The following is a 72,089-nucleotide window of genomic DNA, read 5'->3' on the forward strand; positions in this document are numbered from 1 at the left end:
TAAAGAATGCATGATTGCAGCATCCACAAAGATCCTAAAATGCACCCAGTACACCTTTGGCCATGCATACAACAGCGCAGCCCTTTCCACACCCACCACAACAATATACATCCAAGCAAACAACCATGTGGGCACCTAACATTGTGCACAAACTTAACATACGTAGCAGCGCTTCTACCCAACTCCCCCACACCATAAAACACCCATTCACGAAAACGTGTCACACTTAGCAGAATCCACAAACATACCACAGTCTGCACCACCTCTACGCACTGCCATTCACAAAGTATTGTGTCACTGGTTACCTATGCACAACAGCTTCACAACATTGGGCCTACTTAAATAAACCTGCATACTGCAGAGTAACCAACCACATATAATCTGCACTTCAACCCTACCCTCTTCCATGTTCACATTATGTACAAACTGCACCCTGTGGCCACACTACACAACTGCTCACTGCACCATCTCCTGCCGAACACCAAATACTGTAGCATGTTGCAAATATCACCACAACCGTGGAACGCACAATACACGCTTTGCAACTCACTTGTGGAGCTGCAGCACATCGACAATGTGCTCCACACGCATTCTCCAAAGATCACCACCCTGTGCCTCATGCACTGTCAAACCTGCATTGCTGCAGTGGGTGTGCTCCTTGCACACATTGCCCGCTCCGTAATGCAACCAGGCATGTCAACAACTACTACTCTGCACATACGCACCACTGGCACCAACACTTCTAACTAGCCTCCACACCACAATGGATATGCACATTGTTACATGCAACAGTTATCATAATGTATACACATTACACTGTCTCTGGCACCCCTATGCCCTTTCATTCACATACTATTGTCTTACCCACTTCCACTCAGAAAGTATTGTGTCATTGGCAACTTAACCACAAAATGTTTACAACATTGCCCATACTGCAAGCATTGTGCACACAGCACACTATCCAAGCACATATAAGCTGCCCTTCAACTATACACTGCACTATACTGACAGCATGCAAACACTGCACCCAGTGCCCACACTGCGTGACTTTTCACTGCAGTATCTCCACCCACAGCACACCCCGATTGAGCTATGCAGTAAAGAATTGCAACAGTTACCATAATGTACAAACAAAACACTCTCTCCTGCACCCCTGTGTACTTTCAATCACATACTATGGGCGTACCCACTTCTATTAACAAACTATTGTGCCACTGCCAACCTACCCACATTCTGTTTGCAATACTGGCCTATGACGGCTTAAAGGTGATCCACAACCATTCCTTACATGTCACCACCCTCTAACTGATGCACAGTCAAACATGCATTACTGCTGTGGGTATCCTCAAGTCCTAGGCTCTTGAGTGCATGGCCTACGACCTACGGCCTTCGGCCATGCACCCAATAGCCTAGGCCTTGAACACACCGACAGCAATGTAATGCCACCATGCATGTCACCATGTCACCAACTACGACAATCCACATAGACACCACTGCCACCAGCACTCCTACCTAACCTGTGCACCGCCATGGAGCTATGCAGCAATAAATTGCAACAGTTAACATAATTTACAAACAAAACACTCTCGCCTGCACCCCTGTGTACTTTCATTCACATACTATGGGCGTACCCACTTCCATTCACAAAGTACTGTGTCACTGCCAACCTACCCACATTCTATCTGCAACACTGGCCCTACTGCAACCAATCTGCACACACCACACTATGCAAGCACCACCCTCTACCGGATGCAGAGTCAAACATGGGTTCCTGCGGTGGGTATGTTGAAGCCCTATGCTCTTGAGTGCATGCCCTACAGCCTTCGGCCATGCATCCAATAGTCTAATCCTTCCCCATACCCACCGCAACTTCATTCACCCATGCATGCCACCATGTGCCCAACTACCGCATTCCATCCGCAGTGCACAGCCACCCACGCTCCCACCCCAATTCACTCGCCTTCTGCAATTGACCTGTCACCACTCACCATGAAAAGAGGTTGTCACAAATAGGTGGCGGCAGAAGCTATAGGGCCATTACGACAGTTGCCTCCAATCACCACACAAAGTACTCGCCTGTCTAGGTACCCAGCGAATTTGTGCAATATGTGCAAATAATCTAGGCACTCCTCCGTCTTCTTCCACCTATACACATATGTCACAAGAACCAATTCTCACTCCCCCACCCGTTCTCTCCCTTATTGCTACCAACACACTGCGTACGGTACATTTTCCAGACCCTTCCGTCAGTGCACTGTCCTCCGACACCTCATGGCGGCTTTCCCAAAAAATGTTGACGTACAGCACGCTTCCCTCCAGCCAACCACTGGCCACGTCCAAAGTTCTCCAACAGCACGCAATACGCAATCCAATGACGCTTCGGTAAACTGAGAAAACAGGAAAATGGGTCAGCGGAACGGACCCAGATATCACACATTTTTAGAGACGCACATTTCAGTCGTTTGCAACAAAAGTACTGGTCAGATTCCCAACAACGACACAAAAGCAAACTTTCTGAGCCAAGCACCCGCTCCTGTTGCAAATTTGGTGAAAATCCTTCCAGCCGTTCGGGCAGTAGACGTGCGCAACATTTTTTCCCATTCAATCTATGGGGAAAAAAAAACATTTTTGGGGCCCCCCCTACTATTTACCCCCCGCCTGAAACCTCACCAAAGTTGGCGAACAAATTCAGAGCAGCACGTATACCTTTTATGCAAAGTTTGGTGAAGATTCGTCCAGCGGGAGCGAAGTTATAATCCGCCAAAAAAGTGGTCTTCCTTATGAGTTTAGCAATTTAACCATAACTACACGAAATATATATATATATATATATATATATATATATATATATATATATATATAAATTTTTTTTTTTTTTTTTTTTCAAAACGAAAATTGAGCCCCTGAACAGGACAAAACCAGCGGGTTGCACTCTCGAGAGCAGCTGAATAAAGAGAATCCAATCTTCAGCAAAATGAAAGGCTTGAAGGCAAAATCAGACAGCACCAAATGTTCTTTATTCATCAAAAGTGCATAGGAAAGAGGAACCTGAAATAACACAACAACGTGTTTTGCGTACTCCGACCGCTTGTTCATGTAGGTAGGGAAAACACAGACAAGGGACTCCTTAAAACGTAATTCAAACTCTATGGTAACAATGCATAGAGCGTCACATTGCACAAGTCAATACAATGTATTGTACACAAGGCGGCCATGTTGCAGTGTACCAAAGGCAACGCATTCATTAATGTGCAACAAAATAAAGTGCACATCATAGTAATCTGGACATTGAATAACATCTTGGGATCAAAAATGCTGCCACAAGTGTCACGAGAGTAGGGACTGTGGAAGAGACGGCATATAACGCGTGAGAAAAAAGGAAGGGAAATCATAACCATGGGAGGTAACCAGTTGGTGAAGTCACCGCTGTATAAAAGGAACCTAATATAAAAAATATAAGGTGCTCCCACAGTGTAATCATTCTACGGGGGCAAAACAGACTGGGACCTGCCTCTAAACAATAAAAACATTAAAATGGATAAAAAAGAAGCCCAGTCTGAAAATGCCGGCCAGTAAAATAAAGATAGAAATAAAAATAAAAAATAGCTCTAGACATTAGCACACATGCAGTTATATTGCCATCCCCTCAACACAGTCCCTCAGTGTGAGTTTCAGACGTGTAATTGCTTGTTTGACATATAGGCATGCCCCAATAAATTCTATAGTCTCTAAATGCCTAAACATATAAGTTACATCATACATGCACAAGGGTAAAAATGGGACATTTCAGGCAAATGTAGCAGTATGTGGGCAGTATAAAGTGCATAGTGCATTAGCAGCCAACAAGGTGCAAGAGTGCATAGCAGCCAGGATAAGGGAAACAAGAGGGAGAATAATAAAAGGGATAAGAGTTGCAAATTCGACAGCAATTATAATGTGCACAGTGCTCTACGTCCATGGATGCACTCACATATATCTAAATATACTGATATTTCAAAGCATAAGACCATACACAAGGTAAGCAAAGATCAATTAAAACATTATTAAATATATAAGATGACATAAAGTGTCAAATATTTAAAAATAACCCTGCTCACTATGAAAAAATAAATGGCACAAAAACCGTGCATCCATGGACGGCTGAAGAATAATCAGCTAATCAATCCACAATAAAGTGCAAAGTGCTTTAACCCTAAAATGCCCCGATATTAAAGGCAAATGTCCTTCCTCATAAACCTTCTACTGCTAAAAGTTGGTACACATGTGCTTGATAGTCCCAATAAAAAAGGTAGGTTATAATAGACCTAAACAATAGGTATCATACCTAAGTAATCCTTGCTAAGTAAGAATCTGCATCTCTAAAGATGTAACATAACCCTCTTCAAAGCAAAACAAGGGGGGAGGTTAAGGGCGAGACAGAGTAAAAAACAGAGTGAAAACGTATAAGGAATCCAACAAACATACTGTGTAAGAATATTTTCATCATAGTAATCAGAATACAAAGTTCACCCTACTACTGTAAATGTTAAAACCAAAATTGTACAAGAAAGACTAAACTATGTCATGAAATATCAACCTGAAAAATACGTCAAAACATGAGGGAATATACTTTATGATTGAAATCAGAAGAAAACACTCAAGAACAAGGGCAGATGTTAACGGGGTCATATAAAAAACATACAGGATACCTAAAATCCAGAAGTAATTCATCAAAGATAAAATACAAATGTAAAATATTAGGTTCCCAAGAAGGTATATAATTCTTCATCAAGATTATGACCCCTAAGTTTCTTGGTCTCGAGATCCAGAATGGACTTAGTCTCCAATTGCCTCAGCTGTAGCTCCCAATTACTGCCCCTGGGTGATTTAGGCACCCTTCTTATTCCAAAAAAGGAGAAACCCTCCAACTTGCTGTCATGTTGGGACTGGAAATGCAGAGCCATCGGATAGTTAGAATCAATATTTCTAATGGCTCGTATATGCTGAAGTATTCTCAATTTTAGTTTGCCTTTGGTACTACCCACATACCACATGTTGCAAGGACAGGTCAGAACATAAACCACATAATCAGTATCGCAGGTGATTCAGGATGCGATCTTGATATTGCTACCTAAAATAGGATGTGTGTAGCAAGTTTTGTTAACAGTGTACGTGCATGCTTTGCATTTGGAACATTTATGGAAGCCACAAGGTTTAGTATTTAACCAACCATTAGTCAATGCATTATTAATAGGCCTCATAAAGCTGGGAACTAATGTTTCCTTAAATGAGGTGGACCGCCGAAAAGTGATGTTAATGCGATCACCCAAAATGGTATTTAAATGTTCGTCAGATTTAAGGATGTGCCAATGATGCTGCATGACTTGTCGATTTTTGTGAGCTTTAGCTCCAAATGTCAAAATGAGCTGTGTTTCACTGATATTAGTGGTGATATGTTCCAAGGTGTCTGCTAACAGTAGCTGAGAGCGGTCCATATTTCTAGCTTTCAAAAAAGCTCTCTCCAAAATTTGCTTAGGGTAACCCTGTTGTTTAAATTTGTATGCCATGAGGGCTCATTCGCAATCGAAGGTTTCAATCTTAGAACTGTTTCTTCGTATGCGAATGAACTCCCCATAGGGGATACTCCATTTCAGGGAAGTGGGGTGGTTACTCTTGGCATGGAGTGGAATGTTGGAGCTAGTGGGCTTTCTGTATAGACTGGTAATCAATTCTCCTTGAGCCACAGTAACAAGAATATCCAAATATGGGATAGCAGTCTTGCTGTGGCTCTCAGTGAATTGTAGATTCAGGTCTTTGATGTTAAGAATGTTAACACTCTCCAACCAATCAGCACTAGTCCCCTCCCAGATAATAAACAAGTCATCAATATATCTTAGCCGAAGGGCAATTTTGGATGTATGATAACTGTTTCTGGGATGCCAAACCACAAATTTTTCCCACCAACCCATTAGCAAATTCGCAAAGGAGGGGGCAAAAGTCGAACCCATAGCAGTCCCCTGTAGCTGCATGTAGAACTGCCTATCAAAGAGGAAACTATTGTTTCTTAAACAAAGCAAAATCATCTCAAGAATCATCTGCGAATGTTGGAGATAATTCGAAGAACGTGTATGCAAGAAATGTTCACAAGCTTTAAGGCCATCACTGTGTCTTATTGACGTGTAGAGAGAAACCACATCAAGTGTTGTTAATAAAAAAATAGATTCCCATGGAATACCATCTATGCGGCTTAAAAAGTCTTTGGTGTCCCTTAAATAAGAAGGCAAAGTGGTAACAAATGACACCAAAGTCTCATCTATAAATCTTGAGGTATGTTCTAACAAGGCCCCGCATAGTGTGAGAATCGGTCTGCCCGGAGGTCTAATAAGACTCTTGTGAACTTTAGGCAGAAAATAGATAGTCGGTATCACAGGGAACTTCGGATGTAAATACGAACAAATGTCCTCATCCAACAAGTCATTCTCCTTCCAAGTCTGCAGGAGATTGCCCAGTTTTTCGCTCATGATTTCTGATGGATCTTCAGTCAGTTGGGCATAACAGTCCTTATTCAGCAATTGTCTATGTGCCTCTTTGATGTAGTCCCCACAATTCATGAGGACGATGTTCATGCCTTTATCCGATGGTTTGATAATGTAATCAGTCATCATACTCAAATGTTCAATAGTGCCTTGTTGTGATACAGTAAGGTTGGGCCATGCAGTTATGGTTAAGTTGCTGTTTCCATAGGAAGAGCACTTTTTGGGTGGCTTATAACTTTGCTCCCCTTGGACGAATCCACACCAAACTTTGCAAAAAAAGTATATGGCCCACTCTGCAAAGCTTGGTGAGGTTTGGTCCGGGGGGCAAAGTTATAGGGGGAGGTCCCAATTTTTTTTTTCCCATAGACTGAATGGGAAAAAAACTTTGCTCACGCCTACAGCTCAAACCGCTGGACGGATTTTTACCAAATTTGGACCAGGAGCAGCGGCTTGGTCCCGAAAGCGTGCTTTTGTAATTTTGGTGAAAATCCATCCAGTAGTTTTTTAAAAAATGACCAAAAAGTAGGTCAGAAAAAATTAGTGATATCTGTGTCCGCTTCGCAGACACACTTCCCTGTTTGCTCCGCGGACAGGACAGGGATTGGGCAAGTGGCTTGCATGGTGTCCGCGGACATGTTATGTGCTTTCCCATTGGCTGCGGTGCAGCGTGCAGTGCGTCGTATTTTGAAAGGCACCCGCCATCTTTGTTTATCCCGAGGAGCGGGATCTGCCGCCTGCTAGTAAGGTCATGCCGTGTCTTCCTCCCGTTCCCCCCACCCCTGCTAATGCCCATGTCTTCCTCCCATTCCCCCTACCCCTGCTCATGCCCCGTGTCTCCTTCCTGTCCCCCCACCCTCGCTCATGCCCCGTGTCTCCCCTGTTCCTCCAGCCCCTGCTAACGCCATCGGCACACAGTGGCCTGCGGAGGGCCGAGGAGCGGGATCTGCCGCCTGCACACTTATGTCCGTGTTTTCCCCTCGTTCTGCCCCACCCCCTGCTCATGCCCCGTGTCTCCCCTGTTCCCCCCACCCCCGCTCATGCCCGTGTCTTCCCTGTTCCCCCCACCCCCCGCTCATGCCCCGTATCTCCCTCACAATCCCCCCGCTCATCCCTCGTGTCTCCCTCACGATCCCTCCACCCCCGCTCATCCCCCTATCTCCCTCATGATCCCCCCACCCCCTGCTCATCCCCCGTGTCTCCCCTGTTCCTCTCCACCATCCGCTCATGACCCTTGTCTCCCTTGTTCCCCCCCACCCCCCACTCATCCCCTGTGTCTCCCTCATGATCCCCCCACCCCCGCTCATGCCCTGTGTCTCCCTCCTGTGCCCCCCACCCCCCGCTCATGCCCCGTGTCTCCCTACTGTACCCCCCGCTCATCCCCCGTGTCTCCCTACTGTACCCCCCACCCCCTGCTCATCCCCCGTGTCTCCCACACAATCCCCCCACCCCCCGCTCATGCCCCGGGTCTCCCTCCTCTCCCCCCACCCCCCCGCTCATCCCCCATGTCTCCCTCACGATCCCCCCACCCCCACTCATGCCCCGTGTCTCCCCTGTTGCCCCCCACCCCCCGCTCATGCCCAGTGTCTCCCCTGTTCCCCCCACCCCCCGGTCATGCCACGTGTCTCCCTCCTGTTACCCCCCACCCACCGCTCATGCCCTTTGTCTGTCCTGTTCTCCCACCCCCCGCTCAAGCCCCATGTCTGCCCTGTTCCCCCACCCCCACTCATGCCCGGTGTCTCCCCTGTTCCCCCCACCCCCTGCTCATGCCCCGTGTCTCCCCTGTTCCCCCCAACCCCCCTGCTCATGCCCCATGTCTCTCTTGTGTTGCCCCCAACCTCCCGCTCATGCGCTGTGACTCCCTCGTGTTACCCCCCAACCCCCGCTCATGCCCCGTGTCTCCCTCCTGTACCCCCCACCCACGCTCATGCCCAGTGTCTGCCCTGATCCCCCCCCGATCATGCCCCGTGGCTCCCCTGTTCCCCCCACCCCCCGCTCATGCCCTGTGTTTCCCTCCTGTTACCCCCACCCCCGCTCATGCCCCATGTCTCCCTCCTGTTCCCCCACCCCGCGCCCATGCCCCGTGTCTCCCTCCTGTACCCCCCACCCCCTGCTCATGTCCCATGTCTCCCTCGTGTTGCCCCCCACCCCCCGCTCATGCCCCGTGTCTCCCTCGTGTTGCCCCCACCCCCCGCTCATGGCCCGTGTCTCCCTCGTGTTGCGCCCCACCCCCTGCTCATGCCCCATGTCTCCCTTGTGTTGCCCCCAACCTCCCGCTCATGCGCTGTGACTCCCTCATGTTACCCCCCACCCCCCGCTCATGCCCCGTGTCTCCCTCCTGTACCCCCCACCCCATGCTCATGCCCAGTGTGTGCCCTGTTCCCCCCACCCCCGATCATGCCCCGTGGCTCCCCTGTTCCCCCCACCCCCCGCTCATGCCCTGTGTTTCCCTCCTGTTACCCCCACCCCCCGCTCATGACCGTGTCTCCCTCCTGTACCCCCACCCCCCGCTCATGCCCCGTGTCTCCCTCCTGTACCCCCCAACCCCTGCTCATGTCCCATGTCTCCCTCCTGTTCCCCCCACCCCCGCTCATGTCCTGTGTCTCCCTCGTGTTGCCGCCACCCCCCGCTCATGCCCGTGTCTCCCTCCTGTACCCCCACCCCCTGCTCATGCCCCATGTCTCCCTCGTGTTACCCCCCAACCCCGCTCATGCCCCGTGTCTCCCTCCTGTTCCCCCACCCCCCTCTCATGCCTTGTGTGTCCCCTGATCCCCCCACCACCCCGCTCATGCCCTGTGTCTCCCTCCTATTCCACCCCCCACTCATGCACCATGTCTCCCTCCTTTTCACCCCACCCCCTGCTCATGCCCCTTGTCTCCTCTGTTCCCCCCACCCCGGCTCATGCCCATGTCTCCCCTGTTCCCCTCCACCCCCGCTCATTCCCCGTGTCTCCCCTGTTCCCCCCCACCCCCGCTCATGCTTGCTCCGTGTCTCCCCTGTTCCACCCCACCCCCCGCTCATGCCCTGTGTCTCCCTCCTTTTCCCCCCACCCCCACTCATGCCCCGTGTCTCCCCTTTTCCCCCCACCCCCGCTCGTGCCCCGTGTCTCCCCTGTTCCATCCCCCCCCCGCTCATGCCCTGTGTCTCCCTCCTTTTCCCCCCCACCCCCGCTCATGCCCCATGTTGTCCCTGTTCCCCCCACCCCCCGCTCATGCCCGTGTCTCCCCTGTTCCCCCACCCCCCGCTCTTGCCCCGTGTGTGCCCTGTTCCCCCCCACCTCCCGCTCATGCCCTGTTGTGTTCTCTTTATACACCCCGCCTTCCCTTTCCATGGTGGCCATCTTGGTAAAAGATTTTCCTTCCTACACCCGGATGCCGCAGGCATCCCGGTTTGGGAAGAAAAATCATTTTTTTTACCACCCGGGGTTCCCACTTTGAAGACCTAAGATGCTAGTGGTCTTCATCTATTGAAAAGGATGTTATGGTGACGTTGCCCTAATAAAAACCTATGAAATTCAGTACAAAAAAACTGTGTTACAGGGACGTTATGGTTAAGTTGCACTAATAAAAACCTATGAAATTCAATGAAAAAACTTTGTTAAAGGGACGTTATGGTTAAGTTGCACTATTAAAAACCTATGAAATTCAGTGAAAAAACATTGTTAAAGGGACGTTATGGTTAAGTTGCGCTAGTAAAAACCTATGAAATTCAGTGAAAAAACTTTATTAAAGGGACGTTATGGTTCCAAGTAAAACCGAAAAACCCTTGAAATTCTCCAGTTATGGTAAGCTAAGCAACCATAACTCGCACCAGCACCGTGCACTGCTAAGACTAACACCCACGACATCAAAGATGACATCAGAAATGTCATGGATGACATCACTGATGACATCACATGTTTGGCTTACTCTTTTTTCTTTTGCTGACATATCTAGGCCACATGGTTTTCTTCAGTAACAGTCAGAAAATAAAAATGTTATTTTATTTGTTGACGTATCCTTCAAGTAGGTTCTTATAGTAATTCCCTTAGAGTCCAGTCACATCATATGAAACATATACATAGGGGAAGACACAAGCTTGAAAGATAGCAATTCTTTTTGTGCATATAGATAATCAATAGACTTATCAGCACTTTCTGATAGTTCTGTTGTTTTTTATGGCTGTACTTTCCCTGTATATTGTCATATTTGTATACATTGTACTCACACTACTTTCCTTAGGGTCCAATCACATAAAGTGATACATATACATAGGGTAAATAGCAGCTTTGAAACATTGCCATCATTTATTTGCATGAAAATAATCAGTTAGGTTATGAATTGTTTCTGGTACTACTTGTGCTTTTTTGCTAACTTCACTTTCCCTGTTTATACCAATATTGGTATGTGTTCTTGTCTCTTTGTGTTTTGTCTATAGTAATGCAATTATGTAATACATGGGTTTTATTAGCTACTTATTACATATTTCACAGTACACAAAAATCTATTAAGAAAACAATTATCTTTTCATTTTTCAACATATTGACATTATGAATATTATACCTTCATCTTGTACGCTGCACACAATGCTATGTTTCTGCATGAGTAACTTAGTATACTAGATAGAACCCCATAATAGAATGCTATTTATATCAATGCATCGTTCAATGCACTAATTAAGGTATGATATTTATTGCAATGACCCTTGACACATTTTTCGCAACATTATAATAAGAATCCCTTGTACACATATTTCATGAAAAGTACATACACATGTGATGTCATCAGTGATGTCATCAATGACATTTGTGATGTCATCTTTGATGTCGTGGTTGTTAGTCTTAGCAGTGCACGGTGGTGGCGCGAGTTCTGGTTGCTTAGATTACCATAACTGGCAAATTTCAAGGGTTTTTCGCTTTTACTTGGAACCATAACGTCCCTTTAAAAAAGTTGTTTCACTGAATTTGATAGGTTTTTAGTAGCGCAACTTAACCATAATGTCCCTTTAACAAAGTTTTTTTCACTGATATTTATATATATATACATATATATATATATATATATATATATTCAATGAAAAAACGTTAGGGACGTTATGGTTAGTTGTACTAATAAAAACCTATGAAATTCAATGAAAAAACTTAGTTAAGGGGACGTTATGGTTAAGTTGCACTAATAAAAACCTATGAAATTCAATGGAAAAACATTGTTACAGGGATGTTACGGTTACAGGTAAAACCGGAAAACCCCAGAAATTCACCAGTTATGGTAAGCTAAGCAACCATAATTTGCGCCACCACCGTGCACTGCTAAGACTAACACCCATTACATCAACAATGACATCCCAAATGTCATTGATGACATCACTGATGACATCACATGTGAAATTAATGTTGATTAAAAGTCCCTAACTACAAGGGGTTGTTTTATTATGTTGGTAACAAGATGTCAGGGGTGATTGTGTCATGTTAAACATGTAATAACTAGCTAATAATTCAAGACTTACAACACACTTGTGCTAGTACAAACAATACATATGAAGACCCACAATGCTTATAAATCAGAGGCACATACAGGGAAAATAAAGTAAGGAAGAAAGAAACAGCATCATCAGAAAATGTTAATAGCATTAAAGTTTATCTTCCTGTATATAAATTAATTGTGTGTTTGAAGCCTGCTATTGCCCCATGCATGTGCACCATGAGCTGAGACCAAACCCTAAGAAAAGTACTTTAAGAACATACAACAAGGTTAACGTTTTGATATACAGTACCTTTTGAATTTAAATATTCTGATTCTCAGTGAATAAAACCACCTAGCCTAGATTTTTCAGTGAACCTAAATAAGTGAGCCAGATATGTGATGTCATCAGTGATATCATCAATGACATTTGTGATGTCATCTTTGATGTCCTGGGTGTTAGTCTTAGCAGTGCTCGGTGGTTGTGCGAGTTATGGTTGCTTAGCTTACCATAACTGGTGAATTTCTGGGGTTTTTCGGTTTTACCTGTAACCATAACGTCCCTGTAACAATGTTTTTCCATTGAATTTCATAGGTTTTTACAGGGACGTCATTTCACCAAAAGGCCAGGGGTAGCGGAAGTGACATCACCCGACCCTTGACCCTCTGATGACATCACAGGAAGTGATGTCATTAGACCCCGCCCCAAAGTGATATAGCGGGTAGCGATGGAACACGACATTTCACCCGTTGACAAAACAAGAAGTGGCATCACATAGCATTGTACACTATGAAAAATATAGTTATGATATCACTATATGATGTACATTCATACAAGAATGGATCGCCATATGTATCATTAAGTTCAGTGTTTATTGGCCCGTATTACCAAATGACTGTGTATGCAAGCAGACGTCCATGACCAAATGATAAGCGTAAGTGCTATATAATAACACATCATTAAGCGCTTTATATAGAAAAAATATACACCCAATATCACCCAACCTGTGTTGGTACTCATTTATCGACCTCAGAAGGATGAACGGCTTAGGCTTAGTGAGGCGTTTAAGAACAGACTAAATCAGTGACTCACCCCCTGAAGTGTGCCTGAAATAAACATTTAATGAGGCCAGCAATTACTGTATAGAATTCCAGAAAGACACATTATTTGGTATTCCTATTCTTTCTTATTTAGGGTCAGTGCTGAAAGTGTTAGAAGAAAAATAAGAACAAGTGCCTCAAGTCTTTTTTTTTAAGGGGCCTGAACAAGAAAGCCAGCCACCCCAGAAGTAAAGAGCCACAGCCCAGGAGCTTGCATAACTTAAAAAAAAAAAAAAAAAAAAAAAATGTATTTTTTTTTTTTAGTAGAGGTCGCAAGGGACACCACAGAGGTCGCAAGGGACACCACAGAGGTCGCAGTTGCGACCCCTGGCGACCCCCAAATGACGTCCCTGGGTTTTTATTAGTGCAACTTAACCATAACATCCCCTTAACATCCCTTTAAAAACGTTTTTTCATTGAATTTCATAGGTTTTTAGTAGTGCAACTTAACCATAACGTCCCTTTAATAACGTTTTTTTTCAGTGAATGTCATGGGTTTTTACCAGTGCATGCTATTTTCCTACAACTTACAAATATCATACTTAGCCAATATGCAATATTATTGTCCAATTTACAAAGTTCCACCTTACAACTCTGCCATTTCCCACCTTGTAGCATCATTTTTAAAATGCATATACACTTTTTGAAATAATTTTGCATCCGTAGACATCCAGGAATGTGTGACTTCATCGCAGACCTTCTGGACAGTGCCACGTGACCATATGCTTGCGCGCGGCATGGTGACGTGTTTGCAAAGGCATCTGCACTTTGTGATCGTATCCGTGCATTTTCTACTGATCTAGGAACATTGAACTTCAAAATACCTCCTACACCTTTTCGTACTCAATATCCATTACCAATCTAGTACACAGAATTTTATCAAAACTGCTATTTATATTAAAAATGGCATCAGTTATTGCCATCCCTCCTCCCCAAGAGCCACCACCAGCTGGAGGACCTTCACAACAAAAAAAGTTCAGTACTTACTAATACAATGGAGAGGAACAAGAAGATGAGGTAGAGGAAGTGCCTACTTCTAGCACCAAGATCGAATCATAGGTGTGGAAGTACTTTGCTACTGCTGGTAGTGTACCAATGGCTAAAGCTACCAAAGTGAAATGCACTAAGTGCAATTTTGTGCTCAGTCGCAGAATACCTGGACAGTACTCTTACGGGACCACCTCCTTGCACCGCCACACCAAATCCAGTGACCGCAATGCTCTCAGAAAGGTTGTTCCTTTCTCAGCAAGTAGTAAGCTGTCTTCCTCCACCACATGTTCCTCAACAAATACTGTAACCACACAGCCTGATGTCTGCGGGCATTGGTGTATCACACATAAATAAATAAATAAATAAATAAATAAATAAATAAATAAATAAATGAGGGCTACAGACCATTATCATCTGTGGCAGCCCCTAAAATGGGGGCTAAAGGCCATTAGCACCCCTGCTTCCCAAAGCGGGAACCCAGGGTGCTAAACATAGATTTTTCTTCCTATAGCCGGATGCCTGCGGTGTCCCACTGTAAGAAGGAAGGATTTTCCTTCCTACAGCGGGGAGTTGTGCCCTATGGTCGCTAAAAAACCCTCTGATGTATGCATTTTAGTAAATGTCAGGAATTGTCACACCTAGGTGCCCTCTGATGTATGCATTTTAGTCAATGTCAGGAATTGACACACCTAGGAGCCCCCTGATGTATGCATTTTAGTCAATGTCAGGAATTGTCACATCTAGGTGCCCCTGCTGTATGCTCCAACCTCACAACTAGTTGTATCCAATCTAGATACTATAGTGCACAGGCTGTACCTGACCGATTCTACCCGACTCTAACCAGCCACCAACTATCTTAGTCTGGCCTGCTCCCCACCAGCGCCACTAGACTCCACCGCTATCCACAGACCATGATCTTCTGGCTCGCCCTAACCTTGTTCCCTTTCTGCTTAATACAGGACAATGTACCTTGTAGCAACAATAGCTACATAGCCCACCAGGACGGCCTGGCTAAACTAGGGTGCCCCAGACACCACCCCATCCCTTGCCCCACTCCGTTCCTACCCTCCACACCCCCTTTCCCCTCCACTTACCACCACCCTCTCACATCCACATCCATCGTCATCAATGGCCTACCTACCAACAGCCACCACAGTCCCATTGCTAAGTCTAACCAAACCAAAATGACCACCAAACCTCCCACCTGCTTTAAGCCGCCCGGGCCAACCCCCCCTCCCTTATTCCCAACATCACAGCCCGCAATGACAGATTAGGCACCAGGCTCCCCACCACAAATTCTAAACTTAACTCCAGACCTTACACCAAAACTAATACAAAGCACATTGCACCAAACAAGCCCACTCCTCCCCCACTAAAAGGCGCCCTACTCAACGTCAGATCCCTGGCTGCCCACCCCACAGAAATTGCAGACATCATCCTTACCAATGACCTTGACTTCTTAGCCCTAACAGAAACTTGGCTTCATGAGGCGTCCGGACCCTATTTATCGATAGCCATCCCAGACAAATACACTATCCTCAGAGCGGACAGACCAAACGCCAGAGATGGAGGTGTAGCGATCATTTCCAAATCCGCCCTAGGCCTTAGACCAACTGACACAGTCGCATTCACATCCTGCGGGTTTCTCACAACCAAACTACAAACCTCCCCCACAACCACGATCACCATCCACCTCATATACAGACCCCCAGACCCACCTGGGACCTTCGAAGAAGACATCACATCCCTCATCACCGAAATTTCCAAACCAACAGCACAAATCATGATCCTCAGAGACTTCAACCTCGGCTACCAAGACCCAAACGATGCACATGCTGCATCCCTAGCCAATGTCCTAACCGATCATGGTCTCACTCAACTCATTGTACTTCCCACCCACCAAAAAGGCAGAACCCTTGATTGGGTAGCAACCCACAATTGCAACACAACCTGCAAAGACCCCCAACCTGTGGCATGGACCGATCACCACATGATCCCCCTTGAGGTTAACACCAATCAGATACTGCCCAATAAGCACCCCATGGCACCAGCATGCCCCACCAGGAATAAACGCAACATCACTGCTGAAACCCTACTACCATTGGTCTTATCTACCCTCAATGCTCTCCCAGCTAACGCTGACTTAAACCTGTTGATCGACACCTTCAATGATTCCATGGCCAGAGCAATGGACACCGTTGCCCCCTTGAAAATACGCAAAGTTAAACCCAAAGCTCATCTGAACTCGTGGTACACCCCTGAGCTCAAACTACTCAGGAAAGAGAAAGCTAAGGCTCACCACACCTGGAAGACTAACCCCACTTCGGAAAACAAATCCAACTTCACTAACTTATCCTCACTTTACAAAAGTGAGATAATCCAGACCAAAAAAGATACATACAACACCAGGATCACTCAGGCAGGATCCTCCACTAAAGAATTATTCAAAATTCTGAAGGAACTAGAAAACCCTATTTCACCTCCAGAAACCTGCCTGAAAGACAAATCCTGGTGCACCAACAGCCAGAACGCCCTCAACAATAACATTTTAGGACTCCAAACTAAAATCGAAGACAAACGGCAACAACTCTTCAACAATAATGTCACCAACCTTAGCCTACCCACACCTAACAACACTAGCGCAGGCTTCTCGTTCAAAAAAGTCACCATCCCGGAAGTTCAAAAAATCATCACCTCCCTGAAACCCTCTAACTGTAAAGGAGACAGCTGCCCGGCTCAGATCATAAAAGATGCAGCCAGAGAGCTCTCCCCCTTCATCACCAAACTCATCAACCTATCCTTCACCAATAGCTCCATCCCCAGCAACTTAAAACAATCATGGGTTCTCCCTCTCCTGAAAAAACAATCTCTCGACCCGGCCACACCCACAAACTACAGGCCCATTACCACAGTCCCCTTCCTACTGAAAATCCTGGACAGAGTCGCCTACATCCAAATTCAGGAATACCTAGAATCCAACCAACTGCTAGGAATACGTCAATCTGGCTTCAGACCTCAACACGGAACTGAAACCGCCCTTGTTGATCTCAAAAGCCAGATTGATGAAATGAAAGCCAAAGGCAATGCCGCAATCCTACTCCTCCTAGACCTCTCAGCGGCCTTTGACCTGGTCAGCCATGAAGTCCTCTGTAATCACCTTGCCACCGCATCCCACTTCTCCTCCCCTGCCATCACATGGATACAATCCTTCCTGGCAAACAGAACCATACGAGTCTTTTCCACTACAGCTGCAGCAGACCCCATCCCCATCACATGCAGGGTCCCACAAGGTTCCTGTGTATCCCCCACTTTATACAACATATTTACAAAGCCTCTATTTGACCAACTGGACCATCTGAGTGTCACCTACACAAACTACGCAGATGACACCCAGATACTCCTCACTATCTCTGGTAATTACCAAGAAGACTCCGCCCGGATCAACAAAATATTCTCCATCATTCAGGCATGGATGGCCTCCCATGGTCTCTGCCTGAATGATGAGAAGACAGAGCTCCTAATCGTCGGCTCCCCCAACACTCTAACTAAACTTGACCCTAGCTATAATAACATCACCATCGATGGTCATTCCATTCCCATAGCCAAAAGCGTAAAAACCCTTGGTTTCTATCTAGATGCCAACACCAACCTTAGCAAACACACCAATATGACCGCCTCAGCCGCTGCCTATACCGGCAAGCTCGTTAGGGCCAGCAGACCCTTCCTATCACCCAACAGTTGCCTCACCCTTTCCAGGGCCCTAATACAATCCAAACTGGATTACTGTAACAGCCTGTACCTAGGTGCTAATCAATCCGTACTCAATAAATTGCAGGTAATACAAAATAACGCCTTGCGCGCAGCCCTCAACATTCCCAGACAAGAGCATATCTCTGCTACTAGGAAAGCCTGCAAATGGCTATCCATACGCCAAAAAATTGATCTAAAAACCATCTGCCTCACGTACAAAGCCCTCTATCACCTAGCACCACCTTATGTGGCTAATAAACTCACCCTGAAACCTGCCACCAGATTCACCAGATCCTCCAACACTCTTTGCCTATTAGTGCCCAGGTTCCACCTAAAAAGAGCTGGAGGGGTAAGCTTCACAGTGCTTGCCCCCAACTCTGGAACTCCCTACCGCTTAACATCAAAACTGTCAAATCCTTCCAGATCTTTAGGAAGCAGGTCATCAGCTGGCTGCTAAACAAAGAATAACACCACTAACTCTAGACCCGTGCGGTAACTGGCTTAGACACTGTATTTATTCTGAAAATTGTATATTGTACGTACTGCATATGTTCTGTTTATTGACCACTGTATATATATATGTATATATTATAAACTTGTACGAAGTATGCAACACAAAGATACTTCTCAACGCTGTAACCAAATTCTTAAGCGCCTTTCTACCTCTGGGTGTGGAGCGCCATACAAATAAAATAAACCAATAAACAAACAAACAAACGCCAGAGGCTTCCCACTGTAGGAAGGAAAATTCTTTTCCAAGACAGCCAACATGGAAAGAGAAGGCGGTGCTCTGTAGACAGCCCCTCTCCCCTTGACATGGCAGCCTGCAAAACCCTATGAACATATTACCACAAGCACTTTTTTTCCTTTCCAAACCTATCCTACCTTCGAATAACTTTACCACATAGCTGGTCTCAGGTTGACATAGCCACTTTACCACACTTTTTTGCCCCTAGCGGTCATGGCCAGTAGCCAGATTGTCCGCGTCATGACCTTATGCCATGACCCAGATAATCTGGCTACTGCCCACGGCCACAGGCTATACCTCAGTCACCAAAGGTATATGACTATTTTTTGTACCTACATTATTACACTTGTCAAAAAATAAAACACGGGCACATTTGCAAAACCATGCTTTAATGTTCTTGCCAATGCTCCTCACGAGTTTGCTCGATATCTGCCCGTGTTTTATTTTTTAGAAAGTGTCAAAATGTATGTACATACAATAGTCATATAACTTAGCTCCCACTTGACAAAATCCATTCAGTCTTTACACAAACATTGAAGGTTGGGTCTATAATCTTTCTCAAAACGTTTGTCCACATTTGTCAAATAGCAACAAAGTTATAAGCCATCTAAAAATGTTGAGACCCCACCTCTAATTTTGCCCCCTCTTGAGAAAATCCCACCAAACCTTAGAAAACCTTTTATATCTAGATCCAAAATGGTTTTGCCAAATGTTGTGCAGATTTGTCAAATGACACCACATGTATATGCCTTTACAATATTTTGGGACCCCCCCTATAATTGTGTCCCCTCTTGACAGAATCCCACAAAACTTTGCAAAACCATTCAGAATTAGTTATAGAATTAAAATGCAAAAATACATGCAGTTTCATTGAGTGGCGCAAAAGTTATAAGCCATCCAAAAACTGCCTTTCCCCAACCCTATAATGCAGAAATAGGTGTAGATGTCCTAGGACATCTGAAGTGTCCACGAATGCCACAGGATTGCCCCAGGACATCTGGAGTGTTCGCTGACTTTCGGGGAGTGAAACAACCCATTTTGTGGCTTCTTATGGCCATATCCAATCCAATCCTCACCCCCCCACATTCCCAGAGATTGTTTGTTGAGTTTGACAAGTGCAATGCTGTTTTTTTTTTTATCTTTTCACCGCGCTGTCTGCGGATTCCCACAAAAGTCTGCAAATCCAAGATGGCAGGCATTTCAGGAAAACCAATGCATTTCACGTTTTCTCACCACCCAATCAGCGGTGCGTTCCGATGTCCGCTGCACACACAAAATTCTGCAAATTTTCTGGCCAATCAGAGGCCAGTCCGCAGACCGAACAACCAATCAGAGGCCAGTCCTTGGACCGATTAGGGAAGTGAGTCCGCGGAGCAGACATAGATATCACACATTTTTTTCCATTATGTTTTGGTCGTTTAAAAAAAAATACTGGACAGATTTACACCAAATTAACAAAAGCACGCTTTCAGGACCAAGCTGCCGCTCTATCCGCAAATTTGGTGAAAATACATCCAGCGGTTTGGGCTGTAGGTGCGACAGAAATATTTGGGAAAAAAAAGAAATTTTGGGACCCCCCTATAATTTTGCCCCCCCTTGACCAAGCCTCACCAAACTTTGCAAAAATATTCAGAGTGGGCCATATATGATTTTTGCACAGTTTGGTGAGGATTCGTCTAGGGGGAGCAAATTTATAAGCCACCCAAAAAGTGCTCTTCCTATGGGTTTAGCAACTTAACCATAACTACACGGCCGCTACCGCAGGCCATGTAATACATATATACATATATTAAAGGGAGACTATAGTGAGTCAGACACGCATTGGGAACCCCTCAAAATTCTATTCTTAATAACCTTAGATTCGAGTAACAGATTTTTCCGGAAATTCAACAGTGATTAAATGTCTGCGGGCCCCCCCAAGGCTGCAACGTTTCATAAAGAACACTGTATTTCCTTCATCGGTTAGGTGTACTCTGTCATGCCTATAGAAATTGACCATGTAGAACTGTATGTTTTTGTTCAAAATCTAAACTTGGTTGTAGTCTGTCATGAATGCTGAAACTGATTTATTAACATTATTATGGGATTTCTCAATTTTACCATTAAATCTGGTGGTACGTCTCCATTTTCTTCCTCTGAGTTAGATTGGAAAAGATGACGATGGTGTGAGGAAATAGTTCCATGAGTTTTTCCATGTCATGTTTCATCATTAAAGTAAGGGACACTCCTCTTATATTCCCTAAGTCATTGCTTCCACAATGATTGCGTATGATGTCTGTGTGCCCTGTACTTCTCAGGCGTAACAATTTTGGAAGAATTTGAAACCATTGCATTGCTTGCATTCCCAACCATTTAATTGTGAAATTTGTCAAACCTCGGTCCATGCTAATATTTAGTTCCTAGCAACAAGACAGCAACTAAAACAGCCAACTGTCTCCAATCAGCCACACAGTTTTCATTGCAGCCATGATGATATCTGCAGTGTTTCTCTGTTTCCAGGAAAATTATTCCTATTTTGAATTTCAAGTAGTTTCTGTGAGTGGGGTATGTATGATGTGTATTTGTGTTGCAGTTTCAAATTGGTCTATGGTGCTGTTGTTATTATTCACTGCATTGCTATTCGCTGGTAGTCATCCACAGCACCCCTCTGTAGCCACAGCTATATTAGGACAAATTATACATTGGGAGTTTGTGGACGTGTAGTAGCCGTGGCTCACATAGGCATGCACACAATCCCTCTGTAGATGCGGCTATACCAGGACAATTGACACATTCTGTGTAGTAGCCACAGCTATATTTATGGACACATCTATAAACATCAATTTTATGTGTAATAATCATATGTTCCTGTAAATGATACAGTGCGGATTTTTCTTTATCTAGGTTATTTTATGTACTTAATTGTTCACCTACTTCCTTTGAAGGTTTGAAGGCTAATTTATTTTGATTTTGGGTTTGTAGAAAAATGTTTGTGTAGCTGCGGGTACAAACCAAGATCTTTAGCAGCGTTGAATAGCCGTGGCTATGAAAGGGGTTATTATGGGAGAAAATAGATTTCTGTCAGTTTCATTGTTTGCTATTGGTTGTTGTTACCTTTGCATTTGTGTAGGGCTTAGTGATAGGTTGTACTGAAAATGTGTCAGCCATGTTAGTAGTTTTATTGGTATATAGTCCAATTATTTTGTATTCATTTTGGAAAGTATAAAAGCACAATTTTTTGTCCTTTTTATTTTTGATCTCTCACTGTGCACATGGCAGGAATGTGACTGTTGTGAAAGTAAATGTTGATCACCATTTACATATTTGAAGGTTTATTTGCAGTGGTGTTTGTGTTAGTTGTAGAGTGCACTTCTATCAGATGTGTTCTTTATTATTTTTTCATTGGCTGTGTTTGAATGGCAACTATTATTTAATGTGGAGATGTAGCTTTTGTATTGGTTATTAAGGTAGCAGATTGTTTGATTTTACTGCTTGTACTTTTAGTGTATTTTGAGGTATGCAGTACGTGTGGGTGTTTGGAGTGTTTCGTGAGGTGATCAATTGATGGTGCTGTGCAAGTTTTTTTTGTAATGTGCTTATTTTTGTATTTTCTTATAGCTGCGACTTTATGATCATTCCAGTGGATTTGCAGTAGATGTGCATTTAACTCCCGTGAAAGGTGAACCTATATTCAAAAGACTGTGGTACTGCTGTAGCTGGAAGTAGGAGATGGATGGAAAGATTTCTTAGTGACATTTATAGTATTTGTAATGATTTATCACATGGAGTGGAATATCTCTCATTCCTTCATTGTGGCATCTCCCTTAACTACTCATCCATGGCATATTTTACACATGACATTCATCATTTTTAGAGTGGGTGTTGGTAAAATAGATGTCAGTGTAGTGGATACCACTGCCAATGTAGAGGGTGCATTTCCAGTTGGTGTTGGTGATGTACTGGTGGATGGAGGTGCTGCCAGTGGTGCTGATCTTCGTTCATGGATTTATTGGAACCCATGCATTTTTTCTTTTGGGATATTCATGTGCTTTATGATGATCATCATCAACATTGTCCCAATGGATTTTCATTAGATGGTTAATCATTATTGATGTCCCTAGACTTTGAGACGGGATATCAAAAGGTCCATGGCATAGAGTTTTGTTGTAGAAGGTGCACAATACATCCTCTGCCTTTTTATCAAGCAGTGTTCACTTACTTTAAAGAAGCGCCCACTGTCTGCATTTGTATTCATACCAGTTTGCTTCCTGCTACATGGTGATGGAATGTCGATCCAAATGAAGATGTCATCACTACTTTAGACTTGAATGGCTTCTTCATCTGTTTTGAAAATATTTGTGTTCATTGCATAGACATTTAAAAATAGATACACTTGTTCTCCAAGTTTACATATCCTACCCTATATTCTCTTGTTCTCCAAGTTTACTTAACCTTTCCAACCTTTTTCCTGCATGCAACTAGTATAGTGTTCTTTGTTTGTTTTCACCCAGTTTATACATAACAAGTTGTTTTTTTGAAGTGCTATTTTCTTATAGTTTTTTTTTATATTGTTGTATGTTTTTTTTATTCAAGTGGGATGTTTTTTCCCAATGACCCAATGATTAGTATGTTGAAAGAAAACAACAGTGTCCTTTAGTTGTATCTTTCATATAGTGCATTTGACTCACTGCATATAAAATATGAGGGTCATAAAAATGTGTGCATAAAATTGTGTTTATACAAGTATGCGTGTCATTGAACTGATTCTGTTTTCTTTTTCTTTCATAAAGGAGCATACATTTTGTTTTAAACATAACTGTGTAGCTGCGCCTATCGTTTAGCCAAATGGGCCATCAGCATTTGGAGACGCCGGGAACAGCAGCAATGACTGGGGGTGTCCTAGGTATGAAATTCTATAACATGTACCTGCGGCTATGCATGTAATGTGTGGAAAGTGCATTCTTTAGGTACTTATTTTTTGCAGAGTCTTTTGTTATTACTATTTTACAATAAATTAATGAGAAGAAGCAAAGGCAACTATATAGTCGCTGCTGTAAGAAATGGGGTGTAATTGTTTTTTTGGATAGACGCGGCTATATTTCATTTTTCAAAAAAATAATGACCTGCAATATTCTTTAGCATGCATTTTGTGTAATATTCTTAAACAGTTTTTGTAAGAGTTACAATACTTTTTTATCATTAATATTGCATATAAATATATATACTTCAAAGGATAAATAAATATTGAAATATTGAAACACACCTTGTTGAAAAATAAACAGGTTTATTAAACAAAACTAGGCTTACTGTAATTGTTTGTATTTTTAACATTTAATTTAATATACTACACAATCAATGAACAAACCTTTGTTGCAAAGATGTTGAGGTGAGCAATACATTGTAACAAAACCTTTGAAATTCAAGGAAAAATCTTCAGTTGCAGGGACATTAAGGTGAGAACTTAATGCAACAAAAACTTTGAAATTCAGCTAAACCTACCATAACTTTGCCCCTCCTGTTGCACAGACTATGACCACAATGATGATATCACATCCCTGATGACATCACTAATTACATGTTGTATGAAAACAATGATGACATTACAAATCACATCACGGATGCCACCACTGGTGACAACACTGATTGCATTGATTATAACTGATTACCTCTATAATGGAATTAGACATAACATCATGTATAAGTTAGCTCATTAAATCTTTGCTTACTTTAATAAAATTGTAGGCTGTGGACGTGGCCATGACCAAGGCTGGGGTCACTGGCAAGCACCAAAGGCCATAGTTAGTGGTCAGTAAGTGTTCAAAAATACCAATGTGCATGGTTAAAAGCACTGCCTAGTAACCTGTCACTGTTTTAAAATATACAGTGGCCAACGTTGAAAGCTGTAGTCAGTGGCCATGGCTGAAGGTCATTGCTACTGCCCATTAATATGTCAGAATATACAGTCGGCATAGCCAAAGGCTGTGGCCACTGGCTAGTATTGTGTTGAAAACCATGGCGAGCTGCTGGTTAGTGTGTAAAATATAAAGTGTGCACAGTCGGAAGCCATAGCTAGCGGTAGGTTATGGTTATGTAAAACACAGGGGGCATGCACGAAGGCCATTGCCTATTGCATTTAGGTATTTAAAAATGTACACTGGACATGGCCAAAAGATACACAGACAGCTGTATGTCAAAGGATATGGCTAGTGGACCATTTATATGTTATAATATATAGTGGGTACAGTCAAAGATTGTGGCCACTGGCCAGTAATGTGCTAAAGACCATGGCTAGTGCCTGTTCACGGTATATGATGTACAATAGACACTGTAAAAAAGCTGCATCCACTGGTAAGGGTCAAAATCTATGGTCAGTAGCTTGTTAGTGTTTTAAAATAACCAGCGCACATAGGTGAAGGTTGTGACCACTGTCCATAACTGAAGGCCATGGCTAGTACTCATTCATGTGTTAAAATATAGTTGGCCATGCACACTGACCATGGCTGAAGGCAATGCTTAATGCCAGTTACTGTTGTAATTAGTGATGTCATCAGTGATGTGATCTGTGATGTCATCATTGTGGTCATAGTCTGCGCAACAGGGAGCGAAAAGTTACGGTGGCTTTAGCTGAATTTACAGGGTTGTGAACACAGAATATGCAAAGGTAGCGTAATGCAGCACTCTGGGTAATGACAACAGGAGTGAAACAACAATAACCAAACAAGGAGTTTAAAATGGTTTGTTGTTCTGTGGAAACACAGTGAAAAAGTGACCTAACCAGCCTCTGGAACCACAAGAAGGGCCAAAGGAAAGTTGTGGGTCAATAATACTGTTCTTCAGCAGTTCAACAGCATCAAACCAGCTTTCGAGCTGTGCTGCAGTTTTGGTCGAACCAGGTTCAGGTGCAGCAAATCATACTGAGTCAAGTGGTGAAAAGCGTTAGGTCAGTTCAAATCAGGAGCTCAATGCGGTTTGAGTGCAGAATTTGGATTGTGCAGTTCGGATGGTTCACCAGGGTCAAATACGGAGTTGCAGTGGTTTGAGATGTTGGTAACCGCTGGTGCGGGTCGACGTGTGGCATGTGGTATGTCGGTTTGATGGAGTGACCTTTGTGCTCTAATGCAAGGTTCGAAGAACCATCAGTTTGAGTTTGGTCTTCAGCAGCAAGCAGGTTGTTTGAGCTGGACAGGTGACCTGCTTGTCACAAAGGGGCTGCAAGCCAGTTCAGCAAGTGCAAATCAACAGTAGTTTGAGTTCAATGCAGTGCCAAAAGCAGCACTGATTAGTCCCATTGATTTTAGTGTACAGAATATGAGTAGAATGTGGTTTGATCAGTTCAATGCGGCAGAACCGGTAGCTTTGACAAATGTGGTCCTTTAGATTCTGTGAAAACTACTCCAGGGGCTCTAGGACAGGATGAGTCTTTTCAGGTACCACTCTCCCTGCCTACGGAGGGTTGGTGCAGAGTGGCAGTTCCTGGCAGTTCCTGGTTCTTAGCAAGAGTCACCCCAATATGCCCTGGGAGTGGATATGCTACAGAGCTTACCTCTGCCTTGGACTGCTCCTTATTCACCTCAATGGTTGAGGTCTTTGGAAAGATACATTCTCCCAAATGAAAAACCAAATGAATTCTTCAGTTTTATGTGCAAGAGTCAATCAGAAAAGAAGTGGAATATGCCTTCTTTTAAAGACACATGTCCACAGAGGACTGGGAAGGGTCTTTGCCTTCTGTCATGGGTACCAGGCAGGTAGTTGGGGCAAGTGAGGTGGAGGTTTGGCAGGCCTGGCATAGGCACACAAAAGGGCCATAGCAGATACCTCCATTTAATTCCTTCCTATTGTTTGTAGGAACTTCTTGGTTACCACTTCCTGTTGCCAAGCAGGAAGTGCATGACAATTCCTGAACTCTCTAGTGTTTGGGTGTGGCTGGCTATATAAGCCACACCCAAGATTCTTCCAGTGCTTCGTGGTGCTTACTGTGAGCTGCATCAGCAGCACACTTGCCGTGCTCTGGATCAGCCAGCTTCTGCTTACCTGCTCCGGATCATCCTGCTTCAGGTTACCTGCCCCAGATCATCCTGCTTCAGCTTACCTGTTCCGGATCATCCTGCTTCAGCATACCTGCTCCGAAACATCCTACTTCTGTTTACCTGCTCCGGAACGTTCTGCTTCTGCTTACAGGTACTCTGTGCTTTCTCCACGCTTCAGCTATCTTCGGTCAAGAGAGGACTTCAACATCGACACCTGTAAGAACAAAGAAGAACAGCGTTAGCACGCGCACTTCAATAACGTTGCGCATACTCACCGAATCTTCCCGCGACGCTGGAATCCAGGTCAGTTGTGCGAGCGCACAAACCCCTACAAAAGAAAGAAGAGACATTAGTCACTGCGCTCGCCCCAATAACGCGGAGACTATTACACTGCGCTCTCTCTCATAACGCAGTACATACATACCAAAGCCTCGGTGCAAACTTACCAGACCACCAAGTCTCCGGTAGCGCTGAACCCGAACTTGATGCACTAATATCACATAATCCACTCCTGCAAGGGAAAAGGGAGAGACAATACCAGGCACACTCGAATTTAAGACGCTGCGCTTACTTACCAGCAGCTGACTTCTACACGCAGCGCTACTCATCCACAAAATACCTTGGCAAACAAGACAATACGGACAATCAGGACACTGAACATTCTCTGCGCAACATTCACTTGTGGAAAAGACTTTCTAGCCAGTGAAGAAACTGGCGCCTTGAACACTCGGCCTCGCTGTGAAGGCATATAACAGCGCGTGGCATCGAACTCAGCCAACAGACATTGGCATCATTCATGTGAGCGAATTGCGTCCCTGCGAATGCAGGATGGAGTGCTCACCTTACTAAATCTCAAGGTAAGCCCTTAGGGGACATCACAGCACACGTAAAGTGAAGGGAAGGGTCCAGGGGAATCGGGTGAATTCAGGTCTGAATGTGTATCTTGTATTTGACAGGAATCCCTCTGGGTGAAAAAAGGGGAAGTGAGAACTCAGGGTCAAGGGAGGCTCATCCATCGTCCTGCGAGACACAGGTGAGTGTGACACTTCTGACATCCTCCCCAAACTGCTTTGTTCTAAAGGAAATGGAGGAGACAGGAATGAAAGATAGATAGAAAATGAAACAAGATGGTGATTTCCACCTCCAGCTATGCGGACCGCTCTGTCTACACAAATTCTAACCAACCCCCAGTGGCGCATTTAGGCTTTCTGCTGCCCTTGGCTCAACTAAGTGCATGCACAACCCTCCCCAGCTTGGCTCCACCTCTACCAAACTCCACCCTTCACCCCCATTTTGCCCCCCATTTTGGCTCCAAAAAAACATAATGACGTTTTTAGGGATACAGAGATTACTAAGTAATTACATTTGCTCTATTCCCCTTTCATGTCATCTTAGTTGAAAGAGTGTTTACAGATGTCTGCTATCCAGGATTTGGAGATGGCAGTGTGTTCTACAGTTGAGTGCACTAGAGATATTTGTTGAGGACAATTGTCTACTTTCGGTTAGGTCAGAAGACAATCTATTAGAGGAAGAGATCCGAACATCAGCTGTCTCTCACCTGGACAGTGCGATAAGGTTGGAACAAGTAATGTTGGTTTCAATGCTAATATCTGCTTTCTCGTGAGTTGTCTGGTGTCACCCCATGAGAAGCACCTATACCGGTATGTAATATGAATGTTTTGGGCAACATAACTAAATTCTTAAATTCAGTTTTGTCAAATGGCAAAGTGCATATATGAAATATATGCAAGTGTTACAGGCACATTTTATAAACATGTTGAATAAAAATAACTCAACCTCCTTCACTTGGTCACAGCTCTTGTGTTAGCAAGGGGAAAATGGAAAAGACAAGTTACAATCTGCTGTATCCCATGTACCTCCAATCCCTTGGGCTGGAACACCATAAAAAGATAGCAACATCACAAGTGAAATGTGTAAACTCTACCTGGACATGAACACCCCATTAGAATAAAGATAGTTGGAGAACGTTCTTGGACCATTTGGCTGTGCATTCTCAAAGTGGATTAGGGCTACCCTAACCATTAAGGGGTGGGAAGCAACAGCATTCCTCGTAGCTGCACAGTGCAGGCAGCTTTTATAACAAATGAAGTGGTCCTATCGTTTACATCATTGCTGTTTGTGCCATTGTCCTAAATACCCAACACTCCAAGTGTCAAACTGAGTAATGGTTGGGCGTTCCAGCAAAACATTACCTTTGTGAGTGTGATTTAGGCTATGGTTCTTGCCAGTTTTCAGTTATGACAGTTTAACATGTCTGTTAACGTCTCGGTTGGACAGTAAAGTACAAAGGAACATTTTGAGATTTGTGGTTTATAGATCAAGATGTCCTGCTGTCTTTTGAGGTACTGTTTCAAAGTAAACCTACCCTGTAAAATCAAATTCTTGTAAAGGTTACACATAAACGTATCTGTCATGCATTTTGTGGCATATATTACAGTTGCTCTGTTGGTAGTACTAAGTATCCAGATGGATATCATCAAAGACCATTTGCCTGCTTAGCACTGGGCAGCTTCTGTAAAGATGGCAGAATGGACATGTTGACAGGACACCTCAGATCGTTCGACCTTACAGCTGTGAAACAGTGTGTATGTTTGGCACACATTTCTTTTTATCTTTCACCCTTCTATGGTTTCACAGGTTTCTTGATGCACTTCCCCATTTACATTTACTCTTTGCCATTTTAACTTGTGTACAACTAACATGGCTGAGTGGATATGGATCTCCAAAATGTGTGGCCAAAGGGGAAAGTAGTGGTTGCTTCTGAACATTATTATAGTGCCCACTGGTGGGATCTCTATACTTGACTTAAGCATAGGCATGTATTTAATATTGTAAAATGATGCATCATTTGTAACCTTTACTTTTCAAAAGGGAAAACCCTCATTGTTTCAACAGTGTAAACAATGCATGTCGTGTGTATTTGAACATAAAACTCGGATCATAATAGCGAGTGGCAAAGCAAAAACTAAGAGATTACGGCTGGAAGGTTTAGACTGAATCTTAACCTCTGCCATTGCTCTGGGCAATCCTCCAGACCATCGTTCTTCACCTGCCAAGCCATTATGGAAAAGGGAAAGACCATATGCAAATCAGGCTTGGACCCACCCCAAAAGAGGCAGTCCAGTCTGAACTGCTAGGTCATATACCTTCTGCATGAGACCACAAACATCCCCAGACATATTTCGGCCTTGTTGGGCCTTATCAGTGAGGATTAGCTTGGGTCTCTAGGCCAAGCAGGAATGAGACTCACATCTAGGCATACCCGTCCCACTCGGGGTGACAAAGCAAAAGAGAGAGGTGATGGCTGGAAGGTTTAGACTGAATCTTAACCTCTGACATCTTGATGATAATAGCGAGTGGCACAAAGAAAGCCAAGGAGGTGTTGGCTGTTTTTCATTTTAAGGATAATTTGGAGAATTTAAGAATGAACAAAGAGCTTTATATCTGTCATTTATGTCTGTGAGAGTTTTATGACTGAATCACTAAATACCTTATGCTTGCTGGGATTGGTGCCCATTTCTTTTTCTTTTTTAATAAAGAAAAGTCACCCTATCAAAAAAGGTTTTGCAAATATCAAGCATATACACATGTTTGGCCAGCAACAGCTTTAGCTGCTGCCACCTTGTACATACTCACATATTGTTGTGAATCTTCAGGACTCCGAGAAACAAAATTAACTTCATATATAAAAAAAATATGTACATTGAAAATAAAATGTAGCTCCTGTGCCCTAGATGGACTTATTGTAAATATGTTTCTGCCATTCCCTGGTCACTAGCATCAAAGGCTCTTTTGGAATGCAGCACCCTGGTGTGAGGCTAGTCCTTTTGAGATGGGTGGGCCCTTTGATTCCTGTTTCCCAGGACAGGTCATGCTGGGAGGCAGTCAGAGAAGTGTTACACAACTCCACGAAGGAGAGGCACAGCCATTCTGTCACCTGCCCTGTCAGTTGACAGGTCCAGTCTATCTGGCCAGAATCCACATACCTCTTCTACAGCTGACCTGGGCTCACCTTTCAGACACATGTATGATATTAAATTAATGTGACTGTGACAAGTATGAGAGATGCTGGTCACCAAACCGTAGCTCAAGTATGGCTGATATTTAAAGTTTACAACTGCCACCAGGATAGTAACTCTTCTAGTTATGTGGTTTTGGAGCAGAGGTGCATAATAAGAATGAAGCATCTGTACTGCAGTGACTTGACTGCCATTGCATCTGTGGAGAGGGCATCTGTGACCTCTGAACCTGTTCTGGGCCACGGGAGAGCAGGTGCTTCAGATCAGGGAACTGATTCAGCACATCGTAGGCGTACACTATTCTTTTGACATGGAGCTTATGAAAGGGAGATCTGAGTAGCAGATTACCCTTGCTGAGTTGCAATTACCTGCATATTTTTTTAATGTAATAAAAAATCTAAAACGCCAGGTGTTTGCCCCCTTTGGCAGATGGCAATTCCTCACGAGTGCACTGAAAATATATCTTCTTTCGTGGCTGTTTTGGGCATCCACAGTCTCTGTCTGCTGTCTGAGTTGAACTGACAATTTTTCTGGTATTCCAGCAGGGGAATCTCCAGGGCATAGAACTCACAGGTGAGTTCATGTGTATTTTCTAAATGACACAATACATTTATGAGATATGTTCAGCCGGACTAGCAATCGTTTTTGCCTTGAAATGCCAATGCTGTCACCAAGTTATTTATAACTGGAGGGACAGCCCTTATAATGGACAGGATATAGTGGGCTGAGGTTTCAAAATATATGTATACAGTGGGTGGTCCTTTCCGCTAAAGTTGAGGGTACTGCACGTGTTTAGTGGGCAGTAAATTCTTTTAAACCTTCCTGGGTTTCTTATGTCAGGCTCAGTAGATCCCTAACATAAGGTGAGAAAACAACCTTAGACAGTTAAATAGGTTTTAATAAAGGTAGCCTTTTTTATTTTTTAAGTGGCTTGTTTTGCAATTTTTTCAAACATATAGAGAAGACATTTCAACTCAAAGATTCGAAAAGAAATCATATAGAGAAGACATTTCAACTCAAAGATTCGAAAGAAAATAGGCATGTCAAGGCGCAGAAGTGCACAATGGGGAAACAGGATTTAGCATTTTCATATTTCAATCTACATGCCTCTTAGTAGCATCATGTTTAGAATACAATTTCTTAACATACAATACTTTTTTTTCAAATTAATTGACATTTTCTGTATGAAAAAGATACAAAAGTGATAGTGATGGCCAGCTAGTGCTGGTCCGAGACCGAGAGAGACTGGTCCGACGTCTGTTAATCAAATAAAGAAAGTTCTGTGTGTTCCTGAGCTGTGGTCTTACAACAAGCTGCCCTTAGGAGCACTGACGTTTCGATTGATAAAAGGTTACAATCTTCATCTGGGGCCTTAGTATATTCAGGTCTCCCTGGGGGAAGAAAAGAAAGAGAGAAAGCCCACTTAAGGGTAGGGTACCAGAATATTTCTGTAACTCTCACATGGTGTAGAAGGAAGTATAGTTAAAAGGCACTGCAGTAGTGCTGTTAAAAACATATTTCTATGAAGGGCTGGAGGCCCTAGCAGTCTAGCAACTGACCTGTTCCCTGCACCCTGGAGCAGTGTGGAACCTCCTGTGGCTCCAGAGGTGGGTGGGGGTCCAATGAACCTCGTGAGAGTTCTGGGGGTCCAGTGTAAATGCTGGTTTTAGTGGGCAGCCTCGAAATGATCCGGGTGCCTGGAGGTGTACCCTGCGGTAGAGGGGTATAACAAAAATGGTATAAAAAATGGTGGCCACCAGTTAAGATGTGTGGGTGGCTAAAAGTTTACAGAGGGCGGACATGAAGGGATTCATGTTGTAACCCGGGGAAGGGGCTATATAGTCTGGAGGAGGCCAGCCTGGGTTTGAAGGAGGGTCCTCATGAAGTCTCACCTGTGTGGTTTGGGGTCAATGCACGGTTCGACTGCGTATGCCGTACTCGTGTTGTCTGGGCTGTAGTCCGCAGAACACTAAAGCGAAGCTGTCTAGGGTAGTTATAGCTACGCGTGCGCGGACAGTAAGTGCTGGCTGTACTGCGCATGTGTGAAGCCTTGCCGCTATAGTGTGTCACTTAGGCGCATGCGCACAAAAATCGGCAACCAGGATGGAGCGTCCTTAGTGACCAGGTGCGGTACGCCGTTTGTGTATGGTTAACGCAGGCATGGCGACCAAAGGTATATAACAGGTGGGGGCTGGGCCTTTGAACATATGTGCTCTGTGAATGTGTGGTCTGTTAGTAAAAATAATGTACATTGCATTTGGGTCAGAGTGACCGGCGCAGGCGCACATGTGTGGCCCTAGGTTCCCAGGAGCGGTGCGGGGACTGCTCTTGTGTGCCACTACAATGGGTGTACCGGTGATGTTAGTGTGAACTGAGAATATAATCTCAAGGATGTTCACATACAGTTTTGGTAGTCCATGGGGGAAGCTTCGTTGAGCCCTGCGGTGATGGTTTTAAGTTTAAATATCCACCAGGATTCTTTGTAATTTAATGAATTGGCAATGTTGGTAGTGCCTATGACCCGGTCTATAGCCCACCATTTGAAGGAGTCAGGTGAATGTTGAAGTTCCAAAAAATGGGATACCAGGGGTGCAGAGTGTGTTTTGCACCTGATCCTGGATTTATGTTCACTGATTCTTTTGTGAACTGGTCTGGATGTTTGGCCGACATATCTGAGTTTGCAGGTGCATTCTATCAGATAAATCAAGTTGGTAGTTTTGCAGTTGGTAAACTGACGGAGCTCCCATTCCTTGTCTCCTATTTGAAAGGATTTCATTTTCTTAGTTTGGTTGCAAGCCTGGCAAGTACCACATGGATGGTGCCCTTTGATTTCTCTCATGTTCCACAGTGTTGATCTTGTGGTTTTCCGTCGAGTTCTTGCATGCGTTAGGAAGATAATTTGTCTTCCAAAAATAGTGCCGGCTCGTTTCGAATTAATAGTCCTGCAGGTACCATATTTACTCTCAGGTATTCCCGAAGGAAGTGGCCATGTACTTCTGTTCTAAAGCATTTCTTTTTTAGATTTAGAAGATCATCGCCTGTGGCTGTGGAATCCAAATGAGCTTGTGCACCTTCCATGTTAAATAAAGTGGGGCCATGTATGATGTCATTTATTTGTTCCTCTGAAAAACTCAGGGTGTGCTCCATGGTGGGGACGGGGTCAAGGGGGCTAGACTGTGGGGACTCACTGGCTGGGTAAGCAGGCAGTCAATCACTAGAAAAGGAAATAAATCCTATTTATGTAGTAAAAAGAAAAAGACAAGTTGTAAATGGTCCCTATTATAGCTGGGCTATATCTGGAATACTTATAACTGGAGGGACAGCCCTTATAATGGACAGGATATAGTGGGCTGAGGTTTCAAAATATATGTATACAGTGGGTGGTCCTGTCCGCTAAAGTTGAGGGTACTGCACGTGTTTAGTGGGCAGTAAATTCTTTTAAACCTTCCTGGGTTTCTTATGTCAGGCTCAGTAGATCCCTAACATAAGGTGAGAAAACAACCTTAGACAGTTAAATAGGTTTTAATAAAGGTAGCCTTTTTTATTTTTTAAGTGGCTTGTTTTGCAATTTTTTCAAACATATAGAGAAGACATTTCAACTCAAAGATTCGAAAAGAAATCATATAGAGAAGACATTTCAACTCAAAGATTCGAAAGAAAATAGGCATGTCAAGGCGCAGAAGTGCACAATGGGGAAACAGGATTTAGCATTTTCATATTTCAATCTACATGCCTCTTAGTAGCATCATGTTTAGAATACAATTTCTTAACATACAATACTTTTTTTTCAAATTAATTGACATTTTCTGTATGAAAAAGATACAAAAGTGATAGTGATGGCCAGCTAGTGCTGGTCCGAGACCGAGAGAGACTGGTCCGACGTCTGTTAATCAAATAAAGAAAGTTCTGTGTGTTCCTGAGCTGTGGTCTTACAACAAGCTGCCCTTAGGAGCACTGACGTTTCGATTGATAAAAGGTTACAATCTTCATCTGGGGCCTTAGTATATTCAGGTCTCCCTGGGGGAAGAAAAGAAAGAGAGAAAGCCCACTTAAGGGTAGGGTACCAGAATATTTCTGTAACTCTCACATGGTGTAGAAGGAAGTATAGTTAAAAGGCACTGCAGTAGTGCTGTTAAAAACATATTTCTATGAAGGGCTGGAGGCCCTAGCAGTCTAGCAACTGACCTGTTCCCTGCACCCTGGAGCAGTGTGGAACCTCCTGTGGCTCCAGAGGTGGGTGGGGGTCCAATGAACCTCGTGAGAGTTCTGGGGGTCCAGTGTAAATGCTGGTTTTAGTGGGCAGCCTCGAAATGATCCGGGTGCCTGGAGGTGTACCCTGCGGTAGAGGGGTATAACAAAAATGGTATAAAAAATGGTGGCCACCAGTTAAGATGTGTGGGTGGCTAAAAGTTTACAGAGGGCGGACATGAAGGGATTCATGTTGTAACCCGGGGAAGGGGCTATATAGTCTGGAGGAGGCCAGCCTGGGTTTGAAGGAGGGTCCTCATGAAGTCTCACCTGTGTGGTTTGGGGTCAATGCACGGTTCGACTGCGTATGCCGTACTCGTGTTGTCTGGGCTGTAGTCCGCAGAACACTAAAGCGAAGCTGTGTAGGGTAGTTATAGCTACGCGTGCGCGGACAGTAAGTGCTGGCTGTACTGCGCATGTGTGAAGCCTTGCCGCTATAGTGTGTCACTTAGGCGCATGCGCACAAAAATCGGCAACCAGGATGGAGCGTCCTTAGTGACCAGGTGCGGTACGCCGTTTGTGTATGGTTAACGCAGGCATGGCGACCAAAGGTATATAACAGGTGGGGGCTGGGCCTTTGAACATATGTGCTCTGTGAATGTGTGGTCTGTTAGTAAAAATAATGTACATTGTATTTGGGTCAGAGTGACCGGCGCAGGCGCACATGTGTGGCCCTAGGTTCCCAGGAGCGGTGCGGGGACTGCTCTTGTGTGCCACTACAATGGGTGTACCGGTGATGTTAGTGTGAACTGAGAATATAATCTCAAGGATGTTCACATACAGTTTTGGTAGTCCATGGGGGAAGCTTCGTTGAGCCCTGCGGTGATGGTTTTAAGTTTAAATATCCACCAGGATTCTTTGTAATTTAATGAATTGGCAATGTTGGTAGTGCCTATGACCCGGTCTATAGCCCACCATTTGAAGGAGTCAGGTGAATGTTGAAGTTCCAAAAAATGGGATACCAGGGGTGCAGAGTGTGTTTTGCACCTGATCCTGGATTTATGTTCACTGATTCTTTTGTGAACTGGTCTGGATGTTTGGCCGACATATCTGAGTTTGCAGGTGCATTCTATCAGATAAATCACGTTGGTAGTTTTGCAGTTGGTAAACTGACGGAGCTCCCATTCCTTGTCTCCTATTTGAAAGGATTTCATTTTCTTAGTTTGGTTGCAAGCCTGGCAAGTACCACATGGATGGTGCCCTTTGATTTCTCTCATGTTCCACAGTGTTGATCTTGTGGTTTTCCGTCGAGTTCTTGCATGCGTTAGGAAGATAATTTGTCTTCCAAAAATAGTGCCGGCTCGTTTCGAATTAATAGTCCTGCAGGTACCATATTTACTCTCAGGTATTCCCGAAGGAAGTGGCCATGTACTTCTGTTCTAAAGCATTTCTTTTTTAGATTTAGAAGATCATCGCCTGTGGCTGTGGAATCCAAATGAGCTTGTGCACCTTCCATGTTAAATAAAGTGGGGCCATGTATGATGTCATTTATTTGTTCCTCTGAAAAACTCAGGGTGTGCTCCATGGTGGGGACGGGGTCAAGGGGGCTAGACTGTGGGGACTCACTGGCTGGGTAAGCAGGCAGTCAATCACTAGAAAAGGAAATAAATCCTATTTATGTAGTAAAAAGAAAAAGACAAGTTGTAAATGGTCCCTATTATAGCTGGGCTATATCTGGAATACTTATAACTGGAGGGACAGCCCTTATAATGGACAGGATATAGTGGGCTGAGGTTTCAAAATATATGTATACAGTGGGTGGTCCTGTCCGCTAAAGTTGAGGGTACTGCACGTGTTTAGTGGGCAGTAAATTCTTTTAAACCTTCCTGGGTTTCTTATGTCAGGCTCAGTAGATCCCTAACATAAGGTGAGAAAACAACCTTAGACAGTTAAATAGGTTTTAATAAAGGTAGCCTTTTTTATTTTTTAAGTGGCTTGTTTTGCAATTTTTTCAAACATATAGAGAAGACATTTCAACTCAAAGATTCGAAAAGAAATCATATAGAGAAGACATTTCAACTCAAAGATTCGAAAGAAAATAGGCATGTCAAGGCGCAGAAGTGCACAATGGGGAAACAGGATTTAGCATTTTCATATTTCAATCTACATGCCTCTTAGTAGCATCATGTTTAGAATACAATTTCTTAACATACAATACTTTTTTTTCAAATTAATTGACATTTTCTGTATGAAAAAGATACAAAAGTGATAGTGATGGCCAGCTAGTGCTGGTCCGAGACCGAGAGAGACTGGTCCGACGTCTGTTAATCAAATAAAGAAAGTTCTGTGTGTTCCTGAGCTGTGGTCTTACAACAAGCTGCCCTTAGGAGCACTGACGTTTCGATTGATAAAAGGTTACAATCTTCATCTGGGGCCTTAGTATATTCAGGTCTCCCTGGGGGAAGAAAAGAAAGAGAGAAAGCCCACTTAAGGGTAGGGTACCAGAATATTTCTGTAACTCTCACATGGTGTAGAAGGAAGTATAGTTAAAAGGCACTGCAGTAGTGCTGTTAAAAACATATTTCTATGAAGGGCTGGAGGCCCTAGCAGTCTAGCAACTGACCTGTTCCCTGCACCCTGGAGCAGTGTGGAACCTCCTGTGGCTCCAGAGGTGGGTGGGGGTCCAATGAACCTCGTGAGAGTTCTGGGGGTCCAGTGTAAATGCTGGTTTTAGTGGGCAGCCTCGAAATGATCCGGGTGCCTGGAGGTGTACCCTGCGGTAGAGGGGTATAACAAAAATGGTATAAAAAATGGTGGCCACCAGTTAAGATGTGTGGGTGGCTAAAAGTTTACAGAGGGCGGACATGAAGGGATTCATGTTGTAACCCGGGGAAGGGGCTATATAGTCTGGAGGAGGCCAGCCTGGGTTTGAAGGAGGGTCCTCATGAAGTCTCACCTGTGTGGTTTGGGGTCAATGCACGGTTCGACTGCGTATGCCGTACTCGTGTTGTCTGGGCTGTAGTCCGCAGAACACTAAAGCGAAGCTGTGTAGGGTAGTTATAGCTACGCGTGCGCGGACAGTAAGTGCTGGCTGTACTGCGCATGTGTGAAGCCTTGCCGCTATAGTGTGTCACTTAGGCGCATGCGCACAAAAATCGGCAACCAGGATGGAGCGTCCTTAGTGACCAGGTGCGGTACGCCGTTTGTGTATGGTTAACGCAGGCATGGCGACCAAAGGTATATAACAGGTGGGGGCTGGGCCTTTGAACATATGTGCTCTGTGAATGTGTGGTCTGTTAGTAAAAATAATGTACATTGTATTTGGGTCAGAGTGACCGGCGCAGGCGCACATGTGTGGCCCTAGGTTCCCAGGAGCGGTGCGGGGACTGCTCTTGTGTGCCACTACAATGGGTGTACCGGTGATGTTAGTGTGAACTGAGAATATAATCTCAAGGATGTTCACATACAGTTTTGGTAGTCCATGGGGGAAGCTTCGTTGAGCCCTGCGGTGATGGTTTTAAGTTTAAATATCCACCAGGATTCTTTGTAATTTAATGAATTGGCAATGTTGGTAGTGCCTATGACCCGGTCTATAGCCCACCATTTGAAGGAGTCAGGTGAATGTTGAAGTTCCAAAAAATGGGATACCAGGGGTGCAGAGTGTGTTTTGCACCTGATCCTGGATTTATGTTCACTGATTCTTTTGTGAACTGGTCTGGATGTTTGGCCGACATATCTGAGTTTGCAGGTGCATTCTATCAGATAAATCACGTTGGTAGTTTTGCAGTTGGTAAACTGACGGAGCTCCCATTCCTTGTCTCCTATTTGAAATGATTTCATTTTCTTAGTTTGGTTGCAAGCCTGGCAAGTACCACATGGATGGTGCCCTTTGATTTCTCTCATGTTCCACAGTGTTGATCTTGTGGTTTTCCGTCGAGTTCTTGCATGCGTTAGGAAGATAATTTGTCTTCCAAAAATAGTGCCGGCTCGTTTCGAATTAATAGTCCTGCAGGTACCATATTTACTCTCAGGTATTCCCGAAGGAAGTGGCCATGTACTTCTGTTCTAAAGCATTTCTTTTTTAGATTTAGAAGATCATCGCCTGTGGCTGTGGAATCCAAATGAGCTTGTGCACCTTCCATGTTAAATAAAGTGGGGCCATGTATGATGTCATTTATTTGTTCCTCTGAAAAACTCAGGGTGTGCTCCATGGTGGGGACGGGGTCAAGGGGGCTAGACTGTGGGGACTCACTGGCTGGGTAAGCAGGCAGTCAATCACTAGAAAAGGAAATAAATCCTATTTATGTAGTAAAAAGAAAAAGACAAGTTGTAAATGGTCCCTATTATAGCTGGGCTATATCTGGAATACTTATAACTGGAGGGACAGCCCTTATAATGGACAGGATATAGTGGGCTGAGGTTTCAAAATATATGTATACAGTGGGTGGTCCTGTCCGCTAAAGTTGAGGGTACTGCACGTGTTTAGTGGGCAGTAAATTCTTTTAAACCTTCCTGGGTTTCTTATGTCAGGCTCAGTAGATCCCTAACATAAGGTGAGAAAACAACCTTAGACAGTTAAATAGGTTTTAATAAAGGTAGCCTTTTTTATTTTTTAAGTGGCTTGTTTTGCAATTTTTTCAAACATATAGAGAAGACATTTCAACTCAAAGATTCGAAAAGAAATCATATAGAGAAGACATTTCAACTCAAAGATTCGAAAGAAAATAGGCATGTCAAGGCGCAGAAGTGCACAATGGGGAAACAGGATTTAGCATTTTCATATTTCAATCTACATGCCTCTTAGTAGCATCATGTTTAGAATACAATTTCTTAACATACAATACTTTTTTTTCAAATTAATTGACATTTTCTGTATGAAAAAGATACAAAAGTGATAGTGATGGCCAGCTAGTGCTGGTCCGAGACCGAGAGAGACTGGTCCGACGTCTGTTAATCAAATAAAGAAAGTTCTGTGTGTTCCTGAGCTGTGGTCTTACAACAAGCTGCCCTTAGGAGCACTGACGTTTCGATTGATAAAAGGTTACAATCTTCATCTGGGGCCTTAGTATATTCAGGTCTCCCTGGGGGAAGAAAAGAAAGAGAGAAAGCCCACTTAAGGGTAGGGTACCAGAATATTTCTGTAACTCTCACATGGTGTAGAAGGAAGTATAGTTAAAAGGCACTGCAGTAGTGCTGTTAAAAACATATTTCTATGAAGGGCTGGAGGCCCTAGCAGTCTAGCAACTGACCTGTTCCCTGCACCCTGGAGCAGTGTGGAACCTCCTGTGGCTCCAGAGGTGGGTGGGGGTCCAATGAACCTCGTGAGAGTTCTGGGGGTCCAGTGTAAATGCTGGTTTTAGTGGGCAGCCTCGAAATGATCCGGGTGCCTGGAGGTGTACCCTGCGGTAGAGGGGTATAACAAAAATGGTATAAAAAATGGTGGCCACCAGTTAAGATGTGTGGGTGGCTAAAAGTTTACAGAGGGCGGACATGAAGGGATTCATGTTGTAACCCGGGGAAGGGGCTATATAGTCTGGAGGAGGCCAGCCTGGGTTTGAAGGAGGGTCCTCATGAAGTCTCACCTGTGTGGTTTGGGGTCAATGCACGGTTCGACTGCGTATGCCGTACTCGTGTTGTCTGGGCTGTAGTCCGCAGAACACTAAAGCGAAGCTGTCTAGGGTAGTTATAGCTACGCGTGCGCGGACAGTAAGTGCTGGCTGTACTGCGCATGTGTGAAGCCTTGCCGCTATAGTGTGTCACTTAGGCGCATGCGCACAAAAATCGGCAACCAGGATGGAGCGTCCTTAGTGACCAGGTGCGGTACGCCGTTTGTGTATGGTTAACGCAGGCATGGCGACCAAAGGTATATAACAGGTGGGGGCTGGGCCTTTGAACATATGTGCTCTGTGAATGTGTGGTCTGTTAGTAAAAATAATGTACATTGCATTTGGGTCAGAGTGACCGGCGCAGGCGCACATGTGTGGCCGTAGGTTCCCAGGAGCGGTGCGGGGACTGCTCTTGTGTGCCACTACAATGGGTGTACCGGTGATGTTAGTGTGAACTGAGAATATAATCTCAAGGATGTTCACATACAGTTTTGGTAGTCCATGGGGGAAGCTTCGTTGAGCCCTGCGGTGATGGTTTTAAGTTTAAATATCCACCAGGATTCTTTGTAATTTAATGAATTGGCAATGTTGGTAGTGCCTATGACCCGGTCTATAGCCCACCATTTGAAGGAGTCAGGTGAATGTTGAAGTTCCAAAAAATGGGATACCAGGGGTGCAGAGTGTGTTTTGCACCTGATCCTGGATTTATGTTCACTGATTCTTTTGTGAACTGGTCTGGATGTTTGGCCGACATATCTGAGTTTGCAGGTGCATTCTATCAGATAAATCAAGTTGGTAGTTTTGCAGTTGGTAAACTGACGGAGCTCCCATTCCTTGTCTCCTATTTGAAAGGATTTCATTTTCTTAGTTTGGTTGCAAGCCTGGCAAGTACCACATGGATGGTGCCCTTTGATTTCTCTCATGTTCCACAGTGTTGATCTTGTGGTTTTCCGTCGAGTTCTTGCATGCGTTAGGAAGATAATTTGTCTTCCAAAAATAGTGCCGGCTCGTTTCGAATTAATAGTCCTGCAGGTACCATATTTACTCTCAGGTATTCCCGAAGGAAGTGGCCATGTACTTCTGTTCTAAAGCATTTCTTTTTTAGATTTAGAAGATCATCGCCTGTGGCTGTGGAATCCAAATGAGCTTGTGCACCTTCCATGTTAAATAAAGTGGGGCCATGTATGATGTCATTTATTTGTTCCTCTGAAAAACTCAGGGTGTGCTCCATGGTGGGGACGGGGTCAAGGGGGCTAGACTGTGGGGACTCACTGGCTGGGTAAGCAGGCAGTCAATCACTAGAAAAGGAAATAAATCCTATTTATGTAGTAAAAAGAAAAAGACAAGTTGTAAATGGTCCCTATTATAGCTGGGCTATATCTGGAATACTTATAACTGGAGGGACAGCCCTTATAATGGACAGGATATAGTGGGCTGAGGTTTCAAAATATATGTATACAGTGGGTGGTCCTGTCCGCTAAAGTTGAGGGTACTGCACGTGTTTAGTGGGCAGTAAATTCTTTTAAACCTTCCTGGGTTTCTTATGTCAGGCTCAGTAGATCCCTAACATAAGGTGAGAAAACAACCTTAGACAGTTAAATAGGTTTTAATAAAGGTAGCCTTTTTTATTTTTTAAGTGGCTTGTTTTGCAATTTTTTCAAACATATAGAGAAGACATTTCAACTCAAAGATTCGAAAAGAAATCATATAGAGAAGACATTTCAACTCAAAGATTCGAAAGAAAATAGGCATGTCAAGGCGCAGAAGTGCACAATGGGGAAACAGGATTTAGCATTTTCATATTTCAATCTACATGCCTCTTAGTAGCATCATGTTTAGAATACAATTTCTTAACATACAATACTTTTTTTTCAAATTAATTGACATTTTCTGTATGAAAAAGATACAAAAGTGATAGTGATGGCCAGCTAGTGCTGGTCCGAGACCGAGAGAGACTGGTCCGACGTCTGTTAATCAAATAAAGAAAGTTCTGTGTGTTCCTGAGCTGTGGTCTTACAACAAGCTGCCCTTAGGAGCACTGACGTTTCGATTGATAAAAGGTTACAATCTTCATCTGGGGCCTTAGTATATTCAGGTCTCCCTGGGGGAAGAAAAGAAAGAGAGAAAGCCCACTTAAGGGTAGGGTACCAGAATATTTCTGTAACTCTCACATGGTGTAGAAGGAAGTATAGTTAAAAGGCACTGCAGTAGTGCTGTTAAAAACATATTTCTATGAAGGGCTGGAGGCCCTAGCAGTCTAGCAACTGACCTGTTCCCTGCACCCTGGAGCAGTGTGGAACCTCCTGTGGCTCCAGAGGTGGGTGGGGGTCCAATGAACCTCGTGAGAGTTCTGGGGGTCCAGTGTAAATGCTGGTTTTAGTGGGCAGCCTCGAAATGATCCGGGTGCCTGGAGGTGTACCCTGCGGTAGAGGGGTATAACAAAAATGGTATAAAAAATGGTGGCCACCAGTTAAGATGTGTGGGTGGCTAAAAGTTTACAGAGGGCGGACATGAAGGGATTCATGTTGTAACCCGGGGAAGGGGCTATATAGTCTGGAGGAGGCCAGCCTGGGTTTGAAGGAGGGTCCTCATGAAGTCTCACCTGTGTGGTTTGGGGTCAATGCACGGTTCGACTGCGTATGCCGTACTCGTGTTGTCTGGGCTGTAGTCCGCAGAACACTAAAGCGAAGCTGTGTAGGGTAGTTATAGCTACGCGTGCGCGGACAGTAAGTGCTGGCTGTACTGCGCATGTGTGAAGCCTTGCCGCTATAGTGTGTCACTTAGGCGCATGCGCACAAAAATCGGCAACCAGGATGGAGCGTCCTTAGTGACCAGGTGCGGTACGCCGTTTGTGTATGGTTAACGCAGGCATGGCGACCAAAGGTATATAACAGGTGGGGGCTGGGCCTTTGAACATATGTGCTCTGTGAATGTGTGGTCTGTTAGTAAAAATAATGTACATTGTATTTGGGTCAGAGTGACCGGCGCAGGCGCACATGTGTGGCCCTAGGTTCCCAGGAGCGGTGCGGGGACTGCTCTTGTGTGCCACTACAATGGGTGTACCGGTGATGTTAGTGTGAACTGAGAATATAATCTCAAGGATGTTCACATACAGTTTTGGTAGTCCATGGGGGAAGCTTCGTTGAGCCCTGCGGTGATGGTTTTAAGTTTAAATATCCACCAGGATTCTTTGTAATTTAATGAATTGGCAATGTTGGTAGTGCCTATGACCCGGTCTATAGCCCACCATTTGAAGGAGTCAGGTGAATGTTGAAGTTCCAAAAAATGGGATACCAGGGGTGCAGAGTGTGTTTTGCATCTGATCCTGGATTTATGTTCACTGATTCTTTTGTGAACTGGTCTGGATGTTTGGCCGACATATCTGAGTTTGCAGGTGCATTCTATCAGATAAATCACGTTGGTAGTTTTGCAGTTGGTAAACTGACGGAGCTCCCATTCCTTGTCTCCTATTTGAAAGGATTTCATTTTCTTAGTTTGGTTGCAAGCCTGGCAAGTACCACATGGATGGTGCCCTTTGATTTCTCTCATGTTCCACAGTGTTGATCTTGTGGTTTTCCGTCGAGTTCTTGCATGCGTTAGGAAGATAATTTGTCTTCCAAAAATAGTGCCGGCTCGTTTCGAATTAATAGTCCTGCAGGTACCATATTTACTCTCAGGTATTCCCGAAGGAAGTGGCCATGTACTTCTGTTCTAAAGCATTTCTTTTTTAGATTTAGAAGATCATCGCCTGTGGCTGTGGAATCCAAATGAGCTTGTGCACCTTCCATGTTAAATAAAGTGGGGCCATGTATGATGTCATTTATTTGTTCCTCTGAAAAACTCAGGGTGTGCTCCATGGTGGGGACGGGGTCAAGGGGGCTAGACTGTGGGGACTCACTGGCTGGGTAAGCAGGCAGTCAATCACTAGAAAAGGAAATAAATCCTATTTATGTAGTAAAAAGAAAAAGACAAGTTGTAAATGGTCCCTATTATAGCTGGGCTATATCTGGAATACTTATAACTGGAGGGACAGCCCTTATAATGGACAGGATATAGTGGGCTGAGGTTTCAAAATATATGTATACAGTGGGTGGTCCTGTCCGCTAAAGTTGAGGGTACTGCACGTGTTTAGTGGGCAGTAAATTCTTTTAAACCTTCCTGGGTTTCTTATGTCAGGCTCAGTAGATCCCTAACATAAGGTGAGAAAACAACCTTAGACAGTTAAATAGGTTTTAATAAAGGTAGCCTTTTTTATTTTTTAAGTGGCTTGTTTTGCAATTTTTTCAAACATATAGAGAAGACATTTCAACTCAAAGATTCGAAAAGAAATCATATAGAGAAGACATTTCAACTCAAAGATTCGAAAGAAAATAGGCATGTCAAGGCGCAGAAGTGCACAATGGGGAAACAGGATTTAGCATTTTCATATTTCAATCTACATGCCTCTTAGTAGCATCATGTTTAGAATACAATTTCTTAACATACAATACTTTTTTTTCAAATTAATTGACATTTTCTGTATGAAAAAGATACAAAAGTGATAGTGATGGCCAGCTAGTGCTGGTCCGAGACCGAGAGAGACTGGTCCGACGTCTGTTAATCAAATAAAGAAAGTTCTGTGTGTTCCTGAGCTGTGGTCTTACAACAAGCTGCCCTTAGGAGCACTGACGTTTCGATTGATAAAAGGTTACAATCTTCATCTGGGGCCTTAGTATATTCAGGTCTCCCTGGGGGAAGAAAAGAAAGAGAGAAAGCCCACTTAAGGGTAGGGTACCAGAATATTTCTGTAACTCTCACATGGTGTAGAAGGAAGTATAGTTAAAAGGCACTGCAGTAGTGCTGTTAAAAACATATTTCTATGAAGGGCTGGAGGCCCTAGCAGTCTAGCAACTGACCTGTTCCCTGCACCCTGGAGCAGTGTGGAACCTCCTGTGGCTCCAGAGGTGGGTGGGGGTCCAATGAACCTCGTGAGAGTTCTGGGGGTCCAGTGTAAATGCTGGTTTTAGTGGGCAGCCTCGAAATGATCCGGGTGCCTGGAGGTGTACCCTGCGGTAGAGGGGTATAACAAAAATGGTATAAAAAATGGTGGCCACCAGTTAAGATGTGTGGGTGGCTAAAAGTTTACAGAGGGCGGACATGAAGGGATTCATGTTGTAACCCGGGGAAGGGGCTATATAGTCTGGAGGAGGCCAGCCTGGGTTTGAAGGAGGGTCCTCATGAAGTCTCACCTGTGTGGTTTGGGGTCAATGCACGGTTCGACTGCGTATGCCGTACTCGTGTTGTCTGGGCTGTAGTCCGCAGAACACTAAAGCGAAGCTGTGTAGGGTAGTTATAGCTACGCGTGCGCGGACAGTAAGTGCTGGCTGTACTGCGCATGTGTGAAGCCTTGCCGCTATAGTGTGTCACTTAGGCGCATGCGCACAAAAATCGGCAACCAGGATGGAGCGTCCTTAGTGACCAGGTGCGGTACGCCGTTTGTGTATGGTTAACGCAGGCATGGCGACCAAAGGTATATAACAGGTGGGGGCTGGGCCTTTGAACATATGTGCTCTGTGAATGTGTGGTCTGTTAGTAAAAATAATGTACATTGCATTTGGGTCAGAGTGACCGGCGCAGGCGCACATGTGTGGCCCTAGGTTCCCAGGAGCGGTGCGGGGACTGCTCTTGTGTGCCACTACAATGGGTGTACCGGTGATGTTAGTGTGAACTGAGAATATAATCTCAAGGATGTTCACATACAGTTTTGGTAGTCCATGGGGGAAGCTTCGTTGAGCCCTGCGGTGATGGTTTTAAGTTTAAATATCCACCAGGATTCTTTGTAATTTAATGAATTGGCAATGTTGGTAGTGCCTATGACCCGGTCTATAGCCCACCATTTGAAGGAGTCAGGTGAATGTTGAAGTTCCAAAAAATGGGATACCAGGGGTGCAGAGTGTGTTTTGCACCTGATCCTGGATTTATGTTCACTGATTCTTTTGTGAACTGGTCTGGATGTTTGGCCGACATATCTGAGTTTGCAGGTGCATTCTATCAGATAAATCAAGTTGGTAGTTTTGCAGTTGGTAAACTGACGGAGCTCCCATTCCTTGTCTCCTATTTGAAAGGATTTCATTTTCTTAGTTTGGTTGCAAGCCTGGCAAGTACCACATGGATGGTGCCCTTTGATTTCTCTCATGTTCCACAGTGTTGATCTTGTGGTTTTCCGTCGAGTTCTTGCATGCGTTAGGAAGATAATTTGTCTTCCAAAAATAGTGCCGGCTCGTTTCGAATTAATAGTCCTGCAGGTACCATATTTACTCTCAGGTATTCCCGAAGGAAGTGGCCATGTACTTCTGTTCTAAAGCATTTCTTTTTTAGATTTAGAAGATCATCGCCTGTGGCTGTGGAATCCAAATGAGCTTGTGCACCTTCCATGTTAAATAAAGTGGGGCCATGTATGATGTCATTTATTTGTTCCTCTGAAAAACTCAGGGTGTGCTCCATGGTGGGGACGGGGTCAAGGGGGCTAGACTGTGGGGACTCACTGGCTGGGTAAGCAGGCAGTCAATCACTAGAAAAGGAAATAAATCCTATTTATGTAGTAAAAAGAAAAAGACAAGTTGTAAATGGTCCCTATTATAGCTGGGCTATATCTGGAATACTTATAACTGGAGGGACAGCCCTTATAATGGACAGGATATAGTGGGCTGAGGTTTCAAAATATATGTATACAGTGGGTGGTCCTGTCCGCTAAAGTTGAGGGTACTGCACGTGTTTAGTGGGCAGTAAATTCTTTTAAACCTTCCTGGGTTTCTTATGTCAGGCTCAGTAGATCCCTAACATAAGGTGAGAAAACAACCTTAGACAGTTAAATAGGTTTTAATAAAGGTAGCCTTTTTTATTTTTTAAGTGGCTTGTTTTGCAATTTTTTCAAACATATAGAGAAGACATTTCAACTCAAAGATTCGAAAAGAAATCATATAGAGAAGACATTTCAACTCAAAGATTCGAAAGAAAATAGGCATGTCAAGGCGCAGAAGTGCACAATGGGGAAACAGGATTTAGCATTTTCATATTTCAATCTACATGCCTCTTAGTAGCATCATGTTTAGAATACAATTTCTTAACATACAATACTTTTTTTTCAAATTAATTGACATTTTCTGTATGAAAAAGATACAAAAGTGATAGTGATGGCCAGCTAGTGCTGGTCCGAGACCGAGAGAGACTGGTCCGACGTCTGTTAATCAAATAAAGAAAGTTCTGTGTGTTCCTGAGCTGTGGTCTTACAACAAGCTGCCCTTAGGAGCACTGACGTTTCGATTGATAAAAGGTTACAATCTTCATCTGGGGCCTTAGTATATTCAGGTCTCCCTGGGGGAAGAAAAGAAAGAGAGAAAGCCCACTTAAGGGTAGGGTACCAGAATATTTCTGTAACTCTCACATGGTGTAGAAGGAAGTATAGTTAAAAGGCACTGCAGTAGTGCTGTTAAAAACATATTTCTATGAAGGGCTGGAGGCCCTAGCAGTCTAGCAACTGACCTGTTCCCTGCACCCTGGAGCAGTGTGGAACCTCCTGTGGCTCCAGAGGTGGGTGGGGGTCCAATGAACCTCGTGAGAGTTCTGGGGGTCCAGTGTAAATGCTGGTTTTAGTGGGCAGCCTCGAAATGATCCGGGTGCCTGGAGGTGTACCCTGCGGTAGAGGGGTATAACAAAAATGGTATAAAAAATGGTGGCCACCAGTTAAGATGTGTGGGTGGCTAAAAGTTTACAGAGGGCGGACATGAAGGGATTCATGTTGTAACCCGGGGAAGGGGCTATATAGTCTGGAGGAGGCCAGCCTGGGTTTGAAGGAGGGTCCTCATGAAGTCTCACCTGTGTGGTTTGGGGTCAATGCACGGTTCGACTGCGTATGCCGTACTCGTGTTGTCTGGGCTGTAGTCCGCAGAACACTAAAGCGAAGCTGTCTAGGGTAGTTATAGCTACGCGTGCGCGGACAGTAAGTGCTGGCTGTACTGCGCATGTGTGAAGCCTTGCCGCTATAGTGTGTCACTTAGGCGCATGCGCACAAAAATCGGCAACCAGGATGGAGCGTCCTTAGTGACCAGGTGCGGTACGCCGTTTGTGTATGGTTAACGCAGGCATGGCGACCAAAGGTATATAACAGGTGGGGGCTGGGCCTTTGAACATATGTGCTCTGTGAATGTGTGGTCTGTTAGTAAAAATAATGTACATTGTATTTGGGTCAGAGTGACCGGCGCAGGCGCACATGTGTGGCCCTAGGTTCCCAGGAGCAGTGCGGGGACTGCTCTTGTGTGCCACTACAATGGGTGTACCGGTGATGTTAGTGTGAACTGAGAATATAATCTCAAGGATGTTCACATACAGTTTTGGTAGTCCATGGGGGAAGCTTCGTTGAGCCCTGCGGTGATGGTTTTAAGTTTAAATATCCACCAGGATTCTTTGTAATTTAATGAATTGGCAATGTTGGTAGTGCCTATGACCCGGTCTATAGCCCACCATTTGAAGGAGTCAGGTGAATGTTGAAGTTCCAAAAAATGGGATACCAGGGGTGCAGAGTGTGTTTTGCACCTGATCCTGGATTTATGTTCACTGATTCTTTTGTGAACTGGTCTGGATGTTTGGCCGACATATCTGAGTTTGCAGGTGCATTCTATCAGATAAATCACGTTGGTAGTTTTGCAGTTGGTAAACTGACAGAGCTCCCATTCCTTGTCTCCTATTTGAAAGGATTTCATTTTCTTAGTTTGGTTGCAAGCCTGGCAAGTACCACATGGATGGTGCCCTTTGATTTCTCTCATGTTCCACAGTGTTGATCTTGTGGTTTTCAGGTCAGTTGCTAGACTGCTAGGGCCTCCAGCCCTTCATAGAAATATGTTTTTAACAGCACTACTGCAGTGCCTTTTAACTATACTTCCTTCTACACCATGTGAGAGTTACAGAAATATTCTGGTACCCTACCCTTAAGTGGGCTTTCTCTCTTTCTTTTCTTCCCCCAGGGAGACCTGAATATACTAAGGCCCCAGATGAAGATTGTAACCTTTTATCAATCGAAACGTCAGTGCTCCTAAGGGCAGCTTGTTGTAAGACCACAGCTCAGGAACACACAGAACTTTCTTTATTTGATTAACAGACGTCGGACCAGTCTCTCTCGGTCTCGGACCAGCACTAGCTGGCCATCACTATCACTTTTGTATCTTTTTCATACAGAAAATGTCAATTAATTTGAAAAAAAAGTATTGTATGTTAAGAAATTGTATTCTAAACATGATGCTACTAAGAGGCATGTAGATTGAAATATGAAAATGCTAAATCCTGTTTCCCCATTGTGCACTTCTGCGCCTTGACATGCCTATTTTCTTTCGAATCTTTGAGTTGAAATGTCTTCTCTATATGATTTCTTTTCGAATCTTTGAGTTGAAATGTCTTCTCTATATGTTTGAAAAAATTGCAAAACAAGCCACTTAAAAAATAAAAAAGGCTACCTTTATTAAAACCTATTTAACTGTCTAAGGTTGTTTTCTCACCTTATGTTAGGGATCTACTGAGCCTGACATAAGAAACCCAGGAAGGTTTAAAAGAATTTACTGCCCACTAAACACGTGCAGTACCCTCAACTTTAGCGGACAGGACCACCCACTGTATACATATATTTTGTCACCAAGTTATTGGCACCCTGTTTTAAGTGATTTTCACATGACTATTGTCTCTGCAAGTCTTTTACCAAAACCACTTTTCCAACAAGGTGCATAGACTACCGATGCTGGCTGCAATTCCAATACATCCTTTGCTGGCTCTCGGATAACCCTCTGGATAACGATTGGATTACGAACATGCGACTTGCAAAGGTCACCAGCAATTTCATCCCTATCTATATTGTGCTTCCAGATGGGAAAGTGATCAACAACGATTCACCTGCTGTGTAGAATGTTAAAATGGGCTAACAGTACAGAAAAATGTTAATAATTGTTGTTCTGTTCTAAATGAAAAAAAAAAATCAAAACTATAGTGATATATTGTCAAAAGTAATCATGCTAAAATAGCTAACTTAATGAAAGGAAAAACTGCAAACATGTAAGACAAAAACTCATTGTAAACATTCAGTACACAAAAGCTTGTATTATGCTTCACATCTTATGATACACTGAGTAAAGCTCTAACCATTCAAAGATTTTGATATGTGCTTCAAGACATTGATGCACTGTACTTGAATGTGACATTTTGTCACGGTTTATTATGCAGTCACACTCAACTCAGGGAGTTCCTTTCCCCAAGCAATGTGGCACACAATAAAGCACTTTTGATTTAGGTCAACTTTGGCGAGGCCTCCAACCCATCTCGCACCCAACCACAACAAATACCCTGTGCCACCAATGGAGTAGGAACCAGGCTGGTGTGTAGTAAGAATATTTATTTATTTATTTATTTGTTTATTTAAGATTTGACAAAATGCTAACAGCCAACATCAGCCACCAATGCTCCCACAACAAACATGCAATAACACTTACAAGAGATTTAATTTTGATGTAACCAATGGAAAACATTCACCCGGCAGTACAGGGTCCACAGAAATGACTTCATTTGAAACAATACTTTTCTGGCAGCAACCCCCACCCTCCAAGCCTCGATTAAATATGACCCCTTCGATTTAAAGGCAAGGTGCTGGGAGTGAGAGCACAATGGAAAAATCGTTTTGGTTACTGATTTTAAAAGGTGCTGTTTGGGAAGGGAATTTAAAGGGAAAAATCATTTTTCAAGCTGTTAATAGAAATGCAATATTTAGGAAAGGAATATAATGAGAACAATCGTTTTTTCAACTTTGATTTAAAAGGAAAGGTTGGGAAAAGGGACTCAAATGGAAATTGTGTTTCAACACACATACAAATAAAAGACAGGACTTGGTAATTTGGGGTCAGAGAAAAATGACAACCAAAAGGGAATTTCGTTTTGTAACACACATACAGATGAGATGCAATACTTTGTAATTCTGATTTTAAATGGATGAGGAAATTCGTTTTGCAACACACCTTGACTGGAAATGCAGCTTTTAGGATTTCTTATTTTGGGTTGTGGACACCCCCCTTTCAATATACAGTGAAGGATTTCAGAAACAGTCAACCAAGTCTTTATGGGCTATACTGACTCTAACACACTAGGCATGAGCTTTGTTAGTTTAAAATTCTAACAACACTCATTCTGTGATTTTCTATATGGGAGTTCATTGATTTACTTTAATCAAATGTCCTAAGGGTCTAAACAGGAACTCCCCTTCCCCACAAATTGATGGAAAAGACTAAGACAGGCAGTTCGCAACACAATGCAATTTCAATAGAGGGTGGTTTTCTATGGGGAAATAAGTGGAATGAGATGTAATAAATTGTGGGAAGGGCCTATCCTGGTTCCCCCCTCTTGACCCAATAATGGAAAGGGAGAAAGGCAGGTAGCTCCCCACATAATTGATGGCTTTGGGATATCTACTGATATGGGGGAGCTCTATGCTCTTTGCTCAGGAAGCCCACCAGATTGTTAGTGTCATGACCCTTGCCCCTGGCCCTCACTGGCAAGTCAGCCTTCCAGTTAGGGCCAGGTCAAAGGCCTTAAAACGTCATCCAAGACTCTCTTGGAGTCAGTCCTGGCGCCTTTGGCGTCAGGCTCATAACCATCATGAAGACTAACATTAGAATGGGACTATTTACTTGGGACTATTTAACTTGAGGGGTTCAGCCAACATGGAGGCACACACATAGCTCAGTTACAAGGAACTGAGCTATGCGGTCTAGTCTTCTGGGTGTGGCAGGCCTGGGACTACTTTACCTGGACTACTTTGGGTGTGGCAGGCCTGAGACTATTTTACCTGCACTACTTTACCTGAGACTATTTAAACCGCACCCAAACAGCAGAACATGCTTTGTGTTATTGACAGCGTAATGGTCACCGTGTCCAGTTCTTTGATGCCAGCTTACCTGAATCCAAGGAACTGCAGAAAGAGAAAGAACACTACGAAACTTACCTGGAACAGTATCCTGTCTTAAATCCATCGCTGACTTCACCTCCACTCACCTGAAGGTATGAAATCCATCATCCAGCACCGCATGCATCCTGGAATGCCATAACCTGGAAAGAGGAGAAAGAAAGACAGCATTAGTAAGGGTTTACTCACGTTTCCTCCCGAATGAAGAAAGCCACACAGTTCTTACCTGGGTAGTCATCTCCTGGTTAGTATCATTACTGGAACATTACGGTGCTTGGTGAGGAACATCGCAACCTGCAAGGAGAGAAAAGACACAGGTTAGCAATATAAAAGGCAAAACAGTGCCGCGCATCGCGCATTACTCACCGGACAGCATCGCACACACCACACTTTAGCCTACCGGCCCATGCTCATCTTCAAACTGCATGACAACATCAAAATACCTTTCCATACATAAAAGGAAAGAAGCAAGACATTATTATTCGAACTAAGAGAAACATAAGAACTGCATATAAAGACTGTAAAGCAGCAAATCTACGGAGTCGCAGCAGGCCTGGATTCCCACAGGGGGGCTTGCACCAGTGAAGTAACTTGGTCACTGCTCGCCCCCCACATCTACGTGCCCCTGCCACGAGGAGCAGGATGGAGAATCCACCTTTTACAATATTAAGGTGAGGAGAAGGCCCAAGGGGGAGGAAGGAGTTGAGGCAAAGGGAGGTGGGAAAACATAAAGACAATCTGGTATTGAATCCAGCTCTCCTATATTGCAGACCCATCTTTAACCAGAGGCCTTACCAAGGGCCCGGGAGAGGGTTCGAGAGTGCACATCATCCAACCAAGTCTGGGTGGCGTCCCTGTGGATACCAGGTGAGCGTAACAGTTAGGAACCTCTTTTGGTAGGCAACTCACACCAAGCCTCTTCCACAGCAAGGTCGCTCCAGACAGGCCTCTCTCAGATAGGGCAACCAGGTTTCCAGGCAAGGTTTCCCTGATGGTCAAGGTAGCTCTCCTTGCCTCTCTGCTAGTAGTTCCTCGCTAATTCCAGCAGCAGGCTGCCTACTGGAATAAAGTCCAAAAAGCCTCAAAATTCCTGTTCTGATGCACCTCTGCCCTCTTAAAGCGTGGATGACACTGCAATATGGTCATAATTCCCATGGTCAGGATTGACAGGGAGTTTCTAAATCGTTTGTTCTGAAATATCTGATACTGTAATAACTCATAGCTCCCTTGGGCTTTCAGATAACCCCATGCACAGCAATATACTCAGCTGTTGCAATAATGCTCTCAATGTCCATTACAAACACCTTTCCTTCTTGTTCATTAACAGGTGTTTCTGGTCGGAACAGATAAGCTGCTGGCCTCCTCCATATTTTCCCTTCTATCCCTGGCATCCATGCAAATGCCATGTCTGTTCCATACTGGAATAGCTCGCCATCTACTGGCTCCGCCCTAATCGCTGTCTGTCCGCAGTATGCTTGCATAATCTGTCGTGCTGCTAGCATGTTAATCCCTGGAGTAGAGCAAATTATACCATCCTCCGTAAAGGAGATTGTCATATTTAACCTATTCATTATGTCCCTCCCCAGTATATTTACTGGTGAGGCACTATAATACAAAAGTGGAACTGACAGATCATAATCTCCGATAGATAAAGGAACGTTATCAGTAAAAGGAACCAACCCTTTAGCCCCAGAAAATCCTTGGGTGTTCATGGCTTCGCCTGACATCTTAAATTTACCTTCCCTTATGCAAGACCGGGTTGCCCCGGTGTCAACAAGGAATGATAACTTTTTGTCACCTATCGTTACCTCTATGCGTGGCTCCTCCGCACTATTAGGTGTTACTGACAGGATGGGACACACCAAGGCCGTCTGTGGGCTGTCCTATTGGGGGTACAATGATTGGCCATTCCCTGTGTAAGGGTTGTGTCCCAAGACCGTCACCCTACCCAATTGCGTTTGTTCAGTTTGGGGTTGCTGTGTTAGCGCTACTTGTTGTTGTGGCAGTGAATATGTTTGTGGCTGTTGTTGCGTTATTTGTTGTTGTTGTATGCCCTGCTGTTCTTGTGATGGCCTAGGTTGTGCCTGTTCATTCCATGCTGGTGTTCCTGGCCTGACCCTACACGTACGTGACATGTGTCCTAATAATCCACAACTCCAACACACGGGTGGTTCCCTACTCTGCCATGGGAAGCTCCCTGTGTTGTCCTGGTATACCGGTTGCCCTGTGGGGTAGGGATTTCGTCCCCCCACCTGCTGTTGGGTATTATATCCGTATCCTCTCCCTCTCATAAATCCTCCTCTCCCTCTGTTATAACTATAATACCCAGCTCCTTGCATTGGGTACCCTCCTCCCACGTTTGGTGCATGTAATTGCAGTGGCGGCACTTGCTGTGTTATACTTTGTGGGGGTGCTATTTGAGCTGGATCTTGTGCAGCCACTACTTGTGTGGGGCTTTGGGCCATTGGTGTGGGCGTAGTTATTAGTGCCCCTTCCATAGTGTATTTAGTAAGTTTTTTCTGTACTAATTTGGCCTCTTCTGTTTTCCTGTCCTCTTCCTTTTGTTTCATTTTTCCTTGCCATATCCTGCAGTGATGTACTATAGTCAGCTGTATTTCTGGCCACGGTTTTGCTTCCATTCCCACTTTTTTCTTTAGTTGTTTCTGAACTCCTTCTGGGAGCCCTTGTACTAGTATATGATAAAATATGGCTGGTGTTTTATCCCATTGTTCTCTAGTTTCCATGCGCCACTTCTCTTGAATATCCTGGATATAATCAACAGGATCCTCATTCTCACGCATCTTACGGGAAGTAATTGCTCCTATGTCTGATGTGTCTGGGTACTGTACTCTCAGTGCCTGCCATAACGCATGCCTGCAGTTTGCAAATGGCGCCCCATCATGCGATGTGTTCGTTATTGTTACCCCATGGAATCCTGCTCTCTTCCAGATGTCGTCCGCTCTATCCCCTAATATTGATATTAACAGGCCCTTCACATCTCCTACTGCTAGTTTCTGTCCTGCTGTGTGTTTTTCCATTTCATATATCCACTTACCCGCACCTCCACTTAGTGATGGGAGCCTACATTTTATATTTTCTTTATCCGTATGCTTCCAAGGTACATACTGCGGTCTAACCCCTCCTCTCTCCAACAGTGGCATTAAGTTGTGTCTTGTGTCACCCTTTACGCTCCATAATATTGAGTCCTTACACCCCTCCTCTTCCCCCGTTTCCTTTACCACTTCAAATTCTTCCTTACTACCCCTGCTCCTACCTCCCTCTTCTTCCTTTCCCCTTTTTTCGTCATTTCCTGTGTTTAATATGGGTATGTTTATTTGTCTGTCTTGCCTGCGGCTAGGGAGGTCTCTAAGCCGACATGCATAGGGAGTCAATTCGTCCATGAAGGGCGCAAGCTTTATTGTGCGCAGCGAGCGTGTGGCGGTTGAGCATGTAGGGTGCGATGGGGGAGGGCGTGATGGAGATGGTGATAGTGTGGCTTCATGGGTTTGTTTTTCCACTAGTTGGTGCACCCTCTCCTCACTTCGTTCTAGCTCCTCCCTTCTCTTACTGATCCATGGCGAGTCTATGTTTGTTCTAGTGAGGTACAGCTTATCTAAGCTTTCCCTTTCACTCTTTCTTCCTCCCCTCTCTACTCCTTCTTCCTCCTCACTGCAAAAATCAGTCATAAATGGTATCCCCCACTCTGCCTTTTTCCCTTTTACTGTTACTGTTTCTAAGTCTATTAGCTCCATTTCTCCTCTTCCTTTGTTACCAACTGCTCCCCCTGGTGTCGATGTTGTTGCTACTTCTCTACTTCTATATACATCCCCCCATTTTTCACTCTCCCTATCACTCCCTTCTCTTTCCCCTTCACTCCTCTCCTCCATCTCCCTACTATTTTCCTCTCTTTTCCTTTTTAGTTCCTCCATTACTTCGTTGCTCATCTGTTCCAATATTCTTTCATCCTCTTTCTTCCTTTCCCATTTCACCCTTTCTCTTTCTAGTTCTTTCCCCTCTTCATATTTCTTAGCTGCCTCTGATACTACCCTCCTCCTCCATATTTCCATTTCCCTTTCTTTATCTTCTTCTTCCTTCTTTTTTTCTCTCAACACTACTCTTGACACCCTGTCTGCTGCTGCTTTTACCCTTTCAGCTTCTATCCTTTGCTCCTCATTTCGTTCCCTTAATTTGTCCAATTCGTCTTTACCCTCTTTCTTTTTCCTCACTCTCTCCTTTTCCTCCTTCTCAAGCTGTTTTATTAATTCGTTCTGCTCATCCCTTAGCTTTGCCAATTTTTCCTCCAAAATCTCTTCTCTTTGTCGTAATAGCTCCTCCCCCTTCATCTCACTCTCCCTTGTACTATCCTCGTCTGTTCTCTTTACTGCCTCCCTCTCTTCTCCCGTTAGTGAGCCCCGTAATTTTAATAATATCTGTGCAGCTACCCACTCATCATGTCCTATCTCTACAATCTGCTCTTCTCCAATCCTCCCCTCCCCCACTGTCATCTTCCTATGAACCACATATGGTGGAGGGCTGTATGCCGGGTTCGAGTATCCTTCAGCCACCCTTAACTGTCCTTCTATTTCTCCTAATTCTCTTAGAGGGTACAACCCTTCTCCCCCTGTTTTCACTCCCGGTGTTATGGGTATCTCGTTGCTCGGTTCCTTTTTTATGTTGTCTAATTTATCAATCTTTTCTCCTCCCTCTCCTTCATTCCCCGTATTCTTTGTCCTTTCACACCCCTTTTCCCCATCCGTTCCTTCTTTCTTAATCTCCTTTTCTTCCGGTGTTTCCCCCATAGTGAACATTCCATTTTGTCCTGGTCTGGACCCCTGGAACATCCTCCATAAGTTAAACACCTCCACATGATTTGCCAACTTCTTCCCCTTGTATGTATTGTGCAGATGGTTTAGCAGTGAATGTTGGGCATATGGATCGAAACTACCATTAGGCGGCCATGGTGTTAACATTTTGTTGTCCGTCCCCTGGGTCCACTCTATGCTGTACTTAATTAATTTCTCCCTATGTGGTGGCAGTGTGGTGCATATGTGTTGTAGTGGGGTAGTGAGGGTGTTCCCCCACCCTCCCGACCCTCTCCCGTATGACATAGTGGCACTCCCCTTGTTACCCTTCCCTTTACTAGCAGTTTACAATATACAACCTTGTATTGCTTACCTTGCCCCGCAAGTGTGGGGACTTACGACAATCCTTTGACAAATTATGCAATAATAATAAAAAAAAAATAATAATAAAAACAAATATATGTATATATGTATGATGTTATATTATATTCCTTCCCCTACGGCCCCCTGCGGCCGAAGCGCACGCAGCCCCCCGCGGCTGCGTACCCCTTACGACGATCTTATACAGTCGTCCTGTTTCCCCGTTCTCCTCCCCCTTTTACACTTGCCGTGGCCGGCGTTCTCCGTGCGCAGCCACGCCCCTTTCCCTTTCTCCTCTTTCGATCCACTCGTTTATCGTTTATCTCCGTATCCGCTCCTTTATCATGTTTCTCTTCCCCACCACTCTCAAACCCAAAGTTCCTTGTGCTCGCGATATCCTATTAAATTCCTACTGGTGACGTCACCGATTTCTTCGAGCTACTGGTACATTCTTATTATGTTTTTTAAGTTCAAAATACACTTGCAATCTACCCCGCTAACCCTACAGCTGTCTTCCTGTCTCTCCTGGAACAAGGTAATCTCATCAATAATATAACCGGACTGCGCACGCTGCGTCGCCTCGCGTGTGATACGCCCCTCAACAGGAGGGCTTAACCAGCCAATTATCTTCCATATTGGGCAACTATGTAACTAGCTACCACCTACAGGGAAACGTCATCTACCTATCGAGTTTCTTGCTCGAACAATAGGGAACCTCGTCATCTACCTATCGAGTTTCTTGCTCGAACAATAGGGAACCTCATCTACTCATTGATCAATAAATGTCAAATCGTAGGAAACCACACACACCCACCCCTACACGTTAGTCGCGATTTAGGCCAATCAGTGTCTACGAGCGGTCACACGTGATGTTTTCGTGCTCCGCCCCCCTCTTTTTGCGTGACGTAGCCGACTGCTCTCGCACTCGTCTCGTCACCTATTCATTCCATTAGCAACACTCAGTTAAACCTTCGCCGCGCATCTGTACAATACCTCCCTCCTCCCTTATTTACTCCCTCCCCCTCCCTCACAATTTCGCATTGCTCGTTGTGCGTGTCATGCTCACCAAGTTCTCTCGATGCAGGGCCGCTCGACTGCGTGCACCCCTCCAAGCGGCTCGCCACCTCCCCTCGTCTGGACCACGTCTGGACACTCGCCAACCGCGGGCGGGATACTTCTCAACCGGCTCCCGAGGGCCAATATCCGGATTGCGCTGTCCGGTCTTCTCGCAGCTCCGCGATGGTCCTGTAGTCCTCAGAAGGGGGCAACGGCAGAGGGGGCCGCGCCGCCGGGCCTCCTCGCAATGTGAGTGCCTGGAAAAAGTAAAAATAAAAAGTCGATCTTAAACAGATCTCAGCAGTGCCTCCAACTTGTCGGGGGGAAATTCTGCTGGGGTCGGCTGGGCCGTCCGCGGACCTCCAGGCAGGGAGGCCCCAACTCCTCCCGTGTATATCCCAGATGAGATGAGATAGAGTATGAGACGCACACAAGGAGCAAGGTGACTCTGCTGTTTATTAGACAAAACGGCAGGGATGGGTCAAGGAGCGTACGCGTTCGTCCTGACACACACACAATCGTGGGGCTCGCAGGCCCTTTTTACGGTATTATGACGCGCTACTTGCGTCACTTCAGAAAGTTAACAAAAAACCTATCGCCACTCTTAATTGGGTGTTCGAGTGGTAGGGTTAGTATAGCACACATATAGAAAATGATATTAGTGGACAAGGTGTAGCCAGGTGGTATATCTGGGTTGTCCCTACAATTAGATACATGATAATTGTTACATGAAGACTCCTGAGGATTGGCTAAATTTGCTGGCGTCAGTGATAAGAGCCCCATGTTCTGATTGGTGCGCCCATGAGCTTCCCAGCCTGGGACCACCGTCGTTCCCAGCTCTCGGTGTACCTGTAAGTTGTAACAATGTTTCACTATGGGTACATGCAGACAATGTGAGGACTTATTCATAGCTGGACGGGGGACCGCTCCCACTGTTGCAGATGTCCATTGAGCCTTTCAAGTGTATCTGCCAGTGTCTCGTAGCGAGGGATCCAGACGCCTCTGTTCTCCTGGGTTTGGCATCTCGTCAGGTTCGGCTTGGTCACGTGGGGAGGGACCGTGAAAGAGGCAGAATTCTGCACAATTAATATTGTTTTTCTACTGCGCGTCTGGTTTAATTTGTCGGGGTGACTTTAACGTTGGTGCGTGGAGTACGAGGTTGCAACATCGTGCCTTTGATGATTTGCTCTTGGAACGTAGGTTTGCAACATTGCGACCTTGGCTGGTTGCTTCGCCAAGCTCATTCTGCAGGATCAGCAACTGACTCTTGCCTTGTTAATGTCCACGGGAGCTCTTGTTTGAGGCCTCCTTGGGCCTGGTGCATAAGTTGTCCGTTTGGTGTACAGGTGCTTTAGGTTATAGGAGCATATAATTTCATGACCAGTATTGTCTTCATTATACTTCTCATGGCGGTAACTGGTTTCAAGAGACGCGTGAGCAAGCTAGTAGAAGAGTTCATGACGCGTCTTGCGTTTCTGCATTCTGAAAGCCTATGTAAAAATAATAAAGATGCACGTCCGTGAATATGCCTGTCGCCTACGTCATAGCACTGAGTATATTCTTCGTGTAGGTTGGTGTGGGAATGTCCAGTGTGTACATTTGTACAGATGTGCTTCCCGTTGTCTAGGTCGTCATGGCATCTCTAACGACGTGTAGATTTTAGTCTAGTTGATCCGTGCCGCAGGTGTCGGCATGGCCAGTGCGGGCTGTTGGGCAGGCAGATGGACACATCCGTATGTTCCTGTACCAGGGTATCTGGTCGTCTGGCAAATGGACAAACTCTTCTCGTGGCGGGTGTTTGGGTCGTGACCCTCTAGGCCATGCGCGAGAGGCGAAGGACGGGAGCCTGGTCTTCCATTCTCCCACTTCAATATATATACATATACATAGATCAGCAAGGAATATCGAGGCTTAGTACCACCAGAAATTGAATGCGCCAGTCACAAAGTCAAAGTTATGAATATAACATTATTCTGAACAGAATTAAATATCAAAGCAGATAGCTATCTGGCTCCCAAGCACCTTGCAGTGTGTACCAGTAGACACTGTGAGGGGAGTGAGTACTGGTCTTCACAAAGCATGCAATATTTATACACAGTCCTGGTCATAGCCCAGCCCTTCTCCAAACTAATAAGTTACAAATTTGGGTTTGTGCCCAGTTCACATAAAAAATATATTACAATATTAGTATACACTTTTGACATGTTGTCCTATCCTTGAAGATTCAATGGAGATGTTGATTCTCCAGCTTAGGTGTATCCTAGTTTCAAGATACAAATTCAATAGCATATTGCTAAGGCACACAGTTTTAGTTATCTACCATTCAGTTCTGATTTTTGTATATGGCTGATGCTATTGATGCAGAAAACACTTTGAATTAAGGTTCACTGTAGCTCCAAGGTTCCTTAAAGACACTGGCAAACTTTGTTGTATTCAGCTGTGTAAATCGTTCCTTGTTTCTTGAGCTTTAGGATAAGTCCTGTTCCAAGAAATGCACAAAGGCTTTCATCCAAAACTCACAGCAGTAGTTACTTTGCATTGTATGTCACTGTTTGAGGGAGGATGAGTCTGTTGACATAGATAACACTTTGAATGAGAGTTAATTCTGACTACAAGGTCTCTTTGCACAGAACAAATAGTCTGCTCTTGGCAGCTCTAGTGTTGACATAGGCTCAAAGGTCAGTCTGCTTGGGCAGCTGAAAACATGGTTAATCATTTCTGAACAGAGAGCAAGAGTCAGAATCAAAATGGCAGATGTTTTCCAAAATAGCGGCAAAGTCAATTCTGTCTAGATCTATTTAAGCATAGGTTTTTGATACAAATGCGAAATGGCTTAGGCCAATGTTTATAATCAGGCAGTATTTATGCAAATATGGTTTAACAATGGGTTCTATATTTTAATGGCTAATCCAACCATACTAATTTTATTTTGGCTCTGCCCTTCCTGAGCAGAGCTACAATTTTGTGTGGTTTTCTGCAGCGCCGAAATAGCTAAAAATGGGACCATTTCCAATGTAAACCTTATGTTCATGATCTACCCCTGTGCCAACTGTCCCATTGCTAAGGTGTATGAAAATGGCAGAATCATAATTTTCCACATAACTTAAATTATGTACATCACAAACATTTCATTTTTGCATGGTCACAATGGCCTCTTTCTTCAGTTTAATTTGAATGGGGTGGGCTCGCTAGGACACACAATGCTCCTTTTATTCAGGAAAAACTGTTTTCAATGTTTAATCAATTGCAATGCATTACATGTGTTAGTAAGTTTAATTTCTTCTTAAGACATGTGGCCATCCATCTGGTTTATCTGTGTTTATTTTAACATTTTCTTCGGCTTGATATCAAAGCCTTGCTCAGTGCTTAATGTACAGTTTATGGGAAGCTTGACCTCAAGGTCACTTCTGCAGTGCATGTTATCAGCAACTAATTGACAATCGGACATTCTTCCTTGGTGGGCCCAGCCCTAACATGTCTGGGGTTCAGATTTCAAAGGGTCTTTCTTCAGAGCTAAATGCACTTTTTATGGGTAACCGGACCATAAGGCAGTTTCTGTTTTGTTTTTTTTTTTTATCAGCAATTCACCACAAATTTGATCTCTTTATATATTTAAACATATCTTGGACAACAGTCCTGCATCCCTAGCATTCATCAAACCAATGGAATGTGAGGTCAGGACCCAGACATGTTATTCAGTTCACAGTTCAATGGGGAATTTTCAGCTTAGAGGGAAAACAAGGGAAAGTTCACCATTCTGCAAGGTTTGCATATTGCATTTAAGCACTGTATGCCTGCAACTTTCCATGCTGCACCAGGGCCTGTTGTCCAGGCATTCAATTGTGTCTTTATACAATATTAGAACAGAGGGCAATGAAACAATCTCCTGCATACAAAACAGGTCATATTTACATAAGGAAGCAGTATTCAAATCTACACCAAACACAATGTGCCTTTCTTTGTCCATGCTGTCATTTTATATGGTAAAAACAAGTCTCTTTCCTTCTGATGAATGTGATCTGTCCTTCACTTTCGTTCTGAATTGCAAAGGCCTTGTTCCTTTTATTTAGCTTCCAAATGCACAGCTGTTTATTTTCATCCCATGGGCATTGCTGCAGTTTTTAATCTGTCTATGTGTCCTGTATTTCTTTAATATACAGTTGAAAGGCCTGAGTATCCCTTCAGTATTGTCCATGCATGGGCCATGATTTACCCTGTAACTGTCAGTTTATTTGTGCATAGTAAGTGCCTTTCTCCACTTTTGCACTTTTCCATTTTAATAGAGTTTAACTAGGCCCATTTCTTTTCATGTCACTTGGCCTTAAGTCAGAAAAAGAAGTGTTTTGGACTGGCCAACATTTTCAAATGGATAGTACCAGCCAGCCACTATTTTCAGTCTAATTTACCTCTGACACACATCACATATGGGTCTCGATACAAGTCTCGCAGTGTGGGAATAAAGTGGTGGTAACGGAATTACCACTACTTTTCACGCTCCGCCATACTATAAGTTTGATCCTGGAGTGGGGGATTTACCTCCTTAGACTAGGTACAATATTTTCATTAGGCCTCATAAGAGACATGGTAAGAGATGTTGCTGTCTAATATATCACTGTTTGGTGTTGTGTTCCTGTTATGTTGTTAGGATTTTTCCTCCTGAAAATATTTGGTTACTGCAGGTTCTGCATCTTTCTCCCTATGTCTTCCTGGTTTTCAATCTTGGCTTGTAACGTGAATCTCTTACCAGCTTCTTCCACTTTCCTCAGTTCTTTTTGTCCTCAGCAGCAGACTACATCCTTGTTCTGTTTTCAACTTGTGTAATCTCATCTCTGGATAGTTTTGCACAGCAAGGCAGGCAGTGGTCTGAACTGACAGCTGTGTAATGGCCTGTGCCTGCTCAAAACAAGAATAGAATAAGCAATCTAACCAGTACTTTGGATGAAATGGCCACAACAAGACAAATAATAATAATAATAATAATAATAATAATAATAATAATAATAATAATAATAATAATAATAATAATAAAAGACCACACCCTCCCATTACATCCCTTCAGAGCATGGCACGCACAGTTAAATTTACTTATGCACATGTGCCCTTTGTTAATTGCTCCAGGTACTATTGAGAATGTTTTCCAAATTCCATGCATGCTTTACCATGCACCTTTGAAAACTGCTGTTTTTATCAGGCCCCTAGTAGGAGGAGACAACTTTGGCAGCAAATACAATAGAACAATATGTGTTCATGTAGAACAATTGGATTCATGTGATTCATTAATTTAAACGTAGACAGTCGCTCCCTCAAAATGTACTTAATGGACAGAAATCACATTCAGAGAAAATGCCTCCATACCATGTAAACTACAAAAATACAGCAGGTGCAGAAGCACTTTAATTTCAATGAATCCCCTTGAAGTGGGTGCTCTGTTGACAGAGAGATGCACACTCATTTCGAGGTGAGTTAGGGCTGCATTTTTCCTGTGAATGGCACCCCTATGTCAGTGTTGTAAGTGGGAGAAGAAATTGAATGGGAGCCCTAAAGCAGTATTTTTGGAGCAGCAGCTAAGACGTGCCTGGTGTAGCATTTGAACCACAAGAAGCTAAGAAACATTTGTGGGGAGGTTGGGTATATTTGTCGACGTCTGATGGGGTCTGTATATAAATGCTTGTAAGGTCACTGGTCTGTTTCTTTAGTGTTTAATAACTCATGCATATTCTGTATTGTTCAGATCCCGACAATGTCTATTGCAATTCTGATATTGGTTTCTGTCTAGAACCTCATGATATAAGGTTCATCTTTCTTGAAATGGCAATAAAAAGTTTTGTAATTTTTTTAAAAAAAATAAAGATTCAAAAGAGGTGTGGACTATGCAACTATAGGAGTGGCCTACCTGGCCACAAAGGGAGTAACATCTACATTTAAAAAGTCTGTTGAATATAAAAAGCAGTCAATAAAATCACAAAAAAAGAATATTTGTATATAAAAACAAAAATCAATTCAAAATAGCTCAATGAAAGTCCTGAGTTCTGTTGAAGGCAATCCATGATTTGTCTGTAGATCTTTCTGTATTCACTAATTTCATTAAATCATCTAATAACAAGAACTCAATAAAATACTTGCGCAAATCAAATAATGTGTTCTCTGTATAATATTTTCCAAGGAGAGTATTGCCAACACTCTAGTTTGCAATACTGGTTCTCTCTAGGCTAGACTAACCTTGGATTCATCTTCGACTCCTATTTCCTGCCTCCCTTACATTCAGGACCTTGCCAAGAAGGCCAACTTTTAACTCCACCTCCTCAAAGGAATTCTTTCTCCTCACTTTCCCCAAGAAGCTCAATGTCTCTAGAGCTCTGATTCGCTCTAGGATAGACTACTGCAATAGCCCTTTCCTCAATCTAACCCCTTCTTCTCTACGACCCATCCAGCTAATACAGAACAGGGCTGCAAGATTTATCCTTGGCCTCTGTCCCAGGAAATGCATCTCTCCAGCCCTAACAACTCTGCACTGGCTCCCGGTTGCTGCAAGGATCAAATGCAAATCCCTCTGCATCATCCAAAAGGTTGTCTGGGGCCAGGAACCATAATATCTACAACTTGTTCTGACCAAATACTCACCCTCCAGATCTTTATGTTCCTCTGGGAAACCAACTCCCTTGAGGCCAAGCGCTTCACTAAACAGCAAACTAGTGGCCAATCTCTTTCCTCTGAAAACTCCATCCTATGGAACAGCCTCCCCCTTCCTCTTTGTCTTAAGCCGTATCTCCTCAAATTCCGGAAGCTCCTCAAGTCTTTCCTTTTCACCTCCTCCTTCGCTTCCTCCCTCTTCTGATAAAACCTGCTGTTGCTGAGATTGGCAACCAGAGCTGTTTTGTGATCTCTTGGGTCCTAGCCTCCCACACTCAATCACCTTCATCCTCTGCCCACTATAAGCACTTGTCTTGGCACCCACTGACCTATGCCACCACAGGCCTACACTTACATATGTATTGGCAGCTGACCACTCTCAGCTAGGCACTTACAGCAGCTCACTCCTTAGCACTTCCGTCTTGGTACACCTAGCACTTACCCCCCACTCCCTCATCCCTTGTCTCTTTCTACACTTGCATGTTCTGAATGCTCACAAGGCCTAGTAGGTCCGCCTCTATCTTTCATTGTTATATTGGATTTTCATTCCTGTGTTCCCTCCGTGTTGCCATGTAGGTGCTTTCAAACACAATTTACTTGATGTATACACACCTTACAAATGCACAATAAATAAATACATAAACACAATTATAAAAATCCAAAAGTCTGAAACCTATGATGCAATGCTAAATATGTTTGATAGCTCTCCCCGTTCACACCTGAGGAGGTTTCTATACAAATCCGGTCTATGAAAGCCTCTTCAAAACCGGTTGCCCCCTGCCCTTAAAAAAACACCAAGGACACATTGACACTCTTGCCCGGCCCTGGCAGACCTCTGTAACCTCTCCTTTGCCACCTGAGGTTTCCCCACTTCTCTCAGGCACACACTTGTGCACTTTCTGCTTAAAGAAACTTCTGCAGACCCTACTATTCCAGAAAATTACCGACCAATCTCTATCACTCCCTTCTTGGGAAAACTCCTTGAGAAGTAGGCTATCTCTCAGCTTACTATCCACACAGAATCTGTTGGTTGTCTCCATGACCATCAGTCTGGCTTCAGAGCATCCAGAGGCATGGAAACTGCTTTTCTGAACACCTGTGAAAACCTTCTCTGAAATCTTGACTCTAACTCTCCCTCTGTCCTCATTCTTTCAACACAGTAAAACACAACATCCTGATATCTCATTGCCGTGACATCCTGGGGAGCAGAGATCAGGCCCTGGCATGGCTTGCCTCCTTTCTCTCTGACCGTACTTCCCAGGTGAAAGTGGGGTCTTTTCTCTCCGCTATGGCTCTCTCTACTTGTTGTTTCCCCCAGGGATCTAACATATCCCCCTGGTTCTTCAATGTCTACATGGCCCCTCTGGCCTGCATGATCTCTGCCTTCACCTCCAACTATCAGTCTTATGGGATGACACACATCTCTCGTTCAGGCTACCCTCATCCTCCTCCTCCTCGTTCATCCCTGACTGTCCGCATTTCAGTCCTGGTGTGCTGCGAACGATCTCTTCCTCAATGCCAGCAAGACAGCAATTGTCCTCATTGGGACCCCTGCTGCCGCCTTCCCACTGTCACAATGTTAAACCATATTTGCATACTACCGTCTGGTTATAAACATTGGCCTAAGCACATTCACATTGTACAGAAAACCGCGTCTAAAAATGCCCCAAATAGAATTGACTAAAGCCACCATTTTAGAAACGTCTGCCATTTTGATTCTAACTCGTGCTTTCTGTCCTGAAATGGTTAACTGTTTTTCAGTTGTCACTGAGTAGATTGAACTTTGAGCCTAGGTCAACATTAAGGCTGCTAAGAGCAGAATGTTTGTTCAGTGCAAAGACACCTTGTAATCAAGATGAACTGCCATTCAAAGTGTTATCTGTGTCTACAAGCCTCAACTTCATCAAAACAATGGAACACAATGCAAAGCAACTAAAGCTGTGTGCTTTGGGAGAAACCCTTTGTGCTCATCTCTTGAAACTAGACCTACTCTAAAGCTCAAGAACAAGGAAGTCTACATGGCGAAGAAAAGCAAAGTTTGTCATCATTATATTTCATGTGTAAAGGATTGTGTCTTAAGCCTGGAAGCAACAATGCTGTATTTGCTATGTGAACTGGGCATGAACTCTAGCAACTGTGTAACTTGAAGAGGAGCTGGACAATGTAATTCTTGGGGAAGAAGGTATAAATACTGTGAGTTTTGTAATGTCCAGTACTCTCTCCCCTCATGGTGTCTGCTGGTACAGACTGCGAGGCGCTTGAGAGCCAGATAGTTATTTGCTTTCACATTTTTATCTGTGCAGAATAAAAGTTATACTTATAACTTTTACTTTGTGACTGGTAGATTTCATTTTTGGTGGTACTAAGCCTCGATATTCCTTGCTGATCTATCAACAATGGCCGGCCTCCCTTGTCCCTGCGCCCTCACCCACTAGTGCAGCAAATAATCTAGGAGTCATCTTCAATTCCACTCTCTCCTAATCCTCTCACTTCTCCAAAAATCCCACTACCCGCTGCACCTCCTAAGAGGTCTTCAACCTTTTCTCAACTTCCCCCAGAGGCTTAGCATCTCCAGAGCCCAGGTTATTTCTAGACTGGCCTATTGTAACAGTCTCTTTCTCAATCGTCCTACTTCCACTCTCCAACCTCTACAAATCGTCCAGAAGAGAACTTCAAGACATATACTTGGCCTCAAGCCCAGGGACTGCATCCCTCTGGCACTGAAATCCCACCTTTGGCTTCCCGCGGCTGCAAGGATCAAATTCAAGACCCTGTTTTCTGGGGTTGGGGCCTGTACTACTCTCCTTATAGTGGCCTCTGGTCATCCTCCTCTAACTCTCTCCGGGTGAGCCGATTTTGAAAACAGAGATTTGGGTGTCAATCTCTTTCTTCTGCAGGTGCTTCTCTCTGGAACATCCTCCCTGCCTCTCTCTGTCCTTAGCCTGATCACCTTAATCTCTGGAAACTCCTCAAGAACTTCCTCTAGTTTCCTCATTCTCTCTCCCTTTCGCTTGGTAACACCCTCTCTTTTCTTGCTTACTGCCCTCCTCCATCTCTCCCTAACACATCTCTGTTTGCTGGCTGGTCGCCTGCTGCACCTCCTAGCCACACAGGTTTCAGGCTCCCCTGCCAGTCCTCGCACTTGCCCCTACGCCATTACACTCCAGCCACGACTTCTGCACTTCTTTAGTCATATCGTGAGAATGGAACCCAGGGCCTTGGACTGGGCACACTCCCCCACCCCCTCCCTTTCATTCTATGTCTGGCACTTAAGTTACCTAGAATGCACTGGGCCTGGTCTGCCAGGTTTAGTGCAGTAGTTTTTGTTTCTGTATGTCCTTCTCCTCTCTCCCCCCACTTATCACTTTACCATCTGTCACGCACTTGCACTGGTGAAACATTGTTGGCTGAGTACGGTAGCTTGAGGACTGTATGTTCTTCTCCCTCTCCTGCCACTTTGCTCTTTCCTTTGGTCTTACACCTGCACTTGTAGGAAGGCCGTCAGGCTGTGTTTGCTAGTCATTTTTGCAAGATCATTCCGATATTTCAAGGCCTAAGAATGACTCTGTATTCCCCTGTTCCCGCCCCGCATTGAAGCGCTTTGAAGAAGTTCACCTATGTATACGCGCTCCATATGTAAACAATAACATTGGCACTTACAATAGTGACATCTGCTTGATGATAGTGACATTGCCCCCATTACTTACTGTTACTCTTTATTACTGCGAGTTTTATTCTTCCTCATCACAGTATTTACCTTTGAGGCACCACCTCCCTCACAGGATCTTTTTTTTTTCTTTCTCCTGGTGGTATAAAGCCTTCCATTTACCCTCAATCCAATGTTACATTTGTGCAAGCCGGACCATCCTCCTCACCCGCCAACCCAGCGCGCTTGAGGGGGATCATCATTACTGTGACAAGGAAGAGTTGGACTAAGATCAATGAAGGTAACCGATAAGTAATCCGGACATTATCTCCACATCAGTCTTCCTCGCCCCAGTACTTACCTTTCAGGCATGCCAAAACTGTACCTTGTGAAAGGGGCTCTTTAAACACCCTCAAGACACTGGGGACTTCTGCATCTCATCCCCATTTAATACACACGTCACAAATGGCAGTCTCTCTATTCAACCAGTCAGTACTACAACTCCAAAAGCGCCATGCTTAGGGGTGCCAAAGCCAATCTACAATGAATTATGAACTCATTTTGGTCAGACCAGGAAGCAGCTCTACATATAACCTCTAGTGAGAACACCTTGGCCTCCATCCAAGATGCCAGTGTAGCCCATGCTAAATGACCCTTTATGTGTAAAGATGAGGGATAAGCAGATGCTTCCCATGCCATCAAGATAACAATCCGGATCCAATGGCTGAAAGTTACCAACAAGACCACACACGTCATCCAAAAGGAAATTGGTATAACCACAGTGTGAGAAGACTGAAACATGGACAACAGAAACCTAGGGTCATGTTTCTTTAACACCTCCAGCCAAACAGGAAGGAAAGGGGGATCTGTACACCAGGCCCTTGTTTCCCCAAAACTGCATACTGAGGAAAAGCTACAATCAAAGGTTTCTTTAATATTAGAAACATGATGTCAATTTCTGACAATTTGTTCAAAGGGGAGTCCTCAGAAATTGCAGTGCCAGGGGTAGATCCCTCGTAGGGGGCCCTTGTTTGGGCGAGGTCTAGAAGAAACCAACTCTTCAGGAATCTACTTACTGGAGCTTCCCCTTCTGTTACTCTTTATTACTGCGAGTTTTATTCTTCCTCATCACAGTATTTACCTTTGAGGCACCACCTCCCTCACAGGATCTTTTTTTTTTCTTTCTCCTGGTGGTATAAAGCCTTCCATTTACCCTCAATCCAATGTTACATTTGTGCAAGCCGGACCATCCTCCTCACCCGCCAACCCAGCGCGCTTGAGGGGGATCATCATTACTGTGACAAGGAAGAGTTGGACTAAGATCAATGAAGGTAACCGATAAGTAATCCGGACATTATCTCCACATCAGTCTTCCTCGCCCCAGTACTTACCTTTCAGGCATGCCAAAACTGTACCTTGTGAAAGGGGCTCTTTAAACACCCTCAAGACACTGGGGACTTCTGCATCTCATCCCCATTTAATACACACGTCACAAATGGCAGTCTCTCTATTCAACCAGTCAGTACTACAACTCCAAAAGCGCCATGCTTAGGGGTGCCAAAGCCAATCTACAATGAATTATGAACTCATTTTGGTCAGACCAGGAAGCAGCTCTACATATAACCTCTAGTGAGAACACCTTGGCCTCCATCCAAGATGCCAGTGTAGCCCATGCTAAATGACCCTTTATGTGTAAAGATGAGGGATAAGCAGATGCTTCCCATGCCATCAAGATAACAATCCGGATCCAATGGCTGAAAGTTACCAACAAGACCACACACGTCATCCAAAAGGAAATTGGTATAACCACAGTGTGAGAAGACTGAAACATGGACAACAGAAACCTAGGGTCATGTTTCTTTAACACCTCCAGCCAAACAGGAAGGAAAGGGGGATCTGTACACCAGGCCCTTGTTTCCCCAAAACTGCATACTGAGGAAAAGCTACAATCAAAGGTTTCTTTAATATTAGAAACATGATGTCAATTTCTGACAATTTGTTCAAAGGGGAGTCCTCAGAAATTGCAGTGCCAGGGGTAGATCCCTCGTAGGGGGCCCTTGTTTGGGCGAGGTCTAGAAGAAACCAACTCTTCAGGAATCTACTTACTGGAGCTTCCCCTTCCAAGATGCCCTCTGGGCCCCCACAGAGCTCTAAGGGCTGCTCACTGAGTGTGTAGGTAGGGTAAATACTGCTAACCCTTTATGAAACCATCTTTGAGGATCTGCAAAATCTCTGTAATAGTGCATTGAAGGGGAGGAATCAGACCTCACACATCATTCAAGAAATTTACAAAATACCTACACTAGCACATAGGAAGCCGGGCAAAATGTATGGGGAACAGTCTCTGCCACCTAAGGCTAGCAACCTTCCCCGATCAGCTTCCAGACTGACCATTGGATTTTACATACCCCAGACCTTTAGCGGCTAGCAGAGAGCAAGACCATCTCAGGATCCTCCACCTGTCCGGAGACTGGAGTTTGGAGAAATGGCAAGCAGGCCCATCATGGCCAATTAGGAAATATTGGAAGCCTTTGAGACCTGCTCTTCTTGATTCCCAGGACAATGCTTGGAACCTTGGAATCAAAAGGATCATGGGAGCTTAAAGAAATCCAAAGGCCATTCTAGTTGTAATTTGAGTGCATCCATGGCCCTTGCATCTGAAACCCCGAAACAACAGGATGCCTTCCCCCATGTAAGAGTGGCAAGCAGGTCTATCTAGGAAGTTCTGACACTTCCAAACATCCCCCGGAAGAATCTAGTCAACCTGAATAACTCCCGAGCTCGGAAAGACCCTGCTTAGCCTTTCTTCCCTGTAATTTTCAATTCTCTGATGATGGTTGATATATGTCATGCCCGATGAGATACATGTCCTGCCCAACACCTCTTTGCCCGCCACCCTCCCAAGTACCACCTTAGGAGCTTAGCAATGGCAGACAATTCCCTCTGAATTGGGGAAAGGCATAGTTCCTCCTGAGACCTTTTGCCCTGAATTGCACTCAGGCCCCTGAGTTGCACCCCAAATCAGACTGCCGACAATGGTGGTAAGAATGGTCCTGTGGGAGATTTTCAGACAAAACCAATCCTCATATTCTGCTTAGTGTCTGAGATCAGATGGGATTGGGCAAAGTCAGTGTGGTTTGGTTGTAGGTTTTTAACCACAAATCTAACTCTAGCTGAAGCTCATGACGCCCACAAATAAAGGCCTTAAACCATTGGGAGGCAGGGAGCCACTGATTTATAAGAAT

This window comes from Ambystoma mexicanum, chromosome 8 (genome assembly GCF_040938575.1).
Source record: "Ambystoma mexicanum isolate Mex_15411 chromosome 8, UKY_AmexF1_1, whole genome shotgun sequence".
NCBI lineage: Eukaryota > Metazoa > Chordata > Amphibia > Caudata > Ambystomatidae > Ambystoma > Ambystoma mexicanum.